At 38.2% G+C, this 71,832-nt stretch overlaps 2 protein-coding genes across 2 annotated transcripts in view; both read left to right on the top strand.

Moving 5' to 3' along the window:
- The window catches only part of ndufb8.S (NADH:ubiquinone oxidoreductase subunit B8 S homeolog), a 13,308-nt gene extending 7,653 nt beyond the window's left edge, over positions 1–5,655 (top strand). Inside the window, exons 4-5 of the mRNA XM_018227578.2 lie at positions 4,254–4,409; positions 5,491–5,655. Coding sequence (XP_018083067.1) covers positions 4,254–4,409; positions 5,491–5,586 — 252 coding nt within the window. The 3' untranslated portion in view covers positions 5,587–5,655. The remainder of the gene's footprint in view (positions 1–4,253; positions 4,410–5,490) is intronic.
- A 5,674-nt stretch (positions 5,656–11,329) lies between these two features.
- Positions 11,330–69,632, top strand: sec31b.S (SEC31 homolog B, COPII coat complex component S homeolog; the record flags this gene model as incomplete). The annotated part of the gene is given in 27 exon segments (NM_001091781.1): positions 11,330–11,343; positions 23,980–24,061; positions 25,631–25,754; positions 27,846–28,041; positions 28,264–28,359; positions 29,436–29,576; positions 30,321–30,463; positions 31,261–31,360; positions 34,179–34,340; positions 35,994–36,146; positions 38,342–38,572; positions 40,098–40,172; positions 40,784–40,876; positions 41,349–41,454; positions 46,988–47,166; positions 47,479–47,605; positions 47,998–48,143; positions 50,298–50,471; positions 50,788–50,940; positions 52,553–52,757; positions 55,423–55,764; positions 56,642–56,680; positions 58,566–58,627; positions 64,833–64,976; positions 65,553–65,672; positions 67,571–67,642; positions 69,066–69,632. Coding segments are annotated over 26 exon segments (3,642 nt in total). The 3' UTR covers positions 69,246–69,632.
- Between the last annotated feature and the right edge of the window lie 2,200 nt (positions 69,633–71,832).

Raw genomic sequence — 71,832 nt, 5'->3', positions numbered from 1 at the left:
CGTTAGCCAACTAAGTTCTTTTTCCCGCCATCATTGGTATATAATGCATTTTCTGATTACCTATTGTCACTTTGAGAAAGGCCTCGGAGAGTTAATAAAACATTTTGATTTCAATATAAGTCCTGAGAGTGCGGACCTTCTTTGTGGGATATATATATATATATATATATATATATATATATATATATATATATATATATATATATATATATATTATATATATATATATATATATATCTCTATATCTCTATATATATATCTCTATATCTCTATATATATATCTCTATATCTCTATATATATTATCTCTATATATATATCTCTATATATATATATCTCTATATATATATATATATATATATCTCTATATATATATCTCTATATATATATATATCTCTATATATATCTCTCTATATATCTCTATATATATCTCTGTATATATCTCTATATATATCTCTGTATATATCTCTGTATCTATATATATATCTCTATATATATCTCTGTATCTATATATATATCTCTATATATATCTCTGTATCTCTATATATATCTCTATATATATCTCTGTATCTCTATATATATCTCTATATATATATATATATATATATATATATATATATATATATATATATATATATATATATATTATATATATATATATATATATATATATATATCTCTCTCTCTCTCTCTCTCTCTCTCTCTCCTCTCTCTCTCTCTCTCTCTCTCTCTCTCTCTCTCTCTATATATATATATATATATATATATATATATATATTATATATATATATCTCTATATCTCTATATATATATATATCTCTATATCTCTATATATATATATATCTCTATATCTCTATATATATATATATCTCTATATCTCTATATATATATATATATCTCTCTATATATATATATATATATATATATATATCTATATATCTCTGACAGCAGCATGTGCAGTGAACTAGCAGAAAAGAAACTGGGGAAATACTGGGGCATCTTTGGAGACACAGATCTTTACTGTAAAAAGGGTTTTGGTTGCTTTGGGATGATATAGAAGCCCAAAACATAATGTACAACATTTCTACCCTACTGCTTTAGTTCTCCTTTAAATGAAACAACACGGGAATTTTCAAAACGCATCGGTTAATAGTGCTGCTCCAGAAGACTTCTGCATTGAAATTAATTTCTCAATAGCCCAACAACATGAACAAAGTATTCTAAAATAAAAATCATATGCCTTCTCAGTTATACAGTCTGTAATCTGCTGCAGACATTTAAAAGACAGTTACTAGTCTAGTTCTGTTACTAGGCAATCCAGCAGTGAAGAAGTGAAAGCAAATATCTGATACAGGCAGGGCCGGGCCAAGGTAGTTTGGCACGCTAGGCAAGAGCTTCAATTAGCGCCCCCCCCCCCATCGAGCATTACCATTTCCCACCTTACCATGACAATGTTTAAATAAAGAAAGTAAGAACGTGTACAACACATTAATGGATGAAACTTTTTCATTTATATAAATATGTAATGTTAAAAAAATAAGGTAAATGTCAGAAAACCAAAACCGTAGGATAATTTGATCCTGTTAAACAAAGTGCAAATGAAGGGTTCACTTAACACCAATATTGGAATGTCCACAACATTTTTCTTTTAACACCACTCCTATGAAAATAGTGCAATAAGCTAAAACCTTCTCAGCGATGAGGCAGTCCTTCCACTACCAGCCCTCCCATTTTTGAGGTAGCTTAATATGTAGTTGCAGAGTTTTCAACTAATCCTTCTGCCACATCCATCATAATGCCCCCCCCTGTACCTGTGCCAGCAGCCATCCATCATACTGCCCCTCCTGTACCTGTGCCAGCAGCCATCCATCATACTGCCCCTCCTGTACCCGTGCCAGCAGCCATCCATCATACTGCCCCATGCCAGCAGCCATCCATCATACTGCCCCATGCCAGCAGCCATCCATCATACTGCCCCTGTGCCAGTAGCCATCCATCATACTGCCCCTCCTGTACCCGTGCCAGCAGCCATCCATCATACTGCCCCGTGCCAGCAGCCATCCATCATACTGCCCCTGTGCCAGTAGCCATCAATCATACTGCCCCCTGTACCTGTGCCAGCAGCCATCCATCATACTGCCCCCTGTACCTGTGCCAGCAGCCATCCATCATACTGCCCCCTGTGCCAGCAGCCAACCATCATACTGACCCCCTGTACCTGTGCCAGCAGCCAACCATCATACTACCCCCCTGTGCCAGCAGCCATCCATTATACTGTCCCCCCTGTACCTGTGCCAGCAGCCAACCATCATACTGCCCCCCCTGTACCTGTGCCAGCAGCCATCCATCATACTGCCCCCCCTGTACCTGTGCCAGCAGCCATCCATCATACTGCCCCCCCTGTACCTGTGCCAGCAGCCAACCATCATACTGCCCCCCTGTGCCAGCAGCCATCCATCATACTGCCCCCTGTACCTGTGCCAGCAGCCATCCATCATACTGCCCCCTGTGCCAGCAGCCAACCATCATACTGACCCCCTGTACCTGTGCCAGCAGCCAACCATCATACTACCCCCCTGTGCCAGCAGCCATCCATTATACTGTCCCCCCTGTACCTGTGCCAGCAGCCAACCATCATACTGCCCCACCTGTACCTGTGCCAGCAGCCATCCATCATACTGCCCCCCCTGTACCTGTGCCAGCAGCCAACCATCATACTGCCCCCCTGTGCCAGCAGCCATCCATCATACTGCCCCCCCTGTACCTGTGCCAGCAGCCATCCATCATACTGCCCCCCCCTGTACCTGTGCCAGCAGCCATCCATCATACTGCCCCCCCTGTACCTGTACCAACAGCCATCCATCATACTGCCCCTCCTGTACCTGTGCCAGCAGCCATCCATCATACTGCCCCCTGTGCCAGCAGCCAACCATCATACTGCCCCCCCTGTACCTGTGCCGGCAGCCAACCATCATTCTGCCCCCCTGTGCCAGCAGCCATCCATCATACTGCCCCCCTGTGCCAGCAGCCAACCATCATACTTCCCCCCCCCCCCTGTACCTGTGCCAGCAGCCAACCATCATACTGCCCCCTGTGCCAGCAGCCATCCATCATACTGTCCCCCCCTGTACCTGTGCCAGCAGCCATCAATCATACTGCCCCCCCTGTACCTGTGCCAGCAGCCATCCATCATACTGCCCCCCCGTACCTGTGCCAGCAGCCAACCATCATACTGCCCCCCTGTACCTGTGCCAGCAGCCATCCATCATACTGCCCCCCCCCTGTACCTGTGACAGCAGCCAACCATCATACTGCCCCCCCCATACCTGTGCCAGCAGCCAACCGCAAGCCATAAAAAAAACACGGAATGATATAAGGAAAACATGGTAGATGAGAACCATAGTATCAGTGGAGTAAATCTGAATTTGACACTGTTGTGCACTTCCAACCATTCCAAGGCATAAAGTAGATATTATGAGCACCACTGGGCACAAACAGTATAACAAGCTTGGAGAAACATGGGAGCAGTACCTGTACTGGGAGAAGTAGGGCATATTCTCCCCATGTATATTCTCCCCATGTTTTACCGAGAAAACTATCTGCTGCATGATCGCATCGGCGTCAGTGGCGGCCAGAGTGCCGTGAATACCATAAATAAAAGAAATAATTAAATAACGAAAAGAAAAATGGGAAAAAAACAAACAAATCTTTTTTAAAGTGCGCCCCTCATTGATGGCGCCCTAGGCAGCTGCCTACTCTGCCTACCCCTAGTTCCGGCCCTGGATACAGGTATGGGACTTGTTATCACAAATGCTCAGGACCTGGGGCCTTGAGCATAATGGATCTTTCCATAATTTGGATCTTCACACCTTAAGTCTACTAATTATTTAAAAATGAAATACACCCAATTGATTAATTATATCTCCATTTGAAATACACCCAATTGATTAATTATATCTCCATTTGAATCAAGTACAAGGTACTGTTTTGTTATTATAGAGGAAAAGGAGATAATTTTTAATAATTTGGATTATTTGGATAAAATGGAGTCTATGGGAGACAACCTTTCCATAACTGGGAGCTTTCTCTATAACGGGTTTCCAGATCGCAGATCCCATACCTGTATTATCAAACTGTAACAAAAAAAAACATGCATGTTTTTCCAGTTTAGGTGATAAGTCTGAACATACATCATATTCAAGATCTAAAGCAGCAGATTTCAGTGTTTACTATACATTTTTGGTTTTATTTTTAGATTCAATGGGACTTTGACATGTATACCCGAAACCGGGTCGATACTTCACCTACAGCTCTACCCTGGAATACTATGTGCAAATATCTCTTTGGATTTATTGGGTTTATGCTCTTCATGTTCTGGGTTGGAGAAAAGTATCCAGTTTATCCTCCTGTGGTATGTATTCTGAAGTTTTATAAGCTTTTCCATCAGATTTTTACAGATCATCTGATCTGGAATTTTTAAATTGCTAATTATATCTTCTGTAGTTAAAATAACCCAAATATGTAACATTTTTGGGTGTTGGGAGCTAAAATTCAATAAGTGCTGAAGAGCCAATTGTATCCCTGGTCAAAGCCAATATTTTAATTATTTATATCTTAGTGGAGTAAAAGTCATATCATTTTTGTAAAATATGGTATATGCTCCAATTTATCTGGTGTGACTTTATTATACTTACTTATTATCTTATCAGAGATCACATCAGATGACAGGATGGTTAGTAATAGCTCACTCTTCACCTAATACTCCAGTCACAGATGATGGCTACTGATTCACTTCATGTATCCCAGAATTATGCCTCTGTTCTGTATCGAGATAAGTGATCAAGATTTCTTGCTATATTTTCCCACCATGTACAGTATCTCGAGTATTTCAATAAACTTACAATATAGTAGCAAGGTATATTGTATTTGTTTCAAATGAAGGCAAAATATAAATCTGCTTCTAGTAATAGTACACAAAATACAGAAACCATTGAAAAAGATTTACCAATGCTCTAACCCACAACAACCAATCTACAATTCAGTTACTATAATGAAAGGTAGATTAAAGGAGTGTATGTATTTTTGCATTTGCAAATTTTCACAGTGGTTTTTCATTTATATGAAATATTTCAGTTTTACCCATGTATATGTATTGACCCACACATACCCTTGCATATTTACTCTTCCTGCTATTGTATTTAGCTCAAAACTAACTGTGGTCAATGGTGTGTTCTTCATCTCTTATCTTGTGACTGAGTAGAAGGCTGTAAAAAATATAACTTAATGTTTGGGTTTGCCATCTTGTCTTAACTAAAGATCAGCTAACCATTCCTACAGTGATTAGAACTAATGGTACAGAATTATGATCCAATTGTGTATCTGAGTAAATACTTTACATTTAGAATGACCAACTCAAAACTACAAATGTAACATTATTAGTTTGTGATTACTGGTATTTGTGTAACCTTTACATTGTTTTTTTCTTTTTTCAGGCCCCTAAGCAATATCCATACAACAATCTATACCTTGAAAGGGGTGGTGATGCAACTAAAGACCCTCCAGATGTTAAAAATTATGAATTCAAATGATTTCATATTGTGATGGAATCTGTACAGCTATTACTAAAATACAATAAATATTGGACCTTAAATATTTAATGTTCTCTCTTTCTGGATTTTGTAAGGTATTTTCATTAGGGGGTAACTCATTTTTGTGAATATTTGCCCAAACTCTTTTGGAAGCTGTCCAGCAGAAAACTGCAGTGGTCAAAGCCCTGTCTCCGCTACTGTTATTAAATATTGAACTAGATACATAACCTGCAGTAATAGCCCTTAATCAATGCAAGATATTTGAAATATGCTGGGAATAGTTGTCATTTCTAACAATAAAGGAATCCATCTTTCTGATGTGGACACTGTAAAAAAATTCTTACCCATCTATAATAGGGAAGGTGCATTCAACGCGTAGCTGGATCATAACTGCAGGGTAATCTCGCACACAAGATGCCAGTTAAAAGTCCATATTTATTAAATATACTTTAAAAACATCGAGTATTGCAAAAAGTGGATGAGCTGGGCAGGGGAGTGCATGGCTCTACGCGTTTCGTAACTGCATGGGTCACTTCATCAGATTCTGACTTCTACACACGTCTATACTTCACTTTCATCACATCGGGGTGTCAAAAGTCACCCACAGAATAACTGCATTTAAAAGTATAGCACTGTTGAAAATATTACCAAAATGAATGTGTGGAATGACAAATTAAGTGGTGTGGATGGCAATTTAGTTACTTACATTTAAATCAAGCACATTGGTGTGTATCCACATTCAGTCTGGCGCTATATAAATAAATGATACTAATGATTCTGCACGAAAAACCCAGTGTTATAACATATATTATTAAACATAAAATTGAATTCAGATACATCCAAATGTGTGCAAAGCGTTCCTCAGGATCTCAGTCTTGCTTTCTCAAAGGGAAATGTATGAGGCAGCATCATACAGACTTTTACATGGGAGATTTTTGTAAGCAATAGGTGATATGTATCTGTTATAATTGCTACACACATATTTAGGACTGATCCAGTTTAACCCAGTAAAGTAGTAACAATTAAAGAGCTGCAGCCATGTCATCATCAAGCAACATCCTTACTGGGTTGTTACTTGCCAAGTGTCGGTTCAGGGAATCAAGCACAAAATGAGAAAACAGAAGTGCATGAAAAGCACACATTCAACCAATTATTATTAAAGTCGATCTACCCCCCCCCCCCCCCCCGTAAAACTAGGTAAAATTATTCATATCAGTCTACAAAAATTTAAGTTTTCATGAATTTACTGTTTTTAGTGGTTTCTGATATATTAGCTGTTTTATGTAATTTTAGACTGCTAATACCAGGCTTTCAGCTCAAAACTCTCTCTCTTTGAAGGCTCTGAGTGTCAGCGACCCTAATTGTCTAAGCACTTTTTAATGGACTTCCTTTATTTAATTAAGGCTTTAAGACTTTCAGTTCAGCATACAGTCTGCTATTAGCAGGCTAAAAAATATATGTAATATAGAAACTGCTAAAATTAGAAAATGAGTGTAAATTTGTGTGTTGTGCCTGCATACACAACCAACCTAGTGCCTAGTGAATTGTGGCACTTACAGATCTTGATACCTGGCACCAAAAATGATGTAATTTCCAAATTCAAGATTGAAAAGCACTAATTTGACTTTTTAAGGGCTCTTACACCTGGTCCGTTTTTGCCTGTGTTGCGCTTTCTTCCGTTCAGCCGCAGGGGAATGCAGGAGTAGAAACAGTCAATTATTTGGAAGGGGGCTGTACTCACACAGATGCATGTATGCACCGAACGCAGGTGAAATGCAACATGCATCTCAACCTGCGTTTGACGCTTACATGTGTCTGCGTGAGTACAGCCCCCTTCAAAATAATTGACTTTGTCTACTCGTGCTCCCCTGCGGCTGAACGGAAGAAAGCACAACAGATTATTTTGACCTCTGCTGCCGTTTCTACTAGCCACAAATGGGGGGGGGGTATTTTGGTTTCAGTGCAATAACTAGATATTACTGGGCCCCATAGAAAATTATTTTTCCAGCCCTCAAAATGTATAGAGGTTAACTTGTTTTACCAATGCATATATTGAAATTGTATATGAAAGGGGAACTATAGTGAAAACTTAAGATTTAATATAAGCTTCAGAATACTGAAATAAGAAATTTTCTAAGTACAAACAATTATAAATTCTGCATGGTTCCTGAAATAAACAAATTTATCTTCACTATCCCTCTCTCAGCATCCGTTTCTCTTCATTCTGTCTTCTTGCAGCATTTGGGTGTCAGATATTCATTGACCATTAGATCAAATATATCTTATAGGGGGGCTTCCTTTCCTAGCAGATGTATTAGAGCTCGCTCAAATAACTGATTCCAGTACAAACAAATCTAACAAAATAACTGCCTTTTGCACAAATCCTGCCTGTAGAGAGACTAAAGCTGGCCATAGACTGAAAGATCTGCTCATTTGGCGACATCGCCATATAAGCTGTCAAATTGGTCTGCCCGTGTATGGCCACCTTTAGCGGTAAATTCACTAAGATCCGAAGTTGCGCCAGCGACAGCTTCTCCGCACTTCGCCAGGCGTAGTTTAGCCAGCACTACGCAAATTCACTAAAATGCAAAGTTGCGCTCAGGGAGGCGAATGGTAGCAAAGCAAAGTTACACTAGCGATGCCTAATTTGCATACGGCGCAAAGTTAAAATATAATGGACGTATATGTTGCAGCAACTATATCACACTACACAAGCCCAGGAAACCATAAAAAAATAAAGGTGTTTTATTTCCCTACACATGTGCCCACTGTATCGTTGAGTTGCCATATGTTAGGAAATGTAGAGGGGAAGGAGGGTACCCCAAAAAAATTTTTCGATCTTTTTCAGCCTATCACCCTTAAAAAAGTAGAAGACGCCAGCGTTTTTCTGGGACTTAGAAAAAATTTCAACTTTTTTTGAAGCAAGCCCTTTCTACTCTGTTGCACTTCGCCTGGTCTGAGCTGGCGAAGGCAAGTCTGGCCCAAGAGGTAATGTTCAGTAAAATGTGCAAGTTAGTGAATTAGCGTAGTTACATCCCTTCGCCATAGCGCAACTTTGCCTGGCGAAAGGGTGCGAAGTAGCGCTAGAGTAGGTCCACTTCGCTAGCGAATTTATGTCAGCACCCGTTAGTAAATCGGCGAAGTAACGAAATGACGTCACGCTGGCAAATTTGCGCTAGTGTTAGCCTCTTCGAGCTTTAGTAAATTTGCCCCATGATGTTTAGTGATTTCAATAGACTGAGCTCTAATACATCTTCAAGGCAAAAGGAGCCCTCCATATAAGATGTATTGGATCTAACTGTCACTGATTGTATTTAGAAAGTTTCTTATTTCAGTATGCTAAAGCTTATACTAAATTAAAATGTTCGCAATAGTTCCAGTTTAAGGACCCATGCGGCCAGCCCCTATACTTCCTGGGTTCCCCTACAGCTGGGTACTTTACATTAAAAAGTATAAGAAGACATGTAACAGACAGACAAGGATGTTTTGACTGCTGATGTTTTATGCTATGTGTGTCATGGGCCCAAGAGGAGACACAGAGCCTTCAATCTGCCTGGATTCTTTGGGGATCTACTTTCAAATTTATATATGAGGCTGTGGTAAAAATCACCACCTGGGAAGCTGACATGCTGTCATTCTGGGCATTGTGTCCCACAAGGGCACAATGGCATTCAAAACCCTTGTATACCATTACCCTACAGGAATGTACTAGAGTAGTCAAACATTTTCTAGATACATTAAAGTAATTTCAAACAGAGCTGCCATCTGGCAGTCTACAGGAGGCTCTGTTTCACATTACACGTGGTTTTTATGCAACCAAAACGTGCCTCCAAAACAGAAATTCAAAAATAAGCACCTGCTTTAAGCCAGTGGAAGCAACAGTCAAGGGGTTGATGAGCAACATGGTTGGGATTATTGGCCTAAGATTTGTGTGATCAGTAATCAAAACTATTGGAGGGGGGTGGTTCAGGCAAGGGATCACATTTTTTATAAAACAGCATGGATTTTTTAACAACGTATATTGGAAATTTTCTCTCTTATTGGAGAAGCTGGGACCAAGCTCTTCGTTTTTGACTTTACATCCCCTTTAAGGAATGTACTGTGACTCCCACATCTCTCATAATTTAGACAATCCGATTAAACACCTGTTTATTATTTAAAAAAATGTTTACACTATCACAGAACAGCAAACGTAGTATAATAAACTCTATAATATTATTAAATGCATTCAGTTTAAAACATTTGCCCACATTGTGACTCCATCAGACTAGGATTATTTGCCTTGATTTTGCTTTGCCTTGTCAGTGTTATTCTTTAAAATACTTTTACAACCCAAATATAGAAACAGGTCATAAGCAGATAGGAAAAGAAGTAACCATTACTGTACTCCTCTGGGCATTTTGTTAAGCCCTCCTAGAGATAATAAACCGTAATGAGTCTATATAACTGCACTGGTACACCTCCCAACATTTGAAAAATGAAAAGGGCGACAAAAACGTGTGCCGCATTGAGCGTGATTCATTTTTGACCATGCCCATTTTATGACCACGCCTCCTAATTACCATGTCCATTTTACAAAATTTGGCAGGTTGTGAAAGTTTGAACACGTTTCTGGGAGTTTTATTGCAATGTTTTATGTGTTATAACAGTTTTGCTAATGAAAGGGACTGGTCTATCTTAAATAGTTACAATTGTTCCCTTGCTTATCTTAAATTGCTACAAAAGTATCTAAGTGCAGCTGCTGGCTGTTCTATGCTCTCTGACAAAAAGCCTCTTATTTTAATTAAATTTCATAAACTTTGTATCTTTTTCTCAAGTCAGTGCAGGAGATCAAAGACAAAGTCGAGACATTTCAGTAAGAAACCCTGGACTATGGGCTTAGCTGTCAAAATCGGGTCTGTCTTGCAGAAAACGGGAAAGTTGGGAGGTATTGCACACAAAAAATGTCCTGCCCTCCTACTAGCAATTGGCATGTTTTTGCATCTTAAGCAAGTCCCAAGGGCAGGCCGGGACTGGCAATCTGTGGGTTCTGGCAAATGCCAGAAGGGCTGCTGTAAATTGCCAAGGACAGTCACTATTTCTTGGGCTGGTGGGCTGTTTGGGCCTCTGTGTACCTGAAATGCCAGGGACTATTTTCAATCTCAGACAGTCCAAACTTGCCTAAGGGGGTGTAGATCCCCCTTTTTTAAGGCTTGTTTATCACAGAACTAAGTTAAGTCCTGGTAAGCCACATGGGGATTGGCTAGGGAGGAGGGAAGTTCAAATTCCACCCATCCAACCCCTATGTGTTTGTACCAGGACAAACAAGCAATACAGAAAGCTGTGTGTGGAAAAGAAATGCTATCACCAAGCTCCTCCCCAAGTCTGCGCGTCACTGACAGCAGTGGGGTCAGCTAATCAATGTAAGTGCACCAGCCAGACCCAGGGTGATTGTCCCCCTGCCTATAAATTCTGATGCCGCCTCTGGCGCTAATGCTGCTGTATGACAGCAACTGCCTAGTTCATGACGCAAATAAAGCGAAAAGCTGACAAGGAATGTGTGCATTAGGCACCAGTAGATGGCAGCAGTAGTCATGCTTCCATGAGCCTGACGCCACACTGACAAGGCTGCTCAGGGCAGGGACGCTGCTGGGAGACCCACGTAGTAAACGCTTTCTGCTGTGTTTTTGCCACCTGGGCTGCCGTACAGAGCAAGTTCCAGGCATCTTCTTTACCAAACGCTGTAAGGTCCGACAGAGGAGAAGCAGGAAAGCCGAGGTAATGTAGGGGGGAGCTGGCCGCACAGAATTTAGTGAGAGGAACACAAGCTATTGTTATCACAAATTGTCAACCTGCTGCTCCCCAACTCGTGTTAGACTACAACTCCCAGAATTCCTACAGGCTTGGCTGCGCGCAGTAGTTCTGGGAAGGTGCCGAGCTCTAGGCTGGAGGTCCCAGATCAGGTATCGGCTAGTTGTGGGAGCCGTGGCTTATGACGGGGGACGGGTGTTGTTGGCCTGTCAGGAGCCAGAGGGGAGATGTATATATAGATATAGCCTGTATGTGAGGGGCAGCCTGGGAGTCACTGCCTGTATTACACATGGGCAGGAGGGGGAAGTGTGTGTGTTGCCCGGTGTCATGTGGGATTGTGGCTGTAAAGGGTGTGTTCAACTTCATCAAGTTCAGATTTTGGGTTGTTGCAAGTAAATCCTTTCTTTCTCACAGACTGGCACTAGCATGTGTGACACATTGGTCCCTACATCATGGAATTCAATGCCAGGGACATGTTATATATGCAGTTAACCTCTGCCACATCTATCATATAGGACTAGTGTTATCTATTAAAACCGCTAATGCCAGAGTTGGTAATACAAATACAAATTTATTAGCAGGGTAATTACTGGTAAATTTCTGCTTTCCAATGTATCTGCCCCAATCCCCACTCCTATAATAGCCGGCTTCCAATCTATCCAATCCCCAGCCCATCTATGTCTGCCTCGCCCCCTTCTCATCGTTGTAATATTTGTAGGGAACAGTGGAAACCCATGCATGACTTACTTATATTTCTCTGTCCTAATAATAAATTGTGGTTTCAAGGGGAACTCCACCAAACAATTATATTTACTTAATGAAGAGGAAATTGTATGCAACATTCCAATTAACATTAATTTAACCGAGAAGAGCCATTAATATTATCTTCATTCACTTCAGAGGCCCACAGAATAGCTCAACAGTAACTAGATATTACAGGGCCCCACAGAAAAATAATTCTAGGGCCCCTACCATATCCAAAGGTTGATCTTTTTTAAGGTTGCTTATTATTTAGGGCCTTGTGGGGCCCCCTATACCTCTTGGACCCTCCTGCAGTCGCAGGGTCTGCTTCCTCTGTAGTTACGCCCTGGATTTGTTGTGTGATATTCTGTCCCCAGCTCCCTGGCCGCAAGGAGAATGTACAGTTGAAGGTGATCTGATCCTGACTTCAACTGCACATGTTCTTGGTCAGTGATCACCAGAAAGCTGGGGAGGGAAATCAAGCAGCCAACCCTGCTGTGCTTCTCTGCTTTATCAGGAATGGACAAACAGGGCACTATATCACTTATAGTTATATTTTCTTTCATTTTACAAAATATACAAAAAAATCTTTATGGATGAACACCCTGAAGCCCACCAACTATGTTTGGCCAGTATACTGTGCCAAGAATTTTCAACCAATAATGTCCACAGTTGTGCCTAATTTGGGGGCCTGGCTTGCTGCATTAACTTGGATCACTAGCACAAATAACACTGAAAAATGATCACACAAATCCCTAGGCACCTCTGATGGGACTATAGCGAGGCAGCCACAGCTGCTGTGAGTTCTGAATGGCGGGCAGCATTTTATGCCTTTGCTTCTCACTAAAGCTAACCTTGCTCAGAAACACCCCTGCACACTGCTTTCTCGCCATCCAGAACTTGGGCAGCAATAATGGTTTCAATGTAATGTAGCCAGCCCCATCTAGGGCAGTGATCCCCAACCAGTGACTTGTGACATATTGCTCCCAGTGGTCTCAAAGCAAGTGCTTCACTTTGAATTCCTGGCTTGAAGGCAAGTTTTAGTTTTATAAAAACATTTGTAGTGCCATATAGAGTCTCCTGAAAGGCTTCCAGTCTATATCTGGCATTCCCAGGAACTTTTTGCCTTCTTAGGGTAAGTGCACACCTGGAGATTCGGGGAGATTTAGTCGCCCGGTGACTAATCGCCTCTTCTTTGGGATGACTACTCTCCCCGAACTGCTTCCCCGTGTCTTCTGCCAAATAGAGTCTCCTGAAAGGCTTCCAGTCTATATCTGGCATTCCCAGGAACTTTTTGCCTTCTTAGGGTAAGGGCACACCTGGAGTTTCGGGGAGATTTAGTCGCCCGGTGACTAATTGCCTCTTCTTTGGGGTGACTACTCTCCCCGAACTGCTTCCCCGTGTCTTCTGCCAAATAGAGTCTCCTGAAAGGCTTCCAGTCTATATCTGGCATTCCCAGGAACTTTTTGCCTTCTTAGGGTAAGGGCACACCTGGAGATTCGGGGAGATTTAGTCGCCCGGCGACTAATCGCCTCTTCTTTGGGGTGACTACTCTCCCCGAACTGCTTCTCCGTGTCTTCCGCCTGCTTCTATAAAAAAACGTCTGCGCCAATGCAATCGTGTTGCTTCCATTTCCGTAGTCGCCTGAAATTTACTTGTGAGGAAACTTTGGGCGACTTCGGAAATTGAAGCGCCAAAATCTCCTCGAATCTCCAGGTATGCCCTTACCCTTATGTTGCTTTCCAACTTTTTTTTTTACATTTGAATGTTGCTCACCGGTAAAAAAGGTTGGGGACCTCTGATCTAGGGAGTAAAGGGTTGGGGATTTAAAGGGGGGAATTGCAGGCAAGGGATCAGGTTTTTTTTTTATAAACACAGTATGGATTTAATGTTTCTATTTTGGAAATAGGTTTCTTTCTTTTAAGGAGAACATGTGTCCCCTTTAACCACTAGATCCCCGAGAGGGCCCTCTCATAATTTTGTTGTACAGGACCCTATGATTTCTTAGGGCAGCCCTGTGCTAAGGACATTAAGAAATAATTGTGCATTATGTTACCAAATCATTACCCCAAAAAAAATTTATACAGATCTTGAAACTCCAAAGTTACTTATAATATAGTGAATAAAGTACCCCCTCTTGTAAAATATAAGGATATTATAAGTTACCGAGGAGTTTCATGACCATATAAAAACACGAGGCCGAAGGCCGAGTGTTTTTATACAGGTCATGGAACTCCGAGGTAACTTATAATATCCTCATATTTTACAACTGGGGGTACTTTATTAATTATAATACACAAATTTTAGTGAGTCATGTGACAGAAATTACATCACTACTCACCGTTTATAACTGATGACATCACTACTCACCGTTTATAAGGATATATTTTACAAGATATTCATGGCTTTTGTGTATTATATTTAAATATTTTACAACAGAGGTTATACCGTTCCTTTATTCCCAAGTTCAATTTGGTCATGTGACACATGATGTATGCAAGATACACGTGCATGGGGGGGGCTTGTATATGCTGGCGACCGAGTTGCAACACTGTGGTGGCCAGGGGCTCTGAGGTGACAGCCGCACACCCCAGTATGGAACCCACAGGCCTGTAGTGCACACAAGGATTGATATAAACACTTTTGAGTGTGTCCCCACATATTCAGCATTCTTCCCTTGGGCTACCGGACTACCATGTATGCATACTCGTTGCCATGAGCTATTGTTTGCATTACACTAAAGCCTATTCACTCCTTGTATTTGCCGCCAGTCATAAGCTTCTCAGCAGAAAAATATGGAAACAAAGTAACATGTAGCTTTTGTGATAATCATTAAACATATGGGATACTGAATTAAAAATGTATGATGCTCTTTTATAAGAAAACAATAATAGTGGGTATAGCCTCATTCTAAAATTCAGTAGGACAACACACAATTTGCCATCCAATGCTATATGAGTGTTTAGAGGCAGCTCTTTTGTTCATTGCTTTTTTCTTTACATTCCGGGTTAGGAATTAATTTTGAAATTAGTTTTTCAAAAAAGTCAAATACAGCAAGGCCATATCTCATAGTTTTTTTTCTGTAATAATAAACCAGTACAGGTATCCAGAATGCACTGGACCTACAGTATTCTGGATAAGGGATCTTTCTGTAATTTGAATCTTCATACCTTGTCTACAAAAAAACATTAATTAAACCCAAAGGGCTTGTCTTGCCTCCAATTGTAACCATAATTATATCTTAGCACAAGGCACTGTTTTATTATTTTATAAAAATTGAATATTTTTTAAACATTTGAATGATTTGATTGAAATGGAGTTTATGGAAGATATCCATCCTACGATTCAAAGCTTTCTCAATAACTGGTTTCCAGATAACGGATCCCATACTTGTACCTTGTATTTGATGGTGACTAAACTGCATAAATCCATGTTAATTATTTAAAAGGTTTAAATACTTTAGTAAGCTTAAAGGACATGTAAACTCTCCAGTTGCTTAATACCTAAAACCTAACACAGTTATATTTTAGGGTGCATACCTAAAATTTGGTGTATTTAGCTTGCTTAATATCTTTCCGGAGACTTTCTCCCAACACTATTTCCCTGACTTGACATCTTTATTCTCCTCCCCGTGTCTGATATCACCAGGCAGGATTGCCGTTGCAGTACTGACAGGCATGAGCTGGCAAAATGAAAAAAAAAATGCTGCACATGCTCACTGGGACCTCCTCCGACAGAAGGAATGCTCCGTAAAGACCTTTTTGACAGACTAGACAGTCAAAGAAGGGGACCACCTCAGCAAACTAAAGGGGGCGGAGCTTCATGCTGGTACAGAGAATGGAGAATCTGTGCTGCGTGTGATTTTTGGGGGATACATTTTTAGGAAGACATTATGCAATTTGAGTGTTTTAGCAGAGACAATTCTCAGTACGGTTTATGGCAGGGTATTTGTCATTTTGTAGCTGTGACACGCAAAAGCTATGCTTAGGTTATATCTTCCTTTTTCTGACTGTTTCGCTAAAATTGTAAACTTTGAATGGGTAGGTCACTGTCACCTAAATGCAGTCATGTTAAGTATATATGCAATGCCCGTGTATGAACTATTCTCTACCATTTTTGAGATGAATACCTGACAAGTCAGTATTTCTCCCTATGACAGTAGATAGTATAGGCACCTGGGAAGGGGGTGGTTCACCTTTACATTAACTTTTAGTATGTTATAGAATGGCTAATTCCAAGAAACTTTAGTTGGCCTTATTTTTTTCTATGGTTTTAAAATGATTTGCCTTCTTCTGAATATTTCAAATGGACAGGGTGCTGACCCCATCTAAAAACAAATGCCGTGTAAGGCTACACACTTATTGTTATTGTTGCTGTTTATTACTCATTTTTCTATTCAATTCCGCATCTATTCCAGTGCATGGTTGCTAGGGTAAATTGGATCCTAGCAACCAAATTGCTGACATTGCAGGCTGGAGGGCTGATGAATTAAAACGCTAAATAACTTGAAAAAACACAAAAAAAAAATGAAAACTAATTGCAAATTGTTTTAGAATAGCACTCTCTACATAATACTAAAAGTTAATTTGAAGGTGAACTACCTCTTTAGCACAGGAGTGGGCTGAAAAGTTATGTAACGCCAGGTGTGGGCAGCTGGTGCTTCAGTAAGTTCCATCCACTTGCTAAAGGTCCCCGTCCCCATATATGGGTCGATATAAACTGCTGACAGATTAAGATTAAGTAGTAATCTTATTGGATAGTGTATGGGGCTCTACGATGGGCTTCCCTGAACCATAGTTCAGGGAACCATAGTTCATAGTCGGTTTCGTTGATGCGCTTCTTAATCTCGCCTGTATTTTCAGCTTGTGATCCGTCGTTGCACCCTAGGGCCCACAATCAGATCAGGCCGATATCTGTCACCTTAAAGCTGGCCATAGACTCAAAAATCTGCTCGTTTGGCAACATCGGCAAATGAGCGGATCTTTTCCCGATATGCCACTAACGGCATGGCTATATCGGGGGTAATCCGAATGTTCGGCCATTTGGTCGAACAATTGGATTACGATACGCCAAGGGGCTCCGATGGGTTGGTCAGGTAAAAAAATCAAACCTTCCCGATCGATATCGTGGCCAGTTATCGAACGGGAAGACCCATCGGAAGCCCCCATACATGGGAAGATAAGCTGTCAAATTGGTCTAAACGACCAATATCGGCAGCTTTATCTGTCCGTGTATGGTCACCTTTAGGTGGGCATATTGGGGAGAGGTCTCTGTGTCTATGGCCACCTTTTAAGGAAAAGTAACCTCAAAAAATGAAATTGTTTTAAAGTAATAAAAATATAATGCAGTGTTGCTCTGCACTGTTAAAACTGCTGTTTGCTTCAGAAACACTACTATTGTTTATATAAATAAGCTGCTGTGTAGTAATGGGGGCAGCCATTCAAAGGAGACAAGGCTCAGGTTAAACAGCAGATAGCAAATAAGCTCTGTATAACATAATGTTGTTATCTGTTCTCCACTATTTAACCTGTGCTTTTTTCAATTTCTGCCATTGCTACACAGAAGCCATTCAGAAGAAAAAAGGATCAGGTAAGATAGCAGTTAAGCTCTTTAGAACATAATGGTGTAATCCGTTGTCCACTATTTAACCTGTATCATTTAGCCCTTTTTCAATTTCCACTTTTGTTACGCTGCAGCTTGCTTATATGAGCTAAATTAGTGTTTCTGAAGCAAACAGGTCAGTTTTACCAGTGCAGGGCAATACTGCATTATATTTTCATTACTTTAAACACTTTCATTTTTTGGCGTTACTGTTCCTTAAAGTCAAGTGTGTACACATCTTCCTCATTATAGAGTAGCTGATTACTACAGGGAAGACAGATAGGGAGGGAGTGCGTGTAAATATTAGTGAGCAGCTAACTGGCTCGCTTCAGAATGGCTTCTCTTTGAGCTGCTGGGGGAGGGAGGGGAATGCCTTGCTTACTTCACCTTCTCTGATAGTCCCTGAGAGGGGAGGGAGCAGCTGGACTTTGCATGCAGGAGAAATTAACTCCGACATTATCATCATTTTAGCAGTATGGGAGTAAAGGTGGCCATAGACACAGATCCTATCGTACGAATCCTCGATTCGTACGATTTTCGGATCGTGAGTGGCGTGTGCCGAGATCTTTCGTCCGGCGGAGATCGGTCGTTTGGTCGATTGGTCAGGTTTGATTTTGACCCGACCGTTCCCGCCGGAGCCCACGGCACATCGTAATTGGATAGTTCGGCCATACGGCCAAACAATCAGATTACCCCCGATATAGCCATGCTCATTAATGGCATATTGGGGAAAGATCCGCTCATTCAATTTTGTGGAGCGTAATACTTTTACAAACCCAGTGGATCAAACAATCACTATGCACAGTCACCTCCATAAAAATGTATAAATCAATCTTTCGATAAAGTTTATTGAAACATGTGTAAAAGCAATGTACCGGTATTTGGCCAATAACAATGATATTTTTGGTAGTCCATAAGAGTAAAGTAAGGGCAGAGCTGATCCATGGTGCCTTGAGAAAAAACAAACCGCCCTCTAGTAAAAGTCCTGAGATGCCTCTCAGTAGATTGAGCATTTTTAGGATACAAACCTTGTTTGTTATGCTTGGGGGAGTTATTAGTTGCTTTATGGGTAGTGCTCAACAAAGGTGAACCATCCTATTAATGTTGCTCTCACTGTTGTTTCAGTCGGGCAGCTCACTAATCCTGGTGCAAATGTTGCATTATGCTACATTAGTTGATACATTTCTCAGCAGCATCTGTGGAATATTAGCAACTATTGTATCAGCTACCTTTAACAAACAGGCAAAGCTAAGAAATATATTAATGAATGTATAAAATTAGAACAGTATACAGAATTAGTGGAACCCCCCCCCCATAGAGCTGCTTCAGAAGAAGGTGAAAAATGAAACTTTAATCTTCAATGTAAGAAAAATTATCAGGAATAAATAATTGAAAGCCATTGGCAAAAGTCTTCTTTATTTCTGGTGTCTGAAAAAACTGTGTGGAAAGTGAAAAAAACATTGAGTACAACTGAATCCCAAATCGAATCCTGGATTTGGTGTATCCTAGTTTGCATTTGTATTAATATCTAGCATATAACGCTTCTGAAGAATATACAACAATGTTTGGAGAAGCAGTCAGCGGTTCAGTGAATGCATATATTTATTTTGAAAGAATCTGTTTTTTTTTTTTAATTTATTTTATAGACAACCTAGTTGCTTAATTTTCTTTCCAGTCATACTGGAACTTGTTGTTTTGGAAAATCTAAATGAGATGAGTCTAAAGAATTGTGATTCCAATGCCTGTGGCAAATGTATAAGGGTGTATTGACATGGAATATGCCAGCTGTAGTAGGCAAACCATAGAAAAACGTTGAGAATTCATGTGACTTCTCACATGAGAAAATCACAGCTGCAAGCCCCTGTCAGTCTGCAGCTAAACAATGGGGAAATAACTCTGCAGCACCCTCTACATAGCAGTGATCCCCATTCACTTTGAAAGATTTCAAGTGTTTTGTTCCCCTTTGCAGAGAGCAAAAAAATTAGTGTTTTAAAGTAATAAAATATAATATATTGTTGCTCTGCATTGTACAATTGTTGCATTTGCTTCAGAAACTCTAATATAGTTTATATAAACAAGGTCACATGACCAGTGCACCAGGGAGACAGGAGAAGCTGTGCAGGGACTGATACAGATGTAAATCCAGTTTGGGTATGAGATTAAAGGTGGCCATAGACACACAGATCCTATCGTACTAATGCTGACATCTTGCGTCCGGCGGAGATCGGTCGTTTGGTCGATCGGTCAGGTTTCATTTTGACCCGACCGATCCCGCCGGAGCCCACGGCACATCGTAATCGGATCGTTCGGCCATACGGCCGAACAATCAGATTACCCCCGATAAAGCCATGTTTGTTAATGGCATATCAGGGAAAGATTCGCTCGTTTGCCGATGTGGCCAAACGAGCGGATCTTTGCATCTATGGCCACCTTAACTCCTGTCTGAGAGATTGACTGACTGTGCCTTTGTAAATTGTTTAAACATTTAAATGTTTATGTGTTTGGGGGATTTTTGCCTGTTTTTTGTGCTGGTGTAAGTAAGTCACAGTTTGAAAATGTATATTTTGCTATTTTTGGTATTTGCTTTAATTAATTCCTGGAATGGTGAACTTAAAGGAACAGCAACACCAAAAATGTTTTTGAAGTATGAAAGTATAATATATTTATTTGCTTTAGATACCCCACTATGGTTTTATTAACAAGATGTTGTGTAGTATACAATGGGATTCTTTGGAAGGTATCTATCATCTACTCATCTATCCTGTGCTTGAATGACTGCCCCAATGTTTACATAGCAGCTTGTCTAGGTAAATGATGGTTGTGTGTCTGGAGCAAATACACCAGTTTTATCTGTGCAGGGCAACAGTACATTATATTGTTATTCCATTTAAACACTTTCATATTTTGGTGTTTCTATTCCTTTATTTTTAAAGGGGAACTCCGGCTTCCAAACCAAAATTTGATAAAGAGGCCACATAACAAAGAAACCCCTAATATGCCCATCACAGTTACTTGTTTCTTCAAAAAGTATGAATAAATGCCATTTTCTATGTTGAAATCCAGCTTTTTAGCAGTTCTTCTCTTTCTGCATTTGAAATCCTGGCAGAGAAGGAGGGACTAAACAATGATGTTACAAATTATAACAACTCCACAGCTTACAGACAGCATGCAGGAACTACATAACCCACAATGCATTGCACTATGATGTTCCTTTCCTTATTGAAATCATGTGTGCAGGCAATTGTGGGGTTTGGAGGATGCAGGCTAAGAACAGATGGCTGTTGATACAAAGTAACAGTAGTCAGCCAGCTCAGAAAAGTAGTCAGACAGATCAGTAGGAGAGCAGGGGGCTAGGCTTAGGGAACTGATCCAAACCATTAAAAAATCATGAAAAGTCTGCATATTTTTTAATTGATGCATATTGCAAAGTTGCTTGAAATTATGTTTACTTTTCAAAAAGCTCAAGTTATGTTTGTGTGGAGTTCCCCTTTAAGTTATCTTTTACTATGTTATAAAATGGCCAAGTCTAAGCAATTTGTCAGCTCTTCTGTATTTTTTATTAGTTTTTTTTTTTTTTTTTTTTTTATTATTTGCCTTCTCGCTTTTTCAACTTTCAAATGGGGGTCACTGACCCTGTCTAAAAACAAATGCTCTGTAAAGCTATACATTTATCATTATGGCTAATTTTGATTACCCATCTTTCTAAACAGGTCCTCTCCTTTTCATATTCCAGTCTCTTATTCAAATCCGTGCATGGTTGCTAGGGTAATTTGGACACTAGGAACCAGATAAATAAAATTGAATTAAAAAACGAATTCAAAAACCACAAATAATGAATAAAGAAAAACCACTTGCAGATTGTCTCAGAATATAACTCTGTTATACTAAAAATGATATATATGAACATGGGTATTTGGGGACACAATTAATAAATACCTGTCTGGGCTAGCAAAATACTAAGGGGCATATTTACTAAAGGCGAAGTGACTAACGTTAGCGAAATTTCGCCAGCGTGACATCATTTTGTTACTTCGCCGATTTACTAACGGGTGCAGGCATAACATCGCTAGCGATGGAGATAGACTCTAGCAGTGATCCGCTCCCTTACACCCGGCGAAGTTTCGCTCTGGTGAAGGGACGTAACTACGCAAATTCACTAAGATGTGGATTTTACTAAACGTTACCTCTTGCGCCAGACTTGCCTTCGCCACCTCAGACCAGGCGAAGTGCAATGGAGTAGATAGGACTTCCTCAAAAAATAGCGACTTTTCATTTTTCAGGGTGATAGGCTGCAAAAGATAGTACATTTTTTTCTGGGGTACCTGCCTTCCCCCCTACATTTCCTAACATATGGCACATAAACTATACACTGAGCTCATGTGTAGGGCATTATAACCTCTTATTTTATTAAGGTTTCCCGGGCTTGTGTAATGTAATGTATTTGCTGCAACATATACGTCCATTTAACTTTAACTTCCCGCCGTATGCAAATAGCCAACGCTAGCGCAACTTCGCTTCACTTGCCGCAGTAACGCTAGCACTACTTCGCCAGCGTTCGGCGCCCTGGACGCAACTTCGGATTTAGTGAGTTAGCGTTGTCTTGGCGAATTTACGCCTGGCGAAGTGTTGCAATGTGAGCGAAGCCGTCGCTGTCGAATTTTCGGAGGTTAGTTAATTTGCCCCAAATGTGTAATGTTATTTCACTGTCTGGTGATGAAATTAAAAAGTCTTGTTTAGTCTTTGAAAATGGATTGCAAGGTTCTAAAGCAATCTCTGACTTCCTTCATGCCTCCTCCCATAATGACTAATGTTTGTGCATGTCTGGATTTGTTGTTCTATTGTTACAGCTTTAGAGACTCAAAATGAACCTTGAGATTTCAAACCCAGATGCCATTCTATAAGTGTCCACTTCTTGTGACTTGAGAAGTTCTTATCTAATCTTTTCCTACATGTTGCAATAGTTGTATTTTACTAGAGAACAGCATGGTGTTTTATAAAATAGTCATTACCTGAAATTTTGAAAAAATCAGCAGAACAATAAATGTCTTTTTATTGCATTTTCAGCTGCCTGTGTAACTGGTTCTACGTTCTGTCTCTCCAATAATTATCCTGGCATGCTTTATGCCTGAAATTCTGGCTATTTTGGTTATGTGTCTGTAGTTTTCCTGGCTATGCTATTGCCGCTCCTGCTATAACTATTTCTGCTTATGAGAAGTAAAGATCAAAACACCAGGTAGAGTCACTTTGTACTGACTGTAATAGAAAGCACTTAGCGTAAAATTAGTTATGGCTGTTAGCACTTGGGAACACACTCTGGCATATTTTTACAACATTCTCAGTGGAATGCACATGCAAGAAGTCTCAAGGTATATAACGCCATTTCGTAACACCGCTTTTTATAGAACTTAGCATAGAAAAATGTAGTTCCCATGCTTTGTAATTGGAAACGATGATAGTACAGGTATGGGAACGTTATCCGAAAACCCGTTATCCATAAAGCACCAAATTACGGACCATCTCCCATAGACTTCATTGTATCCAAATAATTAGAATTTTAAATAATGATTTCCTTTTTCTCTGTAATAATAAAACGGCACTTTGTACTTGATCCAAACGAAGATATAATTAATCCTTATTGGAAGCAAAACCAGCCTATTGGGTTTATTTAATGTTGACATGATTGTCTAGTAGACTTAAGGTATGAAGACCAAAAAGATCCGTTATCCGGAAAACCCCAGATCCCGAGCATTCTGGATAACAGGTCCCATACCTGTATTTAATTTGACTGCAGTGCTTTTTGGCTACAGTATTTTAGTGGTCTAACTATGCAGTCTTTGAGAACCAAGCAGTTTCCTGGACTTTGATTTTTAATTTTCATAATTACACTTCACTATGTGCTTTAGCTCTTTAACGCATTTAAATATTAAATTAGTGTTTAGTTCTAATAAATAAGAAAGCCAAGCGAAGGATGAAAAAAACAAACAAACCGCAGAAGCTTTAAAATGCATAATTTTATCAAAACAGATATTCATTAAATGTTTTGCCATGATTTTTCACTGTGGTCCCCACCAGCGAATTGTATATACAGTCTGAAAGAATGTAGGTATACCAAAGAATTTTTAAACCTAGCCAAAAACACTGCAATAGTGTCTTGGATTTCATGTGAAGCCCTTGGGAGCAACCGTGAAACCTGAAACAAAATTGCAATTGATACCTTCAAACAGCACTGTTTATTAACATTTAACGTATGTATTTCTTTAGAGAATGAAGCTGAAAGAAATCGAACGATCTGCTGTTCAAGTCTGGAGCCCAGCCAACCAACACCCAGTTTTCTTAGCAACAGGTTTGGCTGTTTTCACATTGTAAACTTGCTTTTCAGCTTACACCAGATACCTTGTGGCCATAAACAAGCATTCCTGACAGTGTTTATGCATCTGAGCTAAATTGATCCTTTATAGAAAGAATTTCAGCCATCTTCACCTTCTTTAATGTTTGAGTAACGTTGGCAATGTATTCAGACACCATTGAGTGTTATAGCGAGGCATTTCGGTGTTAAAATATGAGCTTAAATATTTCAAATGTTAATATTAAAAATGCAAATAGATTAAAAAGTAGAAAAGAAAAGATTTCTAGGTAGAGGTTAAAATTTTACTTTTATACAGCTCCAGTGTAGGCAGTTGCATATGCACTGACTGGGAGGGGGTCTTTGTGATGTATGATTTGCCATGGTGTGAATGGACTCGGGAACCATCTTGCAGACATTTGGTCATTCTGCTTTAAACGACATGGCAACCAGAAAAATATTTATTGCAAAGCTAGAATATTTCTTGCTTATCTTTCTATTAAAGCACTCCCCTGTTCATATTCTGACTCTCATTCCAGTCATTTTTTTTTTTTTTTTTATGATCAAGCCGGTAAAATTCGACTAGGGAGTTATCCAAACTCGATTCAAGTTTTTTTAAAATAATTGTAATTCGATTTTCGAGATTTATCTTATTCTGGCCCTTTAAGAAATATAAATTGGCTATTAGATACCTAAAACCTGTCAAATACTGTTTAAGTCAATGGGAGAGATCCAAGGATCAATTTGGAGATGTTTGCACCCTTCCTGACATTCAAGTTTTTTTTCTCGTTAGAAAAACTCGATTTGTACGAATCGAAAACAATTCGAGTTTTCAGATCGGTAAAATTCATCGGAGTTTTAAAAATGTGATTTTTATAATAAATCTCCCCTGTTGAATTTCAAATTCAATCAAATTTAAGGGAGTTTAAAAAAAAAACTCACATGAATTCGAAATTCGACCCTTGATAAATGTGCCTCTTAGGGGCCCATTTACTAAGGGTCGAAGTGAATTTTCGAATTCAAAAACGTAAAATTTCAAAGTAATTTTTGGAAACTTCGACCATCGAATAGGCCAAAATTCGAATTGAAAAAACTTTGACTTCGAAAATCAAAGTACTGTCTCTTTAAAAAACTCAGACATCGACACTTCGCCACCTTAAACCTGCCGAATTGCTATTTAGCCTATGGGGGACCTCTATAACCTTTCTGAGTGTTTGGCTAAGCTTTGAATAGTCAAAGTATTTTTTTGTAAAATCTTTTGATTCGAATGATTTAATCGATCAATCGAACGATTTTTACTTCGAAAACTGCCGTTTTTCGATAGAAAAAATACTTCGACTATCGTAGTATCAAATTCGATGGACGAATTTCAACGTTTTTTAACTTGTGCCCCTTAATTTAGAGTTGCAAATTCAGATTATTTTCTATTATGTCTCCGCACTAGTGAAAAGCAACTAATATGACCCATAATTTCAGTACATCTTTTATAGTGTTTGACTTTATTTTTCTTAATCCTTTAGTGTAGTAAAATGTCAAAAACCTATTGTTTTCCTTGTACTTATGCCTTAGGAACATCAGCAAAACAGCTTGATGCCTCCTTCAACACCAGTGCTGCCCTGGAAATTTTTGAGGTGGACCTTGGAGACCCCCACCCTGCTATGAAAAGAAGAGGCGTCTATCCAGTCTCTAACAGGTATGAACAATACACTGCATTATTATAATGCAAGTATAATGTATTATTGAAGTACAGTGCACTCAGGAAACTAGATTTAGAAACCCTTTTGCTTGGTGGCACACATTGTAACATTGTGAATCTTGTAAACATTAAATAAACCCAAAAGGCTGGTTTTGCTTCCAATAAGGATTAATTATATCTTAGTTAGGATCAAGTACAAGGTACTGCTTTATTATAACCGAGAAAAAGGAAATAATTTTTAAAAATGTTGATTATTTGGATAAAACGGAGTCTATTGGAGACAGCCTTTCCGTAATTCAGAGCTTTCTGGATAATGGGATTCCAGTTAACAGATCCCATACCTGTACAATATATGTAACCTAGGGGCCCATTTACTAAGGGTCGAAGTGAATTTTCGAATTCAAAAACTTCGAATTTCGAAGTAATTTTTGGGTACTTCGACCTTCGAATAGGCCAAAATTCGATTTGAATTGAAAAAGCTTCAACTTCGAAAATCGAAGTACTGTCTCTTTAAAAAACTTCGACTTCGCCACCTTAAACCTGTCGAATTGCTGTTTAGCCTATGGGGGACCTCCTATAACCTTTCTGAGTGTTTGGCTAAGTTTTAAGTAGTCAAAGTATTTTTTTGTAAAACTGTTCGATTCGAACGATTTAATCGATCAATCGTACGATTTTTACTTCGATCGAAATCGGACGTTTTCAATCGAAAAAATAGTTTGATTATCAAAGTATCAACATTTTTTAACTTCGAAAAGATAATAATAATTCACTTTTGTCCATTAGTGCCCCAAAATGTCAGGTATGCTGTTTTCGATCTATGAATAAATAAAAACCATAAAAAGAAACACAATTTTTTCTTACAGCACAGATGTTTAAATAATAATAATAACATTTGCACAGTTATTTCTTTTTTAATTATGTTGATTTCCATTATTGAAACGCTACCACTCCTGTCTATTCACTGGAGGAAATCCAGGTGGCAGTAGTTTAAGTTGCATTCTCCTGCAGTACACGGGAATCTTTTTTCACTTTTATGATTGCACTTTACACGGGGGGGGGGTGATCAAGAAAAATAGTGATTGTGATATTTTGCTGTGATTTACTCAAATTGCAGCAAAACATGATTATGAACATTAATAAATTAGCACCTAACTAGTGATGAAAGCACCAGAATTGGTGATTTTCAGCATGAAAACACATTAGCACATTTGAGTTTGACCAGTGCCATAATAATGTTTATTTATGCATGGGATAGATATAAAGCAAATTAATGGGGAGTATGTGGGTTCTCATCCATACTCTAAAAGCATACAGAAAAGAAAAAAACTGGGTAAATAGGCTGTGCAAAATAAAAAAAAGTTTGTAATATAATGTAGTTATCAAAAATGTAATAAAGGCTGGACTGAGCGAATGTCTAACGTAATAGCCAGAATCCAACTTCCTGCTTTACAACTCTTAGGGCCTATTTATTATACTGTTTAAAACGAAAGTCGTCCAAAAAATGAGTAAAAGTTGTGTAAAATAAGTGGCAAATTTATCAAGGTGTGTTTTAATTTTCACCATGCGAATGCCAGATTATTTTACACTGCTTCGGACTTCTGTAAGTAAGCTCCGTCGGAAGTTGCTCAAAGAAAAAGCCAGTAAGAAATTATGCCATTTTTACGCTGTTTGTTACACGGTGATCCCATGTGATATGTGGCTCATTATTCTGCCATTTTTTACACCACATAATTAATCTGTTCCCTATTTGCTAGTCAGTGATTTGAAGGGGGCCACACTAACTGGACTATTGTTCAGATAGTCTGCTTTTGATCAATAGCACTCATTTTCAAATTAGACAGCTATGACCCTTATGGCCCCACTCAAGTCACTGATTGGTTACTGACTGGTAACCAATATGAGAGCTGCAAAGCAGGAAGTTGGGTGCTGGCTAATATGTTAGCTATCCAGTCACTCCAGCCTTTAGATAATTACATTTTTGGCTAACAAGTTATATAGGAAACATCATTTGTTTTGCACAGCCTAGTTACCCAGTTTTTATTTTTACACTGAACAATTCCTTTAACAGGAACTATTTTGTCTTGTCAGGTTCCATAAGATACTTTGGGGCAGCTTTGGAAGTGACCTGTTGGGTTCGTCTGGAGTGATTATTACGGGAGGAGATAATGGAGTGATAACTTTATATAGCGCTTCTCAGATCCTCGCATCAGGAGAGGAACCAGTTATTGCAAAAAATGACAAACATTCTAGCCCTGTTAGGGCTCTTGATTTAAACCCATTTCAGGTAGGCATCTAATAATAAACTGCTTTTGTAATGGTTATGCTAATACGATATATATTCACTAATGTACAAATATAATATTGATTGTATTGACAGTAAAATTCTGTAAAAGCATTCTGTCGCCCAATATGTTTTGGAGTTTATTTATAGAATATTTTTTTTTAAATGTAATAGATTAAATGTGTACCACACTAATTGCATACCTCTCTTAATTACTGTTTTCAGAGCAACCTACTTGCATCAGGTGCCAGTGATTCTGAGGTTTTCATCTGGGACTTGAACAACTTCACTGTGCCAATGACCCCAGGAGCTAAAGCTCAGGTAATTGTTTGGCTTTATACAATACAAATACTCAGTGTTTAGCAATAGAAGCTTGACCATAAATCATTTTAACCGCTATATGAACTTCATGGTGTTGTAGCAGTCAAGAGAATAAATGTCAATGACTTATGGTTGACATCTTCAGATATACAATAATATAAGTAGTTCATCCCATGTAAAGTTATTTTGCTTTTTAATATGTGGACAATATTTGATATTCATTCAACCAGTATATAAAATACTGGTGATGTCACTGAACAGAAAAAGAAACTTGGCCATTTCAGAACCCTCCATATCTTTTGTTTTTTTTTAGCTATTCCTTGGATTTACTGGATTTTTTAGGTTCATTGTCATGTTGCAAGTTTTGATTGAATTTTAGACATATGATGAAATTAATGAAAAATTAATAGTTGATTCTTAACTTGCAGATGATTTTTCAGTGGAATGATAGGTGTCCAATTGTTTGTCTCTTTAAAAAACACCTTTCTAAAGGCCTCAGATAGTTCTTTTAATTTAGGCACGCTGAACTATACATGTCAAAAAAGAGCATGCATGATTTTTAAATAAGACCAGACCAGTTCCTCTCTAATGATGTTGTATTCATTTGCATTTGATCTGGGGCACCTGATTCTGAGGTAGAGATAATACAGGGCATTACTTACCCTTTCCACAGGAATGAAATATGAAGATCAAATATTAAAAGGTGTGCATATGTTAAAAAAGAAAATTATTTATTTGGAGTGTATGTATAGTCAGTTGATGGCTGCAAAGGGCTGTCAAATTATAATCATTTAGATATTGTTATCTAAATAACAATTCCCCATACCCCAGATTTTTTGCATGTAACCTCCTAAGCGGAATGCCAGAATTGTTCTGGGGTCCCATTTAGGAGGTTACATGCAAAAAATCTGGGGTATGGGGAATGCAGATATATAGTGACAAGCAATCACTCACTTGGTAAAAGTAATAAATCCTGCAAAAGGAAGGAATGGCATCATGTAAGCCTTTGTGGGTTAATGACATGCACGCTGCGTGCCAGAGAATGTTTGTGTTAATTTCATGCATTCTTTTTAAAGCCCATAGAAGACATCAGTGCAGTTTCTTGGAATCAACAGGTACAACACATCTTATCATCTGCCCATCCCAGTGGCAAAGCTGTGGTATGGGATCTCCGCAAGAATGAACCTGTCATTAAAGTCAGTGACCACAGCAACAGAGTAAGCATGTACTGCTTCTGTTTACACCTTGAGAGGAAAGGTGTCTGAAGAATTTGTCCTTTGAATGCTGTAAAGCATTTATTAAAGTTGTGATGTTTATTCCAGTTATTATTAACATGTGTTTTTACATATTGTGCAGCGCTGACTCCAGTTAATATTATTCTATAATTTGATGTGTTCTGTTTTAAGATATATCTACTTTTATATAATTGCTGATTTTGAAAAATTTTGGGGTTTTGATTTCTATTGGTCAGTTTTACAAAAAATGCAAAATTTCACAAATTCGCAATTAGAGATGTTTTAAGGAAATCAAAAGTTAGCTATAAACTAGATGTTGAATCACCTTGAGAGGAAAGGTGTCTGAAGAATTTGTCCTTTGAATGCTGTAAAGCATTTATTAAACGTTGTGATTTTTATTCCAGTTATTATTAACATGTATTTTTACATATTGTGCAGCGCTGACTCCAGTTAATATTATTCTATAATTTGATGTGTTCTGTTTTAAGATATATCTACTTTTATATAATTGCTGATTTTGAAAAATTTTGGGGTTTTGATTTCTATTGGTCAGTTTTACAAAAAATGCAAAATTTCACAAATTCGCAGTTAGAGATGTTTTAAGGAAATCAAAAGTTGTCTATAAACTAGATGTTGAATCATTTTTTTAACCCACTGTAAGTTAGTTTTCATATTTAAAATCAAGCAAATACTTTCCAGTATATTTGAAAATCGTTATGTTTTCAGATGCATTGCTCGGGAATGATGTGGCACCCAGAAATTGCTACCCAGCTTGTCCTGTCCTCTGAAGATGATCGCTTACCTGTAATTCAAGTCTGGGACCTGCGTTTTGCCAGCTCCCCACTGAAAATGCTGGAGAACCACACAAGGTAGTAACATAAATAAAGAGTGATGTAACCTATTTGTGAAAGGTTTATGGAACTGATAAACCTTTAACATGTTTTATATCAAAAAAATAATAAAACATTGATGCATGAAACTCTACTGCTAATGGGCACGTTACACTTAGAAAGGTTTTCATTTTAAGTAGTCTGCTGCACCTATTTCTGATTAATTGATGTTTTTTTATTTATGGGAATTTTAAGGTTTCTGTGATATAGCATTCCACTGGATGTTGCACCCTCTAATTATTGTAATTAATTGTTGTTTTAATTCTCATTATAGCTACCAGATAGATGAACAGAATCATGTGGGAGTGGTAGTTTAAATAGCATATTAAATACATTGACAAAAGAGGGTACCTGATATCATGCAAATTCAGCGTTGGCTGCTAAATGAATTCTCTGAACTAATATTTGTACTAAGTAGATATTTCAAAGGAAAGATTTTTTGATAAAGTAAGTCGAGCAATTTGAATTTCAGTAGAGGACCAGGAACACTACAGTTACTCTCTAAACCAATCTTCATCTGGATATAACAGGAAGATAAATCTATTTGGGTTGTGCACTTGTCTAAATGCATTGGCTGGTAAAGCGCTGATTCATACTTACTCTGTAGCTGAACTACGTTAATAAATTCAGTAATTCTCCTCCCTTTACTCAGTAGAGCATGTTTTTTTTATGTTGCCGATATGTACATATAAATTCTAGCACAAACAGAAGAGGTTTAAAAGTAGAAAGCACATACAGTATTTGTTTTACCATACAACATTTTTTTTAACCTATAGGGGCATTCTCTCTATGTCCTGGAGCAAAGATGACCCAGAACTACTGCTGAGCAGTGCAAAAGACAGCCGAATATTATGCTGGAACCCAAACACAAGTGAAGTGAGTCACTGTTTACTCTGTCATGGATACTTTGCATATGCATGCTGTAGTTGTATATAAATGAATGCTGCTCTTAGAAATATTGATTAGTGCTAAGTATATTTAGAATGATAACTCCTATATCAAGATTGCAAACTTTCATTTAAATACAAATAGATATTTGAAACGCTCCAAATGACCAGAAAGCCCATGTGCCATAGACTCCATTTTAATTAGGGATGCACCGAATCCACTATTTTGGATTCCGCCGAACCCCCGAATCCTTTGCGAAATATTTGGTGGAATACCGAACTGAATCTGAATCCTAATTTGCATATGCAAATTAGGGATGGGAAGAGTAAAACATTTTTTACTTCCTTGTTTTGTGACAAAAAGACTCACAATTTCCCTCCCCACCCCTAATTTGCATATTCAATTTCCCTCCCCACCCCTAATTTGCATATTCAAATTAGGATTCGGATTGGCCGGGCAGAAGGATTCGGCCGAATCGTGCTGAAAAAGGCCAAATTCTGTATTCGTTGCATCCCTAATTTTGATAAAATAATTAAATTTTTTTTTAAAAAGGTTTACTTTTTCTGTGCAATAATAAAACCTTACATTGTACTTCCAACTTAATCAAAATTGAACCTTGTTGGAGGCAAAACAATCCTATTGGTTTTTTTGGGGTTTTAAAGTATTTTTTGTAGACTTAAAATGTTTAGATCCAAATTATGGAAAGACTTATCCAGAAAACCTTCAGCTCCACTGTGTGTGTGTGCGCGCTCAGCACACTCAGGCTGGTCAGATTCAAAGTAATGGAGCAGGGGACCAGAGTTGATCCACTTCTCTCAGCCTGCAAAAATACGCAGGCTGACAACAGTCAGAGCCTTCAGCCTGTGTGCCCATAGCCTTGTTGTCTGCCAGACAAATTTTTTTACAGTCCACCCTATTGTTATTCAATTTTTGCAGATACACTAATTGATGTAAAAAAAATAAATAATTAGCTGTCATTGAAAAATCTACCCTTCCTAGGACATGACTCCACATACACATGGAAATGCATACACTCATACATTAGTGTTTTTCTGTTAAAGGGGTGGTTCACATTTAAATTAACTTTTAGTATGTTCAAGAATGGCCAATTCTAAGCAACTTTTCAGTTGGTCTTCATTATTTATTTTTTTATAATTTTTAAGTCATTCGTCTTTTTCTTTTGACTATTTCCAGCTTTAAAATTGGGGTCACTGACCCCATCTAAAAACAAATGCTCTGTAAGGTTACACATGTATTGTTTTTTCTTCTTTTTATTACTCCTCTTTCTATTTAGGTCCTCTCCTATTCATATTCCAGTCTCTTATTCAAATCAATGCATGGTTGCTAGGGTAATTTCGACCCTAGCAACCAAATTGCTGACATTGCAAACTGGAGTGGCTGAATAAAAAATAAAAAAAAAAAGCAATTGCAAATTGCCTCAGAATATCACTCTCTACATCAAACTAATAGTTGATTTAAAGGGGAACAACCCCTTTAAGGTACAGTGCAACTTTGCTCTCTGCTGCTGTCAACTGATATTATGGCGCAACGTGCAATATACAAAAGAGACAGTGAGGTAGTAATTACCGAAGCAATCTGATGGCTACACCTATAAATATTATATCTATATATATAGATAGATAGATGGATGGATATATAGATGGATGGATATATAGATGGATGGATATATAGATGGATGGATATATAGATGGATGGATATATAGAGATATATAGATATACATACATACATACATACATACATACTAGGGATGCATCCTTTTTCAGCAGGATTCGGATTAGGCTGAATCCTTCTGGCCGAACTGAATATGAATTTGCATATGCAAATTAGGGTGTGTGGGAAATCGCAGGACTTTTTGTCACAAAACAAGGAAGTAAAAATAGTTTACCCCTTCCCATCCGTAATTTGCATATGCAAATTAGGATTTTGGTTCGGTATTCGGCAAAATCTTTCTTTTGTGAAGGATTCGAGGGTTCGGACGAATCCAAAATAGTGGATTTGGTGCATCTCTAATACAGAGCAGCTAAGACTGCCAAATTGCCACATTTCAGCTTTCACCCTCATGTTCAGATGTGCAGTCAAAGTAAAGAGCCAAGTATATACTGATTTTAATAAGGGATGCAATTAATCCATTTGAAGGGTTTGGCCGAATCTCAGCCTGAAACCCACCCTAATTTGAAAATGAGTAAAAGGGAGGGTGCAAAAAAATTGCTTTTGAAAAAAATTTGCATTTGTCTTGATTTTGTAACCTAAAGTCATGTGATTTTAAGAGTCTGGATTCGGTTTGGCCAGGCAGTTGTATTAGCCCAATGCTGCTGAAAAAGGATTGGATTCCTGAGCCAAAACCAGGATTTGGTGCATCCCGAATATTAATAACAATTACATTTACATATAACTTTAACATATAAAATGAATGTTTATTGAACAATTGCTTAGAATTGTATTTTCTTTCATTATGGAAACTGTTTACATTTTTTTCTACTGGTGGTTTTTTCTTTCCCCTTATAACATTTAACAGTATGAAGAATAAAGTAAGCCTTTCCCGTGGAGTCACATACTATTTATACCAACTGTTTAGTCTTCAACTGACATTATTAAGCTGAATAACCCTGTATATATCATGAAATGGGACAATTTTACTTTTCAACAATATATTGTTTGTGAGGGGAAAAAACATCACGTTTTGAATTCATATCATTTCTTACATGTGTAGGGGAAGATATTAGTATGTAAGAATTTAGTGTGGGATTTTTGGCCTCTTTTGCTTTACTGCTTTGTTTTCTGCAGGTTGTTTACGAGCTGCCCACAGAAAACCAGTGGTGTTTTGATGTTCAATGGTGTCCACGTAATCCATCCATATTTTCTGCTGCCTCATTTGATGGATGGATAAGCGTATATTCTGTTATGGGTGGAAGCATAGAAGCAATGCAAAGGAGTCAAGCAGACAAGGTAACTTTAATTAGTTTCAAATTAATGGTCGTTCACCTTTGTTCCCACATTTTTAACTTGTTTTTAGATGGTAGACCAAATGGTACTTAAATTAACTATTTTATTAAATTAAAACAGTTTACAGAGTTGTGAACCCCCTTAAAATGTCCCCTTCATACTGGACAGGACCTCCAAGAGGGCACACATATATATCTCCTGGTTTGTGTTGTGTTAGCTTCTGTGGAATAACCTGACAAATGCTTGACTCCCCAGGATTTTCCCCACACTCTGTAAAACAATTCACTGCATTAGCTGTTATTGCTCCATGTGAAGCAGTAGCTGAGTAAGTGTGAAATTGTGTGTCTACTGCCTGTTTGAGACGCAGGTCACTGTTTACATTATAAAAAGGGTGCTGTTTTAAGGAATCAGATGTGAAATAAACTGGTGTAATTTCATACACTTAAATTTGTAATTTTAATAAAGACAAGAGAGATTGTGCTCTACAGAGAGTCCGTATCCGCACAAAGAAATGAAAGGGAGTATCAGATTAGACTACACTTTCTGTGAGCTACATACCTTTTTGCACTTACAGGTGGATACTTGATATGCCATGATGATCACGGCTTCACAGCTGCAAATAACCTAAACCTCTTCTGTTCTTGGGTCTTAAATATCATACAAGGGAGTACTCTTTTAATCATGCAAACATTCCAGTCAAGGAATGGTAAACAGTGCAGTCTCAACTTTTATAAATAATTGTTACGAAACATGAGGGGGCAGATTTACATATGGTCGAATATTCGACTGCCGAATGTAAATCCTTCGACTTCGAATATCGAAGTCGAAGGATTTACCGCAATTAGTTTGATCGAACGCTCAAACGAAACGTTGCACCTCTGCAAATAAAATATAGCAAGGGCTTGTACCTGCTTGAAAGAACCCTTGTGTGCCAGTGTATTCTTCCTGTACCCGATGTGATTGTACCACACTTTGGGCAAGCATTAATGCTCCCTTATTCTACTTAAAGGAGAAGGAAAGCTACAGAGGCATTTTATTAGATTATTATTTTATAGATTAGCTGCAATAGTGCAAGCTAGAATGCTATATTTATTCTGTAGAATAAAAAACTCTACAAGCTCTCTGTTTGTTTAGAATAGGAGCTGCAGTATTAATGTGGTGTGACATCACTTCCTGCCTGAGTCTCTCCCTGCTCTTGGCTCAGATTACAGTAGAGAAGGGAGGGGTGGGGGGAGAGGAGCAAACTAAGCATGCTCTTGCCCAGGGCAATGAGGTTTAAGCTGAAGGCAGGAAGTCTAATACAGAAGCCCATGTGTACACAATAGAAGGAAAGAAATGCAGTGTTTCTTTTGACAGGGGACTCAGAGCAGCATTACTTTGGGGGTTTACTGGTATATTTAGATGGACCTTTCTGATAAGGCTTACTTAGTTTTAACCTTTCCTTCTCCTTTAAGTCCTATGCTGCCTAATAGCCTTCTAAGCACGCCATAGGTTGATTGCGCAAGCAAGGATTGAGGCATAATTTGTTTTCTTATCTTTCTGCTTCTGTGGAATTATGGTAGCAGAAAATTAGCAAGAATTCTGCAAAGTCTAGTGAATTGAGTATAGTTTGTCTTGTTTTATGGAATCTGCAGTTCATCCCTATTTGTGTTTTAGATTTCATTGTCCTTTAATAGCCTGGATCCTTTTGGGACAGGGCAACCGCTACCTCCACTACAAGTGCCGCAACAAGTTGCACAGACCACTGTAATCCCTCCTTTAAAAAAGCCTCCAAGATGGATTCGCAGGCCGGTGGGAGTCTCTTTTGCTGTAAGTAGAATACAATTGTTCATTTTAAACACATGCTCACATTTTCCTTAAAGGGGTGATTCATCTTTAAGGTAACTTTTATTATGTTATAGAATGACCAGTTCTAAACAACTTCAATTGGTTTTCATTATTTATTTTTTATAATTTCATAGTTATTTGTTTTTTTCTTCTGACTTTTTGCAGCTTTCAAATGGGTGTCGCTGACTCCCTTCTAAAAACAAATGCTCTGTAAAGCTACAAATTGTTACTTTTCATTACTGATCCTTCTATTCAGGCATCTCCTATTCATATTCCAGTCTCTTATGCAAATCAATGCATGGTCGCTAGGGTAATTTGGACTGGAGAGCTGCTGAATAAAAAGCTAAATAACGAATGTATAAGAATTGCAGCACTCCAATTATGCATTAAAACTGTCTTTATTCCAAATATAGCATAGCAACGTTTCGGACACAAAAGGTCCTTTAAAAGATAAAGGACCTCTTGTGTCCGAAACGTCGCTATGCTATATTTGGATTAAAGGCGGTTTTAACGCATAATTGGAGTGCTGCAATTCTTATACATTCGCAATTTAAAGTATGTGAAGGTGAACACATTTTGTTGCGGCACCCTATGAGAAAAAGACTTTGAATGTACCAAGTGTGCTGGATAATCTATGTGATTAAAAAGCTAAATAACTCAAAAACCACAAATACTAAATAATGAAAATAAATTCATTTACATCCTACTAAAAGTTATCTCAAAGGTGAACAACCCCTTTAACAGACTTCTCAGATTGTTAATTTCTTTAGTTAGTTTGATGATTGTGCACCGATTGAGATGTATTTATTTTAATGACAACATGTACTTGTATTTTTAGTGTGGTTTTTCCTCTGTGCTGCTGGTAGCTGTTAATATTTGTTAAATGTATAACTTTATTTATACATGGATATACAGCACTGTACAATCTTAAAGTGTAGAAATGTATACACAGGGAAGACAAGAATTATAAAAACACAGAGCGTAAGTGCCATGTGGTAAGAGACACAGTAGCAAAATCCCTGCCCTGTACATCTTATAATTTAAATCGGTGGATAATATACAGGCACAAATTGGATTGCAAAAGTGTGCAGAGATTTTGGGATTGGCCCTTAAGTGGCACACCTGGACTAGAGAAAATTCTAGTACTCCAAAAGTTATAATCTATGTTTCTTTTTAAAGAAACAGCAAAACGTGAACATATGTTGTGAGAAGCTGAGGAATGAAGGGCTTTGAATTGTAGCAGAAGGAATTTGTATGCTATTAGTTGCAACAAGTGAACAAATACAGATACTGTGTGTGCAGTTCACTTTAAGTAGTTCTTAGTTTCAGCACTGGTGGCACAGTTACACTCCCTAAAACCTGTCCTGTACTGTTGTGTTTAGTGTGGCTTTTTTTTTTTCTCGTGCTACTGGTATCACAGAGAAAAAATTGTAACTACGGTGTTGATGACATTTTGGGCTAATGCAGGGCATTGTGGGACATGGAGTCTTGGGTGGAAAAGAGCTGACTACATTATTCTATAAGAGAACAGCAGTTAGGAAATTGAGAAACAGATACTGCTTTTAATTGCACACAGGTATACAAAATAGGGAGTTTTTTTACTTGTTTGGCTACAAACAGATTTCTTCCATTGTAAAACTTGCAATTTTATGTGAATATATAGCAGTTTGACTCTCTATTATCCTAATGTTAAAACCACTAATAATGTTTAATTTATATTTGAACATGGCTTAGAATTGCACACTCTTTAATTAGACAAAATTATTTTTGGGATTTAAATTTATTTGAAGAAAAAGAGGTTAAAGAGCAACAAAAAGCTAAAAAGTAGTTTGATATGGAAGTATGTGGTCTAAGAAGATTATCTTGTATTTGTGCCTAGACACAATGTGTAATATTTAGTAGAATAGTATAAGAATAAAATAATTTTGGACTAGCCATAGAAGGTACATATTCTTAATGTGTGCTACACTAGACATGCCCTAATGGTACTGGGATCACAAACAACTGGTTGCTCTCCAACATAGAACCATCAATGAAAAGGGCCTCTTGTGCTTCCCTTTTTTGTTTATTCTTAAATATATTTTCTATTTTAGAGAACTCTGACAAATTCTTTCAAACTTTATTGAGGGTACTGTGGATTTTATTTTGTTAACCCATATTCTCCTTCAATTTGACAGTTTGGTGGAAAACTTGTTTCTTTTGACTGTCCAAAAGCTTCTGTGCAGCCAAACCAGGAGTCCCTTCCACGGCAGGTTTACATCAGCCAAGTCAGCATTGAGAAGGAGTTCTTGGCCCGATCCAGTGAGCTGCAAGCAGCATTGCTCTCTGGGAACCTTGTAAACTACTGCCAAAATAAAGTGCAAAGTTCCCAAGATGTCTACGACAAGAGTATCTGGAACTTCCTTAAGGTACTCAAAAACCCTTATATAGGTTTGTTAAAGTGCAGTATATATAGGATCCTTTATTCTGAAACCCATTATTTAGAAAGCTTACAGGAAGGTTATAGAGTCCATTTTAAAGGAGAACTAAACCCTAAAAATTAATATGGCTAAAAATGCCATCTTTTATTTACTAAACTTATTGCACCAGCCTAAAGTTTCAGCTTGCCAATAGCAGCAATGATCCAGGACTTCAAACTTGTCACAGGGGGTCACCACCTTGGTAAGTGTCTGCGACGCTCATCTGCTCAGTGGGCTCTGAGCAGCTGTTGAGAAGCTAAGCTTAGGGGAACCTCGCAAATTATCAAGCAGAAAATAAGGTTGGTCTGTAATATAAGCTAATGCACGAAGCTGATTACGAAATTCTGATGCTAGTTGCACTGGTTTCGGTGCTGCCATGTAGTAATTATCTGTATTAATTACTAATCAGCCTTATATTGTGACATTTATATTCTATGTGTACTGTATATTGTGAGTGGGTCCCAAAGCTCAGTAAATGACAGCAGCACAGAGCGTGTGAAGTGAATTAGCAGAAGAGAAGATGGGGGAGCTACTGGGACTTCTTTGGAGACACAGATCTTCCCTTCCAAAGGCCTGAGGTTACCTTGGGCTGTTACACACAAAATATACAACATTTCTAGCTACTTCTTTAGTTAAGCTTTAGTTCTCCTTTAAACAGATAATTCTAATTTTTTTTTTTAAAAAAAATACTTTTTCTCTGTAATAATGAAAAAAGTATGTTGTGCTTAATCCTAACTAATATACAGTAAATATTAGTAGAATATAAAGTCAGGTAGGCATAATTATTTTGCTGTCCTGGGGCCAGATGGCTTCTGTTTAGAAGTACTTGCTTTGGCTTTTCAGAGCAGAGGCCATGTGTCATTGCAAGTGTGTGCCATTAGCAGGATAGGTGCTTAGTGTAGAGAGCAGCAACTATGGGGTGTTACCCACCTTAGCACTCTTGCACTCCTGGGGTTTGTGAATGATCCCAATCATTAGTATTCTCTCTAAAGAAAGTAAACTCACCTTTTCCTGGAAAATATAAGGGTATATGCTAGAACTTGCATAACAAATCTCCACTTAAATATAGTAAAGGGCTTGAAAACAAATATTATTGCATGCAGTCATTAGTATTGACTGCACTCACTTCATGGTGCAAAACAGAGGCCATACCATCTCCAAAGAAAGCTTCTTCCTTGAAAGGAAAATGTCATGTGTGCCATAGAAGAATGGGACATATAGAAAAGGTAAAATAAAGCAAAGAATGGTGCCTTTAAAAAATATATAAAGATATTTAAAAAGATAATGATTTGAAGGATAGATTTCTTATTTTACAGGAAATGGTACACCAGGACATTAAAAAAATTTTTTTAATGAAAAAGGCTTCGCACAAAGATAAAACGATTTATTCAAATGTAATCAAAGGTAGTTTGGTTGCCTGGGACAAACTCCAGTGTTGAAAATATTTATCATCAGTCTTAATTTGTCATCATAGGTGAATTTTGAACAAGATGCCAGAGAGAAATACCTTAAGCTGCTTGGCTACAACAAAGAAGAACTGGATAAGAAGGTTAGTTGTGGCTGCAGGCCTTATTGACATTTATTTTATTTATAGTCCATATGTACCTACTCTACTGTACTTAATTTTGGTGCCAAAGAGAGAGATTAAATAAATGCTCTGTTTTAATTTCACTAAAACTATGGGGCTGATTAATCAAATAAATTTTACCAAGCGTTATTCATAGTTGCTGCTCTATATTCTTTAAGATTTAAGAATTTATTTAAAATAATCATCCAATTAATTTCTCCCCGTATACCAAAAATTTGAACAGATAATAGCTCTATTAAACAGAATGGTGTTGAACTTCGCATCTTAGCACCATCTGTAAATTGAGGAAGGCATCGGGTAAGTAATATGGTTCAGAAATCCCTACAACATGAAAGTAGTGGCGCTTTATAATCTAAAATAATTTATTATAAAATAATGTATCATAATCATGGATTTGAACAATGCATCTATAAATGTTTTGTTATTTCATGTTGCTGCCATTTTAGTACAGGCATAATGGCTTTTATAGGAATCTCTGTAATTCTGTCTTTCCTTTTATCTTTTGATAAATATTCTGATTCATGACAGTTGAAAGACAGCACAGGCTATGTTCTAATGTTTTTGCATTTTAGATCTCAAATGCACTGGGGGAGAACTTTCAGAACAAGAGCAGCCCTTCAGAGCCAGAGGATATAATTCAAAGCATCCAGTCTGTCTCCAGCCAGGTAATCTGGATTTAGCACAAATAATACGCTCAAGGTTAGAGCCAACTGTTACATTGATGTACTCTGAGATGTTTCCTAAGCCATCAAGCTAGCATTGCAGTGTCAGTGCTGGATTTTGTCATGCCTAGTGGATCCACATCTTCTTATATTAACTAGCAAGAGTGCAAATGTTAAACAAGCGGACATCTTGGGAAAATGCTGATTACTTCTTTATTGAAATGTCTTTTGAGAAAAATAAAGTATGTTGTTTTATGTGTTCACCCACATATTTTACCAAGAGAACCATCATATGTGAAATAATGTCAAGATATTCGTAATATGCATTCCAAGTATAAAAAACTGATTTGGGCTATATGATCACTATTACAAGTGCCCTGTGTTTTATAGTATAAAAGTTATATCAACATTGTTTTAAAATACTAGTTTTTAGTCATGATGAACATGTTCTCCTATAATACTTTTTTCTTTCTAGGATTCCAGTAGCTTTACAGGACAAACAGCATCAAATTCTTCTTCCGTGGAGTTTTTTAATCTACCTCCTCAAGATTCTGCCAAGTTTGAAATCCCAGTAAATTCAGGTATATGTTAGCATTTTGTGGAGGGAAACTTTAAAGGGTTACTATCATCACATAGTTACCCAGACTGGTGTTCTTTAGATTTGGAAAATGCCAGAGGGGTTGCTGTTAGATCACATTGTTTATTAGTCCTGTGGGGCGCTGTTTGGGCCTCTGGACGCACATGTGCATTAACCCTCTGGGGAGGGTTCTGAGCTGCAACAAGACACTGCTAAGATGCCACTTATACACACCTGAATCCAGAATATAGAATGCAGTGAGGATGGGGCAAGGAGTTTCACAGAGGGCATAATATGCCTCTCATACCAAATTGCTCTACCTATGCGAAGTACGTCAGGTGCTGTTTGGGATACAGTTGGAAGAGAGTGGATCTGATTTTGCTCTTGCCTGGGTCAGGAGGGGGTGTTGCAACTGTACTGTTTTTACTGCACCACTTCACTTCATCTGATCATGCTACAAAATATTAAGAGAAATTGCTAGCAGGGCTGTTATTTAATGCTAAATATGGACTATATGGTGGGAGTAAGAACTTGTGAATAATTCATTATTGCATACTGCAGCTTGTAGCAATAAGAGCAAATATAGATCTCTACTTTGTTCTCATTGCTGTGAGCTACATTATGCAACAGTGAGTTGTGTAACATTCATGTGGAAAATTTTGAATAAGGAATGCCTTACGGATTTATACATATAGAATGCACTAGCTGGACAAAATTAGAAATAAACAATGCTTATTAACCGTATGAAAAGCATCGACAGATTATGTCATAAGAAAAAGTTATTTATGTATGTGTGAAAAACAGAAAAAAAAATTATTAGTATATAACTTTTCAGATGCATGGTGATCGCTCTTGCACTGTTGCAGTGGATTCTGGTGCAGTTATGTACAAATCTGCAGTCTTAGCTACTCCCTATGTAAAATTTTGATTTGTCAACAAAGAAACCCAACAGTTGTTTAACCCTTTAAGTGCCACAGAACGTAGAATCTACGTTCTGTGGATCAAAGGACCAAAGTGCCACAGATCGTAGATTCTACGTTCTGCAGCACTTCCGGGTTTGCGAGCGGAGGAGCGGCTGTTAGAGCCGCTCGCTCCGCTCCTTCACGATCCCCTGCCCCTAGACAACGAGCAGAGCAGGGGATCGTGTGGCCCCTGGGGCGCGATCGCCCAGGGGCCCCAAAGCAGCAGCAGGGACGCGTTTCCTATGCGTCCTGCTGCTGCCTGCGCTGCACTTCCGCCCAGCTCCGCCCCCCCATGGCTGCTGACCATTGGAGCTGGAGATCTGCTGCGTGGGACCCTTTCTCATCGATCTGATGCATCTACCCCAGGTAAGTGTAACATTTACACACACAAAAACACACCAACACACACTTATTACAGTAATATACACTTACACACACTCACACATAGATTTTTGGGGATTGGGGGGGTCACACACACTTACAGCACCCATGTACACTTGCACACGCGCAAATAACATGCAATTTACCCGTTGTGCACACGCATATGTACATATATGGCTTTGTGGCTTTTTTTTTTTTTTTCTTATCGCATCGTCTCTTTTTGGGCTAAAAAAAATGTTTTATTGCCGTTCCGAATAGCGTATTCGCTAACCCTACTGTGCAATAGCTTTTGTATGTTATTTTGGTGGTTATATTGCAATTTTGGGTATTTTGGTGCATTTTTAGCCATTTTATTGCATTTTCAGCTCTGCATTTGTGTTGTTCACTTGTTTCTGTCCGTATAATCGATTTGGCCCAGCTAAAATATTCAAACGGTAATTCTGGTGGCTGATTACACTAGTGTGAAAAAAAAAGCATTGATTTTTGTGGTTTTATTAGTTTTTGGTGATTTATTTGCATTTCACACTGTTCTGTGTTAGTTTGTTTTGCCTATGTAAATTTTATCTACTATATATCCATTTGTGGGTCTCTGTGCGCCACATAGTTTGGTATATCTTTGCATATTGGGCATCAAAGTGTTCAGTAGACACCTGGCGTTCATATTTAGGATGTTTTATGCTGATACGTTACGAAATGTGGGGCATATAATGGGGTAAAATTCAAGCTTTGTGCCGATTTTCAGAAATTTGATAAAAACCGTTATGTTCAGCATTGCTTTGCAGTTTGGCAGTTTGCAGTAGAAACACTTATTTACCCCACTTATTTACCCATTTTGGATTCGTCAGAATGTGTACTTTCTGAAAATATATGGTTTTCTGGGGTCTCTGTACTGTTAGGGGGGTCTAATGTCGCATATTACACACACCGGGTGCTTATATTGCAGCAGCCGGCGCGCGTCAGCCGTGAAAATGTATAAACACTATTGTCATTTGGGGGTCTCTGTGCGCCACATAGTTTGGTATATCTATGCATATTGGGCATCAAAGTGTTCAGTAGACCCCTGGCGCTCATATTTCGGATGTTTTATGCTGATAAGTTACGAAATGTGGGGCATATAATGGGGTAAAATTCAAGCTTTGTGACGATTTTCAGAAATTTGATAAAAACCGTTACGTTCAGCATTGCTTTGCAGTTTGGCAGTTTGCAGTAGGAACACATATTTACCCATATTGGATTCGTCAGAATGTGTACTTTCTGAAAATATATGGTTTTCTGGGGTCTCTGTACTGTTAGGGGGGTCTAATGTCGCATATTACACACACCGGGTGCTTATATTGCAGCAGCCAGCGCGCGTCAGCCGTGAAAATGTATATACACTATTGTCATTTGGGGGTCTCTGTGCGCCACATAGTTTGGTATATCTATGCATATTGGGCATCAAAGTGTTAAGTAGACCCCTGGCGTTCATATTTAGGATGTTTTATGCTCATAAGTTATGAAATGTGGGGCATATAATGGGGTAAAATTCAAGCTTTGTGACGATTTTCAGAAATTTGATAAAAACCGTTATGTTCAGCATTGCTTGGCAGTTTGGCAGTTTGCAGTAGAAAGACTTATTTACCCATATTGGATTCGTCAGAATGTGTACTTTCTGAAAATATATGGTTTTCTGGGGTCTCTGTACTGTTAGGTGGTCTAATGTCGCATAATACACACACCGGGTGGTTATATTGCAGCAGCCAGCGCGTCAGCCGTGAAAATGTCTATACATATTGTCATTTGGGGGTCTCTGTGCGCCACATAGTTTGGTATATCTATGCACATTGGGCATCAAACTGTTTAGTAGACTCCTATGTTTATATTTAGGATGCTTTATGCTGGTAATGATACATGGACAATACGATGCTGGAAAGTTGAAGCTTTGAGGCAATTTTCAGAATATTTTACCAAAACCGCCAAATTTGGCAAAGCCTTGCGACTCATTAGTTTGGAGCAGAAAGGCATGGGTACCCATTTTAGATTCGGTAGAATGTGTACTTTCCAAAAATATATGGGTTTGGGGGGTAAACATATATTTCTGTGTTTTTACCCCACAAAAATGCAGTCAATGTGTTGATTTTTCATTAGATGAAGTTACCCACAGGACTATTTGTATGCGCTAACTTCATTTTGAGGCCTCTAAATGCCAGATACTTTGGTAAACCTATAAACAATGGCCACCAAACTGTTCAGAGGAACCCTGGCAATCATATTTAGGGTGCTTTTTCTTGGTGCGTAACGATACATGGGTGATATGGTGCTGAGAAGTTGAAGCTTGGAGGCAATTTTCAGATATTTCACCAAAACCGACAATTGTGGGAAAGCCTTGCGACTCAGTAGTTTGGAGCAGAAAGGCATGGGTACCCATTTTAGATCCGTTAGAATGTGTACTTTCCAAAAATATATGGGTTTTGGGGGGTAAACATATATTTCTGTGTTTTTACCCCACAAAAATGCAGTCAATGTGTTGATTTTTCATTAGCTGAAGTTACCCACTGGACTGTTTGTATGTGCTAACTTCATTTTGGGGCCTCTAAATGCCAGATACTTTGGTAAACCTATGAACAATGGCCACCAAACTGTTCAGAGGAACCCTGGCAATCATATTTAGGGTGCTTTTTCTTGGTGCATAACAATACATGGGTGATATGGTGCTGAGAAGTTGAAGCTTTGAGGCAATTTTCAGATATTTCACCAAAACCGACAATTGTGGGAAAGCCTTGCGACTCAGTAGTTTGGAGCAGAAAGGCATGGGTACCCATTTTAGATTCTGTAGAATGTGTACTTTCCAAAAATATATGGGTTTGGGGGGTAAATATATATTTCTGTGTTTTTACCCCACAAAAAATGCAGTCAATGTGTTGATTTCTCAGTAGCTGAAGTAAAGTCCTGAACAATTTGGATGTGCTAACTTCATATTGGTGTCTCTAAATGCCAGATACTTTGGTAAACCTATGCATAATGGGTATCAAACTGTTCAGTGGACCCCTGGCAATCATATTGCAGGTGCTTTTTCTTGGTACCTAATATAGTTTGGGATATGCGGAGCAGCAAAATAAAACCTTTGAAATGATTTTTCAAAATTTTGAATTTTATTTTGAAAAACCGCTATGTTCAGACAAGCTTTTCTGTTTGGTAGTTGGGAGTAGAGAGACATAGTTACCCATTTTGTAATCGGCAGAATGTGTACTTTTCAAAAATGTATGGTTTTCTGGGGTAAACCTATGGTTTCAGGATTTTTTGCCTTGGAATCTAAAGCATGCCGTTTTCTGCCTTAGTGCTTTCAAAATTCAGTAATATATTGCCGGGAGTTTTTATTGTACAGAAGTCCTAAATCTCCCTAAAACTATACATATCTGGTATTGGCACGTTCGAGAGACATAAGGCATTCCAAATCAGTTGGATTTTCATCTGTAAAATGAAATATTTTTCTGGTATAAATTGATATACGATGAAAAATGGTAATTTTTCTTTTTTTTTTGGTATTTAGCACTATAAATTTTTTTGCACAGGTGGAAATACATGAAAACTCAGGCAGATTTAGAAAGCTCAGTTTCTACCGAAAAAAACAATGTATAGTTTTCCTAGGTAAACTATAGGTTTCCCCTCAGAAAATGCCCCTAAAGTGAGAGAGCACAAAATGCTTAAAAATGGCTGGCATTTCGCGTAACCAAAATGTGAAATTCTGCTGGCACTTAAAGGGTTAAAAGCGAAACGGAAAAATTAATTTACTTTACTATTGACAAACTTGTGAGTGCATTACAATTTGTGACCTTACAGTAATGTTGCTATAATGTTTTCTGTGCGTTGTGGTTTCACAACCACAAAAGGATGCATACATGTTTAAGTCCCACAGTTGTCTCTCAGAAAAATTCACACAAGTCCATGCTTGTAGCCATAAAACTATATAAACAAAAAACTTTTTTTTTTTTTTTTTTTATATAAAAATGGAGTCTCTGAGAGATGGCCTTCCATAATTCTGAGCTTTTTGGATGACGGGCTTCTGGATATCGGATCCTGTACCTCTTTATCATAAGCAGTGTCTTTAGTGTGCTTTTTCTAAAAACAAAACTTAATTTGTTTTCTAAATACAAGTATCTCTATCATGTTCTTCTTTGTTTCCCAATCTGATGCAATTATATGTCCTTTTGTCAGATACTGATGGGTTGATCAGCCAGGCACTTCTCATGGGAAATTTTGAGGCTGCTGTAGATGTGTGTTTAAAACATGGACGGTTTGCCGATGCCATTATATTAGCCAATGCTGGTGGAGAAGACCTACTAAGAGAAACTCAACAGTGGTACTTTGCTCAGCAGAAAAATAAGATAACTACAGTAGGTATTGCTTAGTAGAATTATTAGATAAATCTGATTTCTATACCAGGAACAGAAATTACATGTAAAAAACTGTGTTTAAATCAGCTAACAGTGCTTTTTTTGAACCCCCTATATATTAATTAGATAACAGTTGCTGATGTTCCTCTTCGTCCAAATACCCATTGGGGTAAAATTACGAAGATTGCCACGTTTTTTTCTGCACGACATCCATCGTGATTACTAAACTCATGCAGGGTTTCCTTAAAGATTCCCCCACAATCCCTCGTGTTACAGTATGTTTATTGATGTGCATTGTCTTTAATTTTCTAGCTTCTGTCTTCAGTGGTTCAGCACAAGTGGAGGGACATAGTGATTAAATGTGATCCGCAGAGCTGGAAGGAAACCCTGGCACTCCTGCTGACATACTCCAAACCTGAGGAATACGCTGAACTTTGTGGTATGCATAAAACACCACCCCTAGCCAAGAGTACTTACCCCTGCCAACTCTACTACATGGTTTATTTACCAGGGAGTGTTAGAAGTGGTGAGATCCTCTAATATGCTGTTTACATTTGTACTCCAGCCTATGAAAGGATTACACAGCCTCAAGCATAGCATGAGGTGTTACTCACTGGTGGCAGCTTGGGGTAATTTATTTTGCAAAAATGGTTTATTATAGTAATATTGACACATTCCTATTTATTTTTATAAGAACGTGTCCATATCACTTTAAGCTGTACAAATAGTTTGTGACTTTATTTTATTTGGGGTTACTTGATTGCAAGAAAGATATCCTGCTTGTGTAGCCGTGGTTTTGGTCAGGAAAACTTACATATTGTTTGCTTTTAGATATTCTTGGAAACCGCTTGGAGATTGAAGGAGAGGGAAAGTTGTACTCAGAGGCCTGCCTTTGTTATATATCCTCGGGAAATGTGGAGAGGCTGGTAGAATGCTGGGTTAAAAGCCATGATATAACTAACCCACTTGCACTGCAGGTAAGAGTGTTTCTGAGCTTTCTGCGGTTGCATTACCATTAAAATAACTATTTCTAGTATTAGCTTTAATAATTACATCTTCAGGTGTAATTTCTACCCTGTGAGTTCAGAAAAGAGAGAATAATGTATCAGTTAAGTGTTAAGAAGTTAATCCATTTTCCAGTTGGCAGCTATATATTTTCCATACCCTCCATTAGTGATGTGCAGGCCGACCTGATACAGACGAGTTCAGGTCGACCTAGCTGTGCTTTTTGCGGCCTTACACTGCCGATTTCCGGCTTATCAGTTTTATAGGCTTGCGCCTACTCCATCCCTTTTGTCATGTCATCATGCTGGTCTATAACTAGAAGGCGGAAGTCTGGTGCGGGTGCAGGTTCTGGTCACTACCCTCCATATAGCTAACTCACCAGTCAGGAAATAATGGGGTCATAAACAGTTAAATAAATGTACACATTTAAATAAGAGACTGGAATATGAATATGAGACCTGAATAGAAAGAAGAGTAATAAATAGTGCCAATAACATTAAAAGTGTAGCTTAAAAGATCATTTTTAGATTTGAAAGCTGGAAAGAGTCAAAAGAAAAAGACAGTTAATTCAAACTATTGAAAAAAAACTATTGAAAATTTGCTTAGAATTGTCCATTCTATAACATACTTGAATCACCCCTTTAAGCCTTGAAAAAGAGGGAAAAAAAAAACAAAAAGGACAAGTCCGTTGATCTCCCACATGATCCTCAATAGAAAGTCAGACGATATTTTTTTTTACTATAGTGCTATAGCTAATGGGAGTTCAACCACCTAAAAAAACTTGAAAAAAAATAATATAGTGTAGTATTTAGGGATGCACCAAATGCACTATTTTGGATTCGGCCAAACCCCGAATCCTTTGCGAAAGATTTGGCCGAATACCGAACCGAATCCTAATTTGCATATGCAAATTAGGGGTGAGAAGGGAAAAACATTTGTTACTTCCTTGTTTTGTGACAAAAAGTTATGAGATTTCCCTCCCCACCCCTAATTTGCATATGCAAATTAGGATTTGGTTCAGCCGGGCAGAAGGATTCGGCAGATTCCGAATCCTGCTGAGAAAGGCCGAATCCTGAATTCGGTGCATCCCTAGTAGTATTGGTGATTATAATATATCACCTGGGTGAAAAAAACAACACCTGTGTTCTACACCAAGATCACATGTAAAATTGGTCAGGGGGGCCCAGGGCCCACTGGGGCTGCAGTTTCAGGTCCCCCCTCTGGAAACCCCTGCACCGCTCTTGTGCGGTTGAGCGGAAACACGGGTGCATTTGAGCGTGTGTTTAGTTGAGCATGCATGCAGGAAGAAGAAAAGCAGCGCGTGCAGGAAGAAGGAAAGTAGTGCAGGGTGTGGATGTGGGCCAGCGGGGCCCACAAGAGCCTGGGACCCCCCGAGTGACCTGGTGTCCTGCCGGCCCAGTCTGACCCTGTATGTTACTATGAACAATGTTTGCACTGATTTCATCAACTTTAACAACCAATCCGCCAATAATGTTAACATGTAAATGACTTACTGCTGCATGTGACAGGGAAATCTACATAACCCACCCCCTTCTGGGGCAGATGAAAATATAATGCAACCAGTCTGTACAATATTAGACAGAGCTCTGCTATGATCTACTGACTGAGATTGTTTTTATGAATATTATAAAAATTAAATGGATGAAATGTACTCTTTTGGGCTCCTTTTGCCATTTATCCTGTTTTCTCAGCTAGTTTAGTGATGGATATTATCAGATAATATCAATTTTGTGATGCCTATATTTCTGGGATGGGACTTGTAGCATAAAAAAATGCTACAGGGCTGGTAGACTTTCAGGGCCATGGCACATGGATGCCCATTTCCCACTACCAAGCAGGAGGTTTTTTTGTGTGTGTCAGTTGAAATTCTAAAATTGTGTAAGATACTCCATACCACATTAAAATTTCTGTACATCCAGTAAGCAGCTGTATGGTTTGTCAAGCCTTTCTTCCAAACATCCAATATATTACTCTAAGTAATATTTCCTCTTTCACGTCTGTATATTGTGTATCTATAGGTATTTTCAATACATAAGAGTGTTCCATTATAGGCTATTTAGTATGTATCACTATTGTTCTGTTACATTACACTATGGCACATCCAGGATCTTATGGAGAAAGCTATGGTTTTGAGAAAATCTATTGAGCTACTTCGAGGAGCAGAGTTGCCGCCCCAAGGACCAGTGATGGCAGAGAAAGTGGCAGAGTATGCCAATCTGTTGGCCTCGCAAGGAAAACTGGCAGCTGCCATGAGCATTCTGCCAGTTGATTCTCAAGAGGTATGGTCACATTTTGTCACTTGCCCAAAGTGATAACATTCTTAATATTCATTGTTGTTGTGCTTTTCTTTTATCTAAGGTAATTTATCAATTGCTTAAAGATGGGCACTGGGCATGCATAGGCTACTCAGATGTGTGTCATGTGTATAGAGGAGAGATCATATTCAGGCAATACATTTCATTTTGTGTGTAGGGCTTTTTCTCAACAAATAGTTTTGTCTGCAAAAGTCAACTGGTTTGCAGAAATTATGGCTTTTTATAATGAAGCTGTCCATTGTCAACATTTTCTTTAAAAATGCTTTCTACCAATATCAAGACGGCAGTACAGCGGCTGCGAGATCGTCTCCTTAATGCTCAGGGAGAGGGTGTGAGTAGTCAGAGAAACACATCCTATGAACCCAGCATCCAGCCACCTTTCGGTTTAAAAGGAAGCAAAGCACCAGAAGGAGTCCACTATAGCAACAGACAGGTATAGTAATCTTTTCTTGCCACTGCTTTTTGTGCTCTTTTAATTTTAGTACTAGACTTATTAAGGCCCAGGCGTGTAGTGTATTTTGCCAGTTTTTCATTTCAGTGGAAGAAAGGTGATCATCTAGGAAATAATATAAACTCCGTTCCTTAAAGGGGTTGTTCACCTTTGAGATAACTTTTAGTATGATGTAGAGAGTGATATTCTGAGACAATTAGCAATTGGTTTTCATTTTTAATTATTGAAGGTTTTTGAGTTTTTTAGCTTTTTATTCTTCAATTTGCATTTTAAGCAGTCTGGTAGCTAGTGTCCAAATTACCCTAGCCACCATGCACTGATATGCATTGGAATATGAATAGGAGAGGCCTGAAATGAAAGATGAGTAATGCAAATTAGCAATAATAATACATGTTGCCTTACAGAGCATTCGCTTTTTAGAAGGGGGTTTGAAAGCTGCAAAGAGTCAGAAGAAAAAGGCAAATAATTAAAAAAAATATATGTATAAAAAATAAATAATGAAAAAGTTGTTTAGAATTGGCCATACTATAACATACTAAAAGTTACCTTAAAGGTGAACCACCCCTTTAACTGGATCTCTGATAAACTTAACGCTCGATAAATGATGACTGCTGGTCTTCTGTATTTGCAGCAGTAGATGGCAGTACTGCACTAGAATTATGATCAAAGTAAAAATTCAAAGCTGCCAGTTACAGTTATGTCTCAGAAAAAAGTGGTAAAAATGATAAATGAATAATTTCATATAAATGTAATCATTTTCATACAGTGTGTTCAGTGCATCCCTAAAAGGACCGATATTGGGTATTGCTTTGCATTTTTTTTGTTTTCCTTTTCTCTAGGAGGCAGGTTGCTTTTTCTCATATTCTCTCTAAATGTCTTGCCCTGCCAATGTTAAACACATTTTAAGCTGCTTGTACATATATAGAGAATCTGTCTTTTAGCAGGGCAACAGATAATAACAATTATACTTGCAGCTGTTCTGTATAAGAAAACTATATAGCATAATCATTGCATAGGTGCAATCATGAATGAAATTTTACCCTTGTTTATTTTATCACTCTTACACTAAAACCTTTTATACTAAATAGCTTATCGGTTCTATGCTCTGCAGTACAGATTTTACAGATGTAAAATGCTCAAAATCCCCCCCCCCTCCATCATCCTTTAAAGGAGACATTTTGTGTAATAAATAAGAACATACCAGTGCTATATATTTTAGATATAGAAGAATTGTGCTTTAAAAAGTAGTGTTTCAGGCTGATTTATTGAATATTTCTGCAAAAACATCAATAGGGAGCTCCAATAAAGGGGCTATTTTTAAAGATAATACTAATTTTTATCACTGTGTAAAAGCAACACCACATATTATGCATAACTGCCTCCAAAATTAGGTTTTTTTTTTTTTCATTTATCCTATATGTCTCCATTAAGATAATCCCTTAAAAGCAATCACTTGCATGAGCATCATTATGCAGCACTTTATCTATACAGCTGGTTATGCACCAATTTACTCTTCAAAATATTATTACATGTTTTTTTTACACATTTAACCTACTTTTTGATACTGATATTTTATATTGTTTCCTCAATACAGAATTTCTCACAATCTCAGCCTGGCACTGGAGTTCCACCTATAACAGCAGTGCCTTCAGTATTCACGCCTCAGCCATTGCCCACAGCACCAATGGGCCCCCCTCCAGGTGTGCCATTTCAGACAGTCCCTGGGCTACCTTCTAATACCTACCCTAGACCACCCGGTGCTTGGCAGACATACCCAGCACCACAGCCACCTGTACCAGGTATGTGCACCTTGGAGGAACAAGTAACTCAATACAGCTATGGTCAGCATTAAATGTTGCATAATACAATATTGGAAATACGCTGAAAAATAGCTTTCAAATCATATTAAATTGTGATTTGCTAACAGTGAATGTTACTCCATGTTTGCGAAACTGATAATTCGATTACCTGTGCAAACAATCATCCTGCATATTGGACTCCTGCTAAAAAAAATAGTCATACTGGTAATCGTCTACCTCACAAAGATTAAATATGGAGGAGCTTCAGTCTCCCCGTTTGCCCTGTTTAGCTCAACAAAAGCATAGATATTTTTAGGATTAGAACATCATGCAAAAAGCATGTTCAGCACAAGTCCTATTTGTTACATTCATGTTCAACGAAATCTATGTTACAGATTAAGCATTTATTATGGTTTTAAAAAATTTTTTTGGTCCAGTTTCTCTTTTAAAGGGGTGGTTCACGTTTGAATTAACTTTTAGTATGTTATAGAATGGGCAGTTCTAAGAAACGTTTTGGTCTTCATTTATTTTTTATAGTTTTTTAATTATTTTTTAATTATTTGTATATTTTTCTGATGTGTTCCAGCTTTCAAATAGGGGACACTGGCCCCATCTAAAAAAACAAATGCTCTGTTAAGCTACACTTTTATTGTTATTGCTACTTTGTATTACTCATCTTTCTATTCAGATCCTCTCCTAATCATATTCCAGTCTCTTATTCAAATCAGTGCATGGTTGCTAGGGTAATTTGGACCCTAGCAAATTGCTGAAACTGCAAACTGGAGAGCTGCTGAATAAAAAGCTAAATAACTCAAAAACCACCGATAATAAAAAATGAAAACCAATTGCAAATTGTCTCAGAATATCACTCTCTACATCATACTAAATGTTAATTTAAAGGAGAACAACCCCTTTAACTGATCCAATAAACTTAATTTTATAGGTATAACAAAAATGGTAGATACTCAATATAGTTCCCTAGGAGGCTGAGGGTTCCTAAACCTTGCTTTGACTGATGTGTGCTGTTGTTATTATTTTTTTTATATGAGAATTAAAGGCTGTGATTTAAAAGTACTATCAGTTTTCCCGATAGCCCCCTAAAACACATTGGGAAGTGCTGTAAATACAAACATTTCTTGGCAGTTATAAAATGGTATTACAGATACATTTTCAAGTATTTTCTCTTCCCAGAAACCAGCGTACTGTTATTATTTAACTACAAAGATTTGCAAAGGCAGCATTAGCAGTCAGTCTCTTCCCTCCATCCACAAGGTTCTGCTTTTAGCCTCCTCCATGAGGTCTGTCAGTCTTTGTCTGGGATCTGTTTAGATCAATGAAAGGCTGGTGGCAGGTGGGTGGGATATTGGTCACACCTCAAGTGCTTAATCCCCAGACTGTTGCCAAACACTTCAGTGGCTGTGGGAGTTTTCTCCCAGTCCTTGAATCGGTTTTGTTCGAATACAATTCTCCTGTGTTGGTTCTTTGTAGACTAAGCTTTAGCAGGGGCTTGGGTATATAATAGCTGCAGGGAAATCAGCTTCTACTGGTCTGTCACTTTGAGACAGTTGATAAGTGTATTAGAAAGAACTTAGCTCCTTGGGCTTTTTGACTTTAAAATGCTGCTGTGTTGTTGCTTTTGCTTTTAACTGCTTCACTGACTCTAAAGGTCAGGGCACACAAGCAGATTCAGGGAGATTAGTCGCCCGGCGACAAATGCTGCTGTGTTGTGGGAGATTGGTCGATTGAGATTGGTCGCCCCAAAATCGCCGGCGGGATGGCAGTCGACATGATTCGTTTTCCGAAGTCCCTGAAGTTTCCTCGTGAGGCAAATTCAGAAATGCCGAGTGCCATTCCGCCGGCGATTTGCATTTTAGTCAGTGGGAAGGCAAGGGAGGCAGTTCGGGAAAATTAGTCGCCCCAAAATCACCGACGGGGTGGGGAGGCGATTCATCCTCTCCACATCAAAGCTAATACAGGTATGGGACCTGTTATCCAGAATGCTTGGGACCTGGGGGATAACAGATCTTTCTGTAATTTGGATATTCATAGCTTGTCTACAAAAAATTACGTAAACATTAAATAAACCCAATTGGCTGGTTTTGCTTCCAATAAAGATTAATTATATTTTAGTTGGGATCAAGTACAAGCTACTGTTTTAGTGATACATAGAAGAAGGAAATATTTTTTAAAATGTTTAATTATTTGATTATAATGGAGTCTATCGGAGACAGCCTTTCTGTAATGCGAAGCTTTCTGGATAACGGGTTTCCGGATAACTGATTCCACACCTGTCTATATATTTTAAACTAGCTAATATACTGATCAGTCCATCATAAATTTAAAATGGTGTTGTTAAACTAGACATTCATAGCAATAATATGTTCACTGAGATTATGTACTGTTTTCCTTTTTCGTACATTGTTAGTTGCTAATGTTTTGCAGTAACAACTGTACTGAAATATTCTCAGATAAAAAGTTTTTTAAACAGGAGTGTAAAAACCTTACAACTGCTGGGGTAATCCAGTGAGTCCCCTACTGATGAGCAAATTCAGCATATCTTTGTGAAACAGATAATGCTTATAGAGTTTTGCGGGGCATCTGGTTACTCTGAGTATATATATTTGACATGGCAGAAATAATAATAATTATTTGTTTGCCCTCGCAGCATTTGCACACTCTCCATCCTTCAAACCAACAGGCCACCCAGTCCCAAACACTGCTGCTTTGCCCCCATCACCTGTGACAGGACATCTGCCTCCCATCAGCACACTGAATTTAACTGGTTTTCCCACAGCATCAGGACCCATGTTTTGCCCTCCAGCCTCTATTCCTTCTTCAGTGCCTGCTGCTACACAGCCTGTTTCAAGAACATTTACAGCTATGGGCCAGCCTTCCACTCCTCTTTCCATGGCCTCCTCTCAGCCCCCATTTAACTACCCCATGGGTGCAAGTTTTCACCATGGGGGACCTGGTGCTCCCACAAGTCTACCACCACCACCCCCTACAGGTAAACCTTGCATTATTGCAGTTACTAGTCAGTTACTAGTCATTTACTTCATTGACTGTTGTAATTTCAGTTTTTATGGCTGTATTACTTCGTCTGCTCTAGTCATTACATTATAGTAAAAAATTGTGGGTTAGCATGTATGCTATGCATATTCAGTTTTATTTCCTTACATGTTTAAAGGAGAACTCAAGCTCAACTAAAGAAGTAGCTAGAAATGTTATACATTATGTTTTGTGCTTCTGTACCAGTCCAAGGCAACCACAGCCCTTTAGCAGTAAAGATCTGTGTCTTCAAAGATGCCCCAGTAGCTCCCCATCTTCTTTTCTGCTGATTCACTGCACATGGCTTGGGGACCCACTCATAATATACAGTACACATAGAATAGAAATGTCACAGTATAAGGCTGATTAGTAATTAATATAGATAATTACTACATGGCAGAACAGAAACCAGTGCAATTAACATCAGAATTTAATAATCACCCCTGTAGCATCAGCTTATATTACAGACAAACCTCATTTTCATTTCTAAGCTTAGCTTCTCAACAGCTGCGCAGACCCAGTGAGCATGTGAGTGTCGCTGACACTTTCCAAGATGGCGACCCCCTGTGACAATTTTGAAATCCTGGATCATTGCTGCTATTGACAAGCTGAAATTTTAGCCTTTATACAGGCTGATCGTTTTGTTTCTACTTATAATGACTTAGGCAGGGAATATGCTTGAGAGATATTATATGCCTTTTTGACAGTGGCATAGATAACCTGCTTACATTGGTTATTTGTTAGGTAGTTGTGCAGAACCTTAACTCCCCACCAGCCTGCACAATTGCTTAACAATCTGTGCCACTGACTGTTGTGAATGCTTCTTTATCTTTCAGGTTATTTCCCCTGGCTTCAGAACCAGCCAAATCCAGCAGGTATAAAAAGCATATCAAATAGGTAGCTTGTATCTGCGTGACCAAGGTTTTAAGCTTGTGGTTCTTGTTCTTTGTGATATCTGCTCACATAGTCTGGTCTCTGTTGCACTCAGCATTAGTATCATTTACAGAAAAATGCCAGGCTTTAACTAACTGTTGTGGAATGCAAAAAAACAGCAACCTTCGTCACTTTCTGTGCCAGTACTACATCCATATCTTGCCACTAGACCTGTTGCCTGTTGTTACTGGATCTAATTCCATTGGTTTTACATTATACAAAGCCGTAACAAAAAGTGTTGCCCAAAGAATCTGCAAATATTTCATAAACACAAAATTCTTTTTTAGTTGAAATTTGAATCTATTGGAAATATTAATCATGTAACACTTGGAGAGAAGCCTTTCATTTAGATTAATAACCTAGCCTAAAAGATACCAAAGTTTTTCTTCATTACAAAAGCCTATTCAGGGATAAAGTCTGGAAATTTCCAAGATTTTTCAGTCCAAAACCCAGTGTAAATACGGAACCTCGTGTTGGGTTTCCTTACTGATAGCTCAAGCCGAAAAGCACTGACCCCCATTGACAGGGAATAGGGAATCATACCAGGATCCAAATATATAAATGTGGTTTTAATCCATACCAGTTGGTTGCAGATAGTTGATGGTGGTGTAAATACATTTAAACGGCAGCGAAATCCAATGTAATTTGGTACATATTTAAATTGGCAGTTGAAAGTGGTGTTAATACATTTAAACTGCAGTGCAAATCAAATTGAGCTTTTGTTGCTTATGGCACTGTTGGAAATCTGTGGAGGTATTTATTAACCTAATCTGCTAGTGCTGTTGATTAGGGATGGGCGAATTTGACCCGTTTCGTTTCGCCAAAAATTCGCCACTGGCAAAATGTCGCAGACCCCCATTAAAGTCTATGGGCGTCCAAAATTTTTTGTCGCCCGGCCAAATTTTTTTTACGTGCTCTTTTTTTTTTTTTTTGACGTACGCCACCCTACAAATCTATGGGCGTCTTTCCCGCGGCGAAACAAGGCGAAAAAATTCGCCCATCCCTATTGTTCATCACATATTGGGGCCCTGGCATCAATGAAGCATTCTGTGAATCATCTAGTTGTTGCTTTTAAGCTACAGACTACAGCTAAAAAAATATTTGAGATTTTGGGGGTTGGCGCTATGCACTGTGTGAAGGCTGTGGATTGGATATCTATAGCCCAATCCAATCCAATGTTGTACATTTAATGCCCACCATATGAAACCCTGGGACCTTTGGTAAATTTACTCTATTCTCTCTACATGGCAATCTTAAAGCAACAGTAAAAAAAAATATTACATTTATGAGCATTACCTATTTTAATTACCCCACACAACAATACTGGCTCATCGTTTTCAATACAGGTATAGAATCTCTTTCTGGAATCCCATTGTCCATATATATGTTAAATACGGTGAGGCAATTTTTACTTTTTGACTGCCTTTGATTTTTACTAAGCTAGCATAAACCAGTAAAAAATTCAATCAAAGCCGTATGATTTTTTTAAAAGAATTTTAAACGAGTAAATTATTTTTCAGTCCTCCAAATTGCAGTGATCGCTTTGCTGAATTTAAGTCCATGTGTCACGTGTTAGCGTGTTCTGGCCCAAAAAGGACTTATTCATTGCCTGTTACTGCTAAAATCTGTGTGTTTTTATAAATGGCTGTTTATGAAACCACACTATTTCTTGTTGTAGTTTGTCTGCATGCAATGGGCAATAATGTGCAGTAGATTGATATCATGGCATCTGCAGCTCCTGTCTTGCAATATTAAGAATGATTTTGCAGTACACAAAATAATTATGGGTAATGATCAAATAAGTGTGCTTTGTTTTTGATCTTTCAGCAAGTGAACAAGAAGCCTGGAGTGATCCTCATGCTTTCAAAGCTGGTATACAACGGAAAACGGTATAGTAGCACTAAGAATCAAGAAAGTTAGATCTTGTTTATCAATGTACACGGTCAGTTGTACATTTTGGAACAATCATAGATGTGTTTTGTAGTACACATAGCTATAAAGTAATTATAAATAAAGGGGTTGTTCACCTTTAAAACTTTTAGCATGTTATAGAATCTCCCATGTCTAACAAACTTTTAGTTGGTTTCCATTTCTTTTATAGTATTTTTTCTGCCTCTTTCAATATGTCAGATGGTGGTCACTGACCCCAGCAGCCAAAAAACTATTGCTCTGTGATACTACAGTGTTGTTATTGTTACTTCTAGCCTCTCGTTCAAACCACATCATGGTTGTTATGGTAAACTGAACCCCAGCAACCAGATAGCTGCTGAAATTCCACAATGGAAAACCAATTGTAAGTAGTCGTAGAATATGAATGCCTTCATCATACTGATTAATTTAAAGGTGAACTACCCCTTAAAGTATAATTTTTAAGACAATGATAACCAATATGTTGTGAATACATAGTGCCGGCAATTTAAAGACTTGTAAAATAGAAATAATGGCAGAAGATTTGAAAAGTTTGTATTTTTCTGATTAAATTACAATAACGTTTCTGCGATACTTCAACTTATTAATCAGGTAGTAATATACACTTAGATGACCTAGCGCTTCTACTTCACAAATACTTTTTGGAAAATTATATAATTAAAAGGGCTCCCTAATGTGTCTGGCCTATAATACAAATTAGGGATGAACCGAATCCACTATTTTGGATTCGACCGAATCCTTTGTGAAAGATTTGGCTGAATACCGAATCCGAACCCTAATTTGCATATGCAAATTAGGGGTGGGAAGGGGAAAAACATTTTACTTCCTTGTTTTGTGTCCTACAGTCACACAATTTCCCTCCCTCCCCACCCCTAAATATGCAAATTTGGATTCAGTTCAGGCCAAATCCTGCTGAAAAAGGCCTAATCCTGGATTCGGTGCATCCCTAATACAAACACACTTCAGTATCTGTGATAGTTCTGGAGATTGGGGTTTGGTCTTAGGAGACGACATCCATTGATGTGCTGCTTCCTCTGAGGTTTTGAATAAAAGAAGCACAACTTGCCACAGGTCTAATCACCTTCAGTAATCAATCAGCAAGTACCGTAGTATTTTCTGGGCGCCCAATTTAAAACAAACCTTTTATTAGTTGCTGTTGGTTACTGTATCTAGGCAGTCTCTGTGCCTTTTATTAAATATGGGGGGTTCTCTGTAATATTGTAGGTGTTGAATGGGGTCATTGTTTCTGTTGAAGTGCCTGTGCATATGTGACCAGGTTTGCTCACTTCCAAATAAAGCATTCAGTTTTGTTTTAAAGGGTACCTGTCACCTTAAAGGGCAACTAAAGTCTAAAATAGAATAATGTTAGAAATGCTTTATTATGTATACTAAATATAAACATGAACTTACTGCACCAGCAGCCTAATAAGACAAATGATTTATGCTTTCAAAGTTGGCGCAGGGGGCTGTCATCTTGTAACTTTGTTACTTTGCAATATCAAGACTCGCACATGCTCAGTGTGGTCTAGGCTTCAGTTGGGAGGTTAAGCTTAGGGATCGTCATAAATTATCAAAACAGCACAAGTCAAATAATATCTGCCATAGAAGCCAATACAGCAAGACTGATTAATAATCATAATATAGAGACTGCACTGCGTCTCTGGATACAAATCTCTACAGGGAATCCAACAATGCTGCTCGAGTTCTGGGAAGTAAGGTGGGGGGGCTCCCCCTGCGGCTCCCCCTGCCATTTGAAAGTATGATCGTTTACCTGCACAGCAGTTGGGGACCATCTGACAATTCCTATCCACAGCAGTAAAAGAAGGGGGAATTGCACTGCATACAGTCAGGTTTATGATAAAAACTGTAGACATCTTTTAATTAAAGTATATTGGAGATAGATTTCTTTTTCATTAAAGAAAGTAAAAATGGGATTTTATATTTTTGCCTTTACATGCCCTTTAAGAAATAATTCCAAATTCTTTCCTATCATGTTAGTCGAGCAAAATAAACTTTACTTACACTATATTTATTATTTACATTTTATATCCTTCAGTCTTGAAATTACACAATCACAGAAAGCAGGCAGCCATTTTGTGGACACTGTTATTAAGACAAATTGTGTATGCACCAGGATGGGGGGCCTAATATCCATGCACAGTGCCCTACACAATTATGGAGTGTGAGGAGGGAAGGGGGAATATAAGGACCACAGTGCCATATAGAAAGTGAAAGTAATTGACTGCCCCCTCGTCTATGCCTCAGGCATAGAGGCATGGAAAATATTTGATTGACAGCTCAGATATTTAAACACCTTTATAACAGGTATATATGTTTTAACGAAAAAAATAATTTGTGTTTCATTTGCAAAGGACTTTCATTATGCAGGTTTTTATGTGTAGGTGACAGGTCTGCTTAAAAGCAAAACATGTATCCAAATAAAAGGTGCTATGCAATAGAAATACTCTGCTATACGCTGCTATTTTCTCGAGATTAGTTGCCCATCGACAAATCGCTTCTTTTTCGGACGACTAATCTCTCCAACTGCCTTCCCGCTGGCTAGAATGGAAATCGCCGGCAGGATGGCACTTGGAGCACTTTGTTTTCTGAAGTTGCCCGAAACTTCGGGGCAACTTTGCAAATCCGAAGCGATCTGACTGCCATCCCGCCAACGATTTACATTCTAGCCGGCGGGTAAGCAGTTCGGCGAAATTAGTTGCCCGAAGAAGAAGAAATAAATCTTTTCTTTTTTTGGAGGGGGTGGGAGAAATTTTCCTCACATTAATAACCCACAAGGTTTATGTCAATCAGCAACATAATGCATTGCTTAGTCCTGTGAAACATTAGACTATCAGTAGGCTGATGGAGGGATTTATAAGTGCTTTGTAATATGTTGGCAATAAAAAGGATATGCACATTGACTGTAGCAAAATAATGGATGCTTAGCGCATTTGATTACCGATATGTTCTAAAACTCTTGGTTTAGAAATGTGTGGCCAGCTCTGTAGGGAACATTCTGAACAAACTTTCCAATCTCTGGTGCTTTGCGCATCCCTTTTCTATGGCCTTCATCCTCCCCCACTGTACATAAGTTAAGACTCTTGGCTTTCTCAGGAGGTCTGGCTGGGAATCAGCTGCAGGCTGTGCTCACTACAACAGGATTAGCTCCTCGTTAAAACTGTCTCGCTTTGATGTGGCCTTCTTGGAGGGAATCACTTCTGACTACGTGGCTTAGCCAGCAAGAAATAAAGCCAGTCTCACACATGCCATAAGACTTTTCTTTTCCCCTCCATTCCCTCTTTTTTTTTTTTTTTTTTTTTTTTACTATAAAGTCGGCTTTATCAGACAGTTTACTGCTCCTTAATTGCTGCATGCATGACTCCTGTTGATAAATAATAAAGAAGGAGGTCTAACCTTCAGTTTCTCTGCCCCAACACTATTGTCTATTCTTCCTTTTCAGCTATGCAGATTCCTAGAGAGCAAACTATATTCTTTCTTTTACTGTAGAAATACATATATCTTAAATACTTAAACATACCACATTGGCCTGTTTCTCAATATGTGTTTTAATGTTTTCCAGTTATAACATTTATTCAACTAGTTGTTTAGCTCTCACTTATATGTGTAAAACAAAACATGGAAATAACAAATGTGTATATGCAATAAGCTCTCTTGTATAAATAGTAAAAAACATATTAAAATTAAACCAACTGACAAATGTAGTTTTATTATCCTTCATATATTTAGTGCTGACATATTAAAGAGATTTGACACCATTGACATCAGTCTCTGCCCCAGTAGAACTTCTTTTCTTTTATTGCTTGTGTACCTACATTGCTTCTGCATTCTTTTATAGCATGACTGTGTATTATTCCACTTCTGGATGTACAGTTTAGCTGTATTTGACCAAACTCTATGGATAATGATCTATTGAGTATTATTATCTCCAATAAATGTTTGTGAAGATTCTCATTCATCCAGGTCATGGTATATCTGTAGAAATAAGTCATATCAACTGGACTTGCTGTGTTTTTCTTGAAGACGTTTCACCAGATATCCAACTGGCTTTATCAATTCAGAATGAATTGAGAAAGTCAGTTGGATGACTGGTGAAACATCTTCAAGAAAAACACAAGAAGTCCAGTTGATATGACATATTTCTACAGATATCTCCAATAAACCTTAATAGTCATATGAACTAACAAGAGCCCTGAATATCCTGTAAATTATATATACTTATAATCAGTGCTTAGTTTATAACTGGTACTTAGGGAAGTAATTTTTGCCACATGACTCATTAAAACTTGTGTATTATAATAAAAAATGTAGCCCCTGTAACATTTTCCATGACTGTTGGAGTCCCATGACCAGGCCTTTGGTCTCATGCTTTTATAGGTTAATGGAACTCCTCTGAGACTTATAATATCCATGTATTTTACAACATTATTCACTACAAGTATGGGACCTGTTATCCAGAATGCTCAGGACCTGAGGATTTCTGTATAATGGATTTTTCCATAATTTGGGTCTTTAAGTCCACTAGAAAATCATGTAAACATTAAATAAACCCAATGGTTTGATTTTGCTTCCAGTAAGGATTAATTATATCTTAGTTTGGATCAAGTACAAGGTACTGTTTTAGTTATACAGAGAAAAAGGAAATCATTTTTTTAAATTTGGATTATTTGGATAAAATGGAGTCTATGGGAGACAGGCATTCTGTAATTCGGATCTTTCTGGATAACTGGTTTCCCGGATAACAGATCCCATACCTGTATACTGTATAATAAATGTGTTGCCAAAAAGCCTAGTTACACTCTTGTAACATATTTGTTTCCACCCTACCCAGATAATAATTGGTGTTGAACTCCCGTATACTTCTATGAACAAAGTTTGTATAACACATAAATAGAAACATATATTTGTCTGTAAATGTCAATAAGGAATACTTCTTTAAATCAAGCAACGGATCGTATAATTTAATGCATTGCAGTTTATCCAGATTATCTTCAGTGGCAAAACAACTGATTAACAAAGCCCATAAATACCCACAAAAGCCCATCCAGATATATGTTCATATGTTAAATGCAATAACACATAATTAATTCAAAAATGTCAAATGAAGGTCTTTTAAAGAGGATGTACTTGAATGGCCAAAAGAAAAATATGTTCAAGAAAGCATCAGTAATGGTGAAATTTAGGAAGAACATGCTCCTACGGCAAAAGGACTTGCATTCTGGGTGGAATGTAGACTGGGCAGTAGCTGCATTTTTTTATACGCATAAGAATTATGTACATAAAATATTGTTCTACTACCCAAGCAAGAGTCTACAGGTTAATGGAGATTTTTGCCTTTATATTTTTGTAATATTTATTTTTTATTGTACAGGTATGGGATCCATTATCCGAAAACCCATTATCCAGAATGCTCCTAAATATGGAAAGGCCATATCCCATAGACTCTATTATAATCAAATAATCCAACTTTTTCTCTGTCATAATAAAACGGTACCTTGAAGTTTATCCAAACTAAAATCATAATGAATCCTTATTGGAAGCAATACCAGCTTATTTGGTTTATTTAATGTTTATATGATTTTATAGTAGACTAAGGTTAAGGGCACACAGGCAGATTCGAGGAGTTTAGTCGCCCCGGCAACAAATCGCCTCTTCTTCGGGGCGACAATCTCCCCGAACTGTTTTCCCGCCAGCTATAATGAAAAATCGCCTGTGGGATGGCACCTGCGGCGCTTCGTTTTCCGAAGTCGCCTCACAAGGAAACTTCAGGCGTCTTCAGAAAAAAAATCGCCACAAGTGCCATCCCGCGGGCGATTTTTCATTATAGCCGCAGGAAGGTAGGGGAAGGCAGTTTGGGGAGATTGTTGACCCAAAGAAGAGGCAATTTGTCGCTGGGGCGACTTATCTCCCCAAATCTGCCCGTGTGTTATTACCCTTAACGTATGAAGATCCAAATTACAGAAAGATCCGTTATCCATAATGTTAGGGACCTGGGTTTTCAGAATAACAGTTTCCACACCTGTATTCAACAAATATATATCCATGCTCTTTCTGTAATTTTTAGGTGGGCAGATTCAAGGCAGCAGTTTCATAGATAAATGTGTTCGTGATTGATGAATGTATATGTTTGTGTGTTTTATTTTTCAGTCTAATCCAGTTGTTCCTCTTGCACCAATCACATCTCCTGTTATGAACCTTCCCAATGAATCCGAGAATTTGCAACCTCAGCTGAGCAGCAGCTATGACTTCAATCAGGCTCCCCCTGGGGCACCTAAAGAAACAAGTATGCAGGTAAAAAATGATTGGACACTGTTAATCAGCAGTGAATGTGAGATATTTGGGTATCTATATCTGCACAAACAAATGTCTTTATGCTGCAACTTTGTGGGGCACAACAAATTGTGGGACTCTACTGTGCAGCAATTGCTTGTAGCATAAGTGAGTGCTTCATTGCACTGTGTAAAACAAAGAAAAATGTAATTATGAATTAATTTTTGTGTGTATGTATCTGATCTTAGATAGCAGGATACCCTGTGTCTAGAATGGTAAACAATAAGGGCTTTATCTGCTTTATACACATTTGTATGAGTAGATGAATTGAAGGGAAAAGGTAGCTCTGTGTTGATTCTCAGCTTCCCTCCTGCTGCTTATAGATCTCAACTTTGCGCTGTAATCTTCACTCCTATTGTCTTTACTCTCCATGCTAAATGTAGCTTTTAATGAACCTTTAATATATTCTAAGTAACACAGAGATTTGTGTTTAATAGGGTTAAGGCAAGATGAGTTTTCCTCTTGATTTATGAATGCTTTGCTGGTTGATTAACATTAAACTCAATTTTACCAATTTTACCAATTTTTCTGTTCCAGAGGATGCACCGGCTGCCAGTGGAAAAGATAGAGAAAAAAGAAGTGCCTTCAGAACATCAGCCCCTGCAAAAGTCATTTGATGGTCTAGTGCAGAGGTGTTCAGCTGTGGCATCAGACCCGGTAAGTTAAAATGTACGGTGAGGGGGTACCTGCTATTTCTAAAAACGGTCATTTGAACTGATTAAACCACACTGTGTAAAGGAGAACTAATCCCCCAATGAGAAAAGCCCCATCCACTACCCCTCTCCATAGTCCACCCTCCCTGCATAGTGCATTAGTGCAAAAAAGTGTCCCCAAATGTTAATCTCACTTTTTCATGCAGAGTAGCGCTGCAGAGCTCCAGGGTGCCATCTTCTGCATCTTTTTTTGTCTTTAAAATGGACCGCCAACACTGAGGTATTCAGATAGGAACCTCTTCCTTCCCTTCAGCAATTTATGGCTTTCGGGGTGAATGCATAGTTGGCGCAATTACCAGACTGGCTCCTACTGCACATACACCAGAAAGCGGTAAAGGGAAACAAGAGGATCTGAAGATGGCGCCCTGGAGCTCTGCTACACTATTCTGCATGAAGAAGTGAGATTGACATTTAGGGACACTTTTTGCACTAATGCAGAACTAAACCCCCATTGCGAGGGGAGGAAGCAGGGGGGGGACAATGGGGGGGTAGTGGATGCAGCTTTTCTCATTTAGTGGTTTAGTTCTCCTTTAGAGAGACTGTACATTTTTCCATGGCATAATTTAAAATTACTTCATTATAAAGGCATGAATATCATGCAGAGGCAGTGTCACATATAGTCTATAAGAATTCACTGTGTATGGTGGCGCAATGGTGCAAAAAAGCTGAGCCATAAAAATGCATAAACAGTAAATAATTCCCCTTGGGAAGAAGTAAATACAGAATTTAGTGCAAACACCCAGTACTTAAAGGAAACCTGGCACCCTAAGAAATAATTCATGCAACAGGCAAGACCCAGTTTGTGTAATAAATGTTCCTACCGCACACTCGCCTTTCCTCTCACTGCGTTGGTGGTGCTGGTTTCTCCGTTGACCCCGGCCAGGTCCCTTAGCAACAGCAAACAAGAAACGGATCCGCACACACGCTATTATCAGCAGTTGGGGGGACGCCCCTCTTTATTATATCACCTCGTGATCAACGTTTCGGGGGGATAAACCTCCCTTCATCAGGATAAGAATACAAATGTGAACAGACCCTATATTGGTGAAACCCCTCCCCTTGATCACGAGGTGATATAATAAAGAGGGGCGTCCCCCCAACTGCTGATAATAGCGTGTGTGCGGATCCGTTTCTTGTTTGCTGTTGCTAAAAGACCCAGTTTGTGGACACTGTTATAAAGACAAGTGTGTTATTAAGACAAATTATAAAGACAAGTGTGTACCCCAACATTTTGTGTATGCAACCTAATGCCCATACACAGTGCCCTACACAATTATAGAGTGGGAGGAGGAATGTGAGGAGGGCAGTGATATGTAGGAAGTGCTGAATGGAAAGTGAAGGTAATCAACGTCCCTACTTCTATGCCTCGGGCATAGATATGGGGCAGGTAATATTTGATTGACAGCTCAGATATTTAAAGACCTTTATAAAAGGTATGGATGTTTTAAAGAATTTGGGTTCCATGTTTAATTTGCAAACTTTTTTCATACAACTTTTTATGCATAGGTGACAGGACCGCGTTAACCTTTTTTAATACTGTAGCTTTCCTCTCTAGTTATCTCCACTAAACCTAGCAAAAAAGAGCATTAAAAAAAGAGCATTAAAACAAAGGAAGTGGATTTTTCATAATTATTTATTTGAATTTTTTTTCATCAGTGCACCCCTGCTGCAACACTGGAATGCATGTTTGGTATAATCATCTAAATAAAAGATTCAGATGCAGAATGTTATTTATATCTTGTATTTTGGGGGTTTAAGATTTATTCCACCACTGAATTAGGTTGTTTGGGTGGACATTATTAAAATAGCAGCACCTAATTATCATGTATCTTCTGTCCTCAGAAAACTAAGAGGAAATTAGAAGATGCTCTTCAGAGGTTGGAGTGTTTATATGACAAGATTAGAGAAAACAATGTAAGTATCTTTATCTGTACTTTCTTTCAAATATATTATGATTCTTAACTGATTGATAGGGATCTTCTGTGTTGTTTCTGTCACTTTATTTAAACCTTGAGGGCAATCAGATTATTAAGTCCTCTCTTTATTTAGAGGCAAATTTATCATGGGTTGAATTTCAAATCCATGAGAGTTTTTTTTTTTCAAATTTAAGGGTCAGGCCACACAGGGCATTTTGGGGAGATTTGGTCGCCTGGCGACTAATTGCCTCGTTTTTGCGGCGACCAATCCCCCCAAACGCCTTCCCTGACTCTGCACCGGCTAAAATGAAAAAATGTTGGCGCTAATCACACGTGGTGATTCGTTTTCCGAAGTTTCCTTGTGAGGCAACTTCGGGCGTCTTCGGAAAACAAACTGCCGCGTGTGATTATCGCCAGCGTTTTTTCATTTTAAGCCGGCGCAGAGTCAGGGAAGGCGTTTGGGGAGATTGGTCGCTGCAAAAACGAGGCGATTAGTCGCCAGGGGACCAAATCTCCCCAAAACGCCCACTGTGGACTTACACAAAAAGAGATTTATTAAAAAATTGAATTTGTAAAAGTCAGAGGTATTTAAAAGACTCGAAAGCTCGAATTGAATTCGATTCAAATTCGATCAAACTCGATTCGAGTTTTTTCTCAGAAAAAAACTTGAATGTCAGGAAGGCTACAAACAACTCCAAATAAAGCCCTGGACCTTTCCCATTGACTAGAGCAAATTGGCAGGTTTTAGGTGGCGAATAGTCAAATTTGAATTCCTAAAGGGCCATATATGTATGATAAATCTTGAAAATCAAATTAGATTTTTTTTAAAAACTCGAATCGAGTTTGGATAATTCCCTAGTGGAATTGACAGTTGTGACCATAAAAAAAGATTCGAAATTTCAATTCCACCTTTAATAAATCTGCCCCTAAATGTCAGTTAGTTGCAATTGTACATTAATGGTGTTACATATAGCAGGCTTCAGCAGAAGATGTTTTCATTTATATCACATCTACTTTATACAGTTAGTTAAAATAAATTAAAAATCCTGCCTCAGGGGCTGCCAAAGCCATTACATATGAAGTACAGAAACCTGTGGTCCTTAGATTTTGCAGAGCGCCAACTCTCAGATTCTTTCAGGAGGACGCTGGGAGTTTAAGTATGTAAGTTTAAGTCACAACATCTGGAGGGCTGCGGGTTGTTCATTACTGAACAACATTCCTAGTAATGCTTTTACTACCTCAACATTCCTAGTAATGCTACCATTCACAATGAAATTCAGCATTATACGCAAATAATTTACTTTACAACCCCTCAATCTCCACTTAACGGTCTTATTTATTCAGCACCCTTCAGTTAGCACATATTATTGCATAGTAGGTCATGTCTCCATTTCATGCTGCTTTTTTTTACATTCCCACAGCTATCCCCTCACATTCTGGCTGGGCTTCATGAAATTGCTCGTTGTGTCGAGGCCCGCAATTACCCTCAAGGTTTGGTTGTACATACACAGGTAGTCAGTAGCAGCAACTTCAGTGAGGTCTCTGGCTTCATGCCCATCCTGAAGGTCCTCATGACTATTGCCAGCAAGCTGTGCGTTTAGTAGCAAGCAGCTCTGATGGACTCTGGACACAGGCTCACTGAAACTGTCCCTGGAAGGACTGTTTTTTCTCTACAGGATTGGACATTTATGTGCCTCACAGGTGCAACTTCTAAATATGTGTAAGTATGTGTTTGAGTCTTCATACAAATATATACATATACGGACACATATTTTGTGCAGTGCACTATAGAATGCTTAGGGAACAGAATATGATGAATATGCTCGTTCCATCCATAAAACAAATTTTATAATATGAAATAAATTAACTGATATCTAGTCTTTTTTTCCTGCTTTACTTCAAATGCTGTAAGTGGATTTTGGTGACAAATACCAACACAATCAGACTGGAATGTCATAAGTTTCAATTACAGTTTATTACAAATTCAATATGGCAACCTTTGAGTTCTTTATACCTGCATAAATTACGGCCATAAACAGCGCTATTTTTTCGGAGATGCCACACGTCTTTTTAGCTATGCAAGGCTACACATGATACACTTTTGCCAAGCAGAATAATATAGGAATTATTTTGCAACAGAGCGTCATAGGAAACTCTACAAGTCAATCTGGATTACCCATTTTGTGTATGGAACCTTTCCATTATTCTCAGATAAGTCAAAGAAATTAGTGGTTTCAAAATTGCATTAACTGATAATATATGTACTGGTGACTGTTCTACCCCATCTAGGGGGGGTCATCATTCAGTAATAAAATGGAAAATAAAAACATAATTTTACAGACGTCTTTCTTCCACATTGTATGCACTTTAAATTATGAATAAGCTTTTACATTGACTATATATATATATATATATATATATGATCTGACTTCATTTGCTTGCCAAATTCTGTGAATACTGTTCCGTGTTCAAGGAAAGGAATTTATGTCCCCTCTCAAGGTTTCCTAAAAAAACAACTTTTATACATAGATAGATATGTCATTATGGCTAGTTTCCATATTTGTTGCATTCGTTTTAAAGGTATACCGTGCTTGTTTAGGAGCACTCTATGTTATAAATGATTTTAAACCTTAACCCCCTTCCTACTACAGTAAATATAGGCTTAACAACCTTGTGCACTTGGTGAAATGGATAGTGTGGTGCAACCTGGAAAATAAATAACACACAATCATGAGGTCGTATCTGTACAATTGAATTCAAAGTTATATAGATGTGTACAAATAACATGCTTTACAGCAAGAGTGCCCATACTTTTCTAATTTGGAACTACTTTTATTGATGTTGTCCCATTATGATCTACATCCATAGCATTCTTAGCATTCTGTTCCATGGAAAATATTACTTAAAGGAGAATTCAACCTGTAGTTTAAAAAAAACCCTCCCCCCTACCCTGGGTAGACCCTTCTCCCCCCAGCCTACCTGCCCCCGTGGGCAAATGCCCTTCATTTTTTACTCAAAGTGCAGATTCTGGCCACGGGAGTTCACGGTAGCCATCTTCTTATTCTCCGGTAATCTTTGTGTATTGACAGCATTTTCGGCGCATGCACAGTTGGAGTAAATTTCCAGACCCGAACAACTGCACATGCACCGAAAGTCACGAGAATTTCTGAAAAATTTCCGTGATTTTCGTCACATGTGCAGTAGTTCGGGACCGGAAATTTGCTCCAACTGCACATGTGCCAAAAACGACCGAAGAAAGAAGAGGGTGCCCGTGAACTCCCGTGGCCAGAATCTGCACTGAGGGGTAAGTAAAAAAATTAGGGGCATTTGCCCAGGAGGGAAGGTAGGCTGGGAGGGGATCTACCCAGGGTAGGGGGAGGGTTTTTTTTTATTAGGGGTTGAATACTCCTTTAAATACTGATTTATGAGAAAATGTATATTGCTAGATTTAACAAACAACTTTTCCTTGTGTAACTTAACATAATAAATATTTGAATCAAAAGAATGAAACTGGAGGATGATTTATACAAGCGGTTTGTTGACAGTCTTGAGATCTATTGATTACCAGCTAAAGGTCTACTGGTAGAGCTCGATCTACCTTTTGGGCACCCCTGCTGTACAGGTTTGGGATCTATTCTCCAGAAAGCTCCTAGTTACGGAAAGGCCATCTCCTATAGACTCTTATCATAATCAAACATTTCAAAACGTTTAAAATGTCTGTAATAATATAACAGTACCTTGTACTTGATCCAAACGAAGATATAATTAATCCTTATTGTAAGCAAACCCAGTTTATTGGGTTTATTAATGTTTACATGATTATTTTTTTTAGTAGACTTGAGGAAAAATCCCTTATCCAGAAAACCCCAGGTGCCAAGCATTCTGGATAACAGATATACATGTACATGTATATTAAATTCACAGGAGCAATATTTAAGAAAATATGGAAGTTAAATGATAAATGAATTCAAGGAGTTAAAATGTATGTGAAATTTTAGTCTGCCAAACCTTATTTATATTTTCAGTACTGTGCTTTGTTGATATATAGATATATATATATATATATATATATATATATATATATATATATATATATATATATATATATATATATATATATATATATATATATATATATATATATATATATATATATATATATCCCGTGAGTGCTCCTAACTATATCTA

The sequence above is a fragment of the Xenopus laevis genome, chromosome 7S, assembly GCF_017654675.1.
Source record: "Xenopus laevis strain J_2021 chromosome 7S, Xenopus_laevis_v10.1, whole genome shotgun sequence".
NCBI lineage: Eukaryota > Metazoa > Chordata > Amphibia > Anura > Pipidae > Xenopus > Xenopus laevis.
This window is presented reverse-complemented; position numbering and strand designations above follow the sequence as displayed.